We start from the raw sequence: 71,527 nt of genomic DNA, 5'->3' as shown, positions 1-71,527 counted from the left end.
GAGGTAAACAGGTGAAAGCAAGCTTGAAGAGGTGGGTTTTGAGGGCCTGTTTGAAAGATGGTAGGGTGTTAGACTGTCGGATGTGGTTGGGGAGGGCGTTCCAGAGGGTGGGTGCAGCAACTGACAAGGCCCTGTCACCCCAGGTCCGGAGCTTGGTCCTGGTGGTCTTTAGAGGGGTATCGGGTAGGCATCGGGTAGGGGTGTGGCCGGGGAGGAGATTGGAGAGGTAGGGAGGGGCCAGGTTGTTTATGGCTTTGTAGGTGGTGAGTAGTATTTTAAAGTCAATCCTATATTTAACCGGGAGCCAGTGGAGGTTGTGAAGGACAGGGGTATTGTGATCTCGGCGGCGGATGGAGGTGAGCAGGCGGGCAGCGGAGTTCTGGACGTATTGAAGTTTATTAAGGATTTTGTTAGGTGAGCCGTAGAGGATGCTATTGCAGTAATCGAGTCTGGAAGTTATGAGGGCATGGATAAGTGTTTCGGCAGCGGCAAAGGACAGGGAGGGCCGGAGGTGGGCAATGTTCCTGAGGTGGAAGAAGGCAGTTTTTGTGACCTGGTTGACATGAGGTAGGAACGAGGGGATGGGGTCAAGGATGATTCTGAGGTTGCGGACCTGGGTGGAGGGGGTGACAATGGAGCCATCGATGTTGGGTGAGAAGGTCTGGGCGGAGCGGTTGAGGGAGTTTGGGCCACTGATGAGGAGTTCGGATTTATTGCAGTTGAGTTTGAGAAAGTTCCGTTGCATCCATGATTTTATGTCTGCAAGGCAGGTGGTGAGGGTGGAGTGGGTGGTTGAGGTGATGGTCCTGGAGGAGAGGTAAAGTTGAGTGTCATCGGCGTAGCAGTGGAAAAGGAGGCCATGTCGGAGGAGGATCTGTCCAAGAGGAAGGATGTACAGGATGAAGAAGAGGGGACCAAGCACTGAACCCTGGGGGACACGATGGGTGACTGGGGTGGTGGAGGATTTGCAGTTGTTTATGGAGATGTATTGATGTGTGTCAGAGAGATATGAGGTGAGCCAGGAGAGGGCGGTGCCGGTTATGCCGAGGGAGTGTTGAAGGCGTGTGAGGAGGATGGAATGGTTGATGGTATCAAAGGCGGCGCTGAGGTCAAGGAGGATGAGGATGGTGAGGAAGCCAGAGTCAGCAGAGAGAAGTATGTCGTTGGTGATTTTCAGTAGGGCAGTTTCACTGCTGTGTTTGGAGCGGAAGCTGGATTGGAAAGGTTTGTATAGGTTATTGGAGTCGAGGTGGGATTTGAGTTGAGCAGCGACAACTCGCTCAAGGATTTTGGACAAAAAGGGGAGGTTGGAGATGGGCCGGTAGTTGCTGGGGATGTCAAGGTCAAGACCAGGTTTTTTCAGTATGGGGGTGACAGCAGCGAGCTTGGGGGGGGTCAGTGGACAAGTAGGAGTTAATTATATTGGTGATGAGTGGGGAGAGTGAGGGGAGGCAGGCCTTGACTAGAAAGGAGGGGATAGAGTCGAGGGCACAGGTTGAGGACTTCATGCTAGTGACTATGGAGGATAGGTCGGTTTCAGTGATTTCACTGAAGGATGTAAATGAGTGACTTGGAAGTAGTGGGGGGTTGGGTTGAAGGCCAGAGAGGGTGGTGAAGGAGGAGGCGGCCAGCTGGTTGTGTATTGTTTCAATTTTGGTTTGGAAAAATGATAGAAATGAGTTGCATTTGCTGGTGGTGAATGAGTTAGAGATGGTGTCCATGGGTTTGAGGAGTTTGTTGATGGTGGAGAAAAGCGTTTTCGGGTTGTTGCAGCCAGATTGGATGATGGAGGAGTAGTGAGAGGAGTGTGCACTGTTGAGGGCATCTTTATATTGTTGTTGGTGAAGTTTCTAGGCATCCAAGTGGACAGTGAGACCGGTTCTTTTGGCAAGTTGTTCCAGTTGACGGCCCTTGGCTTTGAGACGGTGAAGATGATCGGTGTACCAGGGGGCGGAGTGTGTGAAGGAGATGGATTTTCGGTTTTTATGGGGGCAATTTCATCAAGACAGGAGGAGAGCGCGTCATTGTAGGTATTGACCAGGTCAATGGGGGAGACGTTCGGAGTGAGGGCAGAGTCGGAGATGGTGTCGGCCAGGATGGAGGAGAGAGAGGAGGGGTTGATGGACTTGAGGTTCCGGAATGTTATGGTGCGTTTCTGTTTGACAAGGGGGGTCGGGATGTCTATGTCCAGGGTGATAGCCAGATGGTCGGAGATGGTGAGGTCAGTGCTGGATAGGTTACTGATGGTGATGCCAGAGGTGCAGACAAGGTCCAGTGTGTGTCCTTTCCTGTGGGTGGGGAAATCTACAGTATGTGTTGGGTAATATTGAAATAGTGAAATAGCGTTGTGGTTTTGCAGTCTGTAGAGTCGACATGGATGTTGAAGTCGCCTAGTAGCAGAACAGATGGTGAAATGGCACAGAGCTGAGTTAGAAATTCAGACAAGTCCGAAGGAAACGCACGGTTTGGCTTGGGGGAGCGATAAATGACAGCAGTGACCAGACAGTTTAAAAGTAAGGTGTTCAAATGAGGAGGGGGTGGGAATGGATACTGCAGTAGTTTTGATGGTTTGTCGATGCAGTGTCGCTACTCCGCCACCACGCCCGTGGTTTTTCCATGTAGGTGTATCCAACGGGTGCAGTCTGGTTGAGAGAGAAGTATTCCAAGGGTTTTTGCCAGGTTTCAGTGAGGCAGAGAAAGTCAAGTTTCTTGTCCATAATAAATTCACTGAGGATGAGGCCCTTGTTATTTATGGATCGGGTGTTGAAAAGTGCAAATTTCAGATGTGATTGTTTCTGAGTGGGCTGGTTTGCTTTGACCAATGTTCGTAGGCAGGCGGAGTGCACGTGTTGTTTGTTGTGGTGATGTAGTGGAGCTGCGACAGTGCACCCGCTGGACCACATGGACGGGATAGCATGCTCCGACCCCGAGTAAACAAACTTTTGCTGGGAGCCTCTATGGATATAGCTGGGTCTACGTAACAGCCCAAGGTTTTTGATGGCTGAGATGCATAGAGGTGGAGTGATGTGGTTGTTGAATTTGAAAAGTTGTGAGGTGGAATATTTCAGCATCATGTAAGCCGGGGAGGATGATTAGCACGATGCTAACTGCCTAGCTTCAGGCCAACTGAGAGACGGCGGTCCCAGCCAACAAGGGCTAACCGCACCGGGACAGCTGAGAGGCTGTCCGGGAAAGAAATCTCAGTAGTAGACAGCACTGAGCAGAGACGGAAGGATCCAGAAGTGCCGGTTTGAGGCTGGGGAGCGTGTGCTGAGGAGGGTAGCTAAGGTCCCAGCCATGGTGGGCTAACCGTAGCAGGGACAGCTGAAGAGGCTGCTAGCTGACCAGCTAACTGGAGAGGCAGCGGTCCCAGCCAGCAAGGACTAACCGCACCGGGCAGCCGAGGGCTGTCTGGGATAGAGCTCTCGGTAGCAGTGGTAGCGCTGGGCAGAGATGGGAAGATCCAGTAGTGCAAGCTGTCGAGAGAGTCTCCGACAGCAGCGGCGGCAGCAAAGTGGCAACCAGTGAGACAGAGGTTATGTAGTCCAGAGTCGGGACCCACGGGAGAGTCGAGACGGAGCAATCGGGCTGTGCTCAGATGGGGCGGATGAGGCAGCAGAGTCCAAACACTTTGCCTGGAGCGGGAGCCGGTGTAGCTGCTACATTAGCTGGTACTCCCCGATAAGGAGTTCAAATCCAAGTACATACTGTAGGTGTCAAACAATTTTAGATTCTCCCCTCCTCTCTTCAGAGTAGCACCACACACCTAGCAGTCTGAAGATGTATTGTCATCATTCACAGTAAAATGCTTCCAAATCGCTGACATTTTGGTATTTAAAACAGTTGAAACACACAAGCCCCAGGCTGCAGACTAAGCAGGAGTGCGCACTGCCTATATGGGAACGGATCTCTTGGCATCAGCTCACTTCACCAATGCCAAATATTTACATTTTAGACTGGTATCACTGTGCACCTCTAATTGACAGTATTGATGTTTTTGTTGAGGTAATCTACTTTTGAGTTATCCCACTTTATCAGACCCAGCTAGATAAAGTGGAACAGCATGTTTTAGACAAAATGGTCTTTTAGACTTTTGCAAATTTAGGAAAGAAATCATGGCGAGCAAACAGAAAGGAAAAAATTGCAAGAAATCTATTTGGATGTCACATCTAAAAAACGACTGTGACTGTTGTCAGACGAAATTGTCGCAGAGCGCACTGCATTTTTTTTCCTATTTTTATTAAGGCTTTCCACAATTACATTATAAATAATAATGATTCAATTGCATTAAATTTGCATATTTATACATTCAAATAAATGAAAATAATAGTTTGTGGGCCCATAGAAATATAGTATGCAACTCAAAATTGTCCAATGTGCGGCACTCATACATTATAATTAACAATAACAGAGAAGACTAACAACACATGACTTAGTTTATTTTTAATAAACAAATTTAAAGAAACATGTTTTCACTTTGTCATTGTGGGGTATTGTGTGTAGATTGATGGCAAAAAAAACTACATATAAATCCCTTTGAAATCAAGTGTATAACACAACAAAGTGCAGAATGGTCTGAATACTTTCCAAAGCCACTGTATGTGAATTCATATACAAGAGTTAATACATGTTATTGTGTTAACAATAACAAGGCTAAGGTTAAATATATGTTTTAAAGATGTCAACAAGAGTTTACAGGCTTAGATAGCAAACATTAGCTATTTAGCTTTGCCTTAGCTATAAATCGCTAGATAATCAAACTACAGAAGTTGGGTAATAAGATAATAAGACGAGATAAGATATACTTTATTGTACCCAATGGGGGAAATTTGTCTTGGACTCTGTGTTGCTTTATGCATATCAGTTCTACATACATAATTAAAAACACACACACACACATACAATTTAACATACATATTCCTACCTACCAATACAAAGAATGCAAAGCAACCATTGCACAGCCCCATCGCATCATATTGTGTAACTAATGCACTAAACACATAACCCCTGTAGCCTATTGCTATTATTGCACAGCCTCTTTGGCCACATTTGATGTAATGTTGCACAGCCATTATAGCCTTATACTACTATAAGTATACTACTTATTCAAAAACCTAACTGAGGTAGGTGCAAATGCATTTTTTAAAACAGTTGAGTTTACAGTGAGGGACTCTATAACGTCTGCCAGAGGGCAGGAGCTGGTGGAGAACATGGGAAGGATCAGACACTATTTTCATTGCTTGTCTGATGACAGACTAATAGTCACATACAAAATTCGATAGTTACATACAAAATGTAATACAACTGTCCTAATCATGTCTCCACCATCATACTGTAACATAAATGTTATCTTTGATTCAGTGCTCTCCAACCTGGACAACACTAAATATAGGCCTGTCCACTGTCCACCTGAATTCTCTCTCTCTCTCAGGTGCACAGAGTTACTACTAATGAAGCATAGCGCACTTCCTTAGAGAGCTGTCCGAGGTGCTGAAACATCATTTAGAATTAAACTGCAACATGGGGTGTTGCCAGACATGGCAGAGGTATGTGCTCTACTGAGCATATTTTCTAGTTTAAAATGTCGCAGCCAGACTTTTGACCAACACCAGGAAAAGGGATCACATTACCCCTATTATAGCCTGTTTAAAATTCAGGATTGATTTAAACATTTTATTAATCACTTTATTAATCTTTCCTTTGCTTTCAGTTTGCTTTTGAAAGAAGTTAGCGTTGGGGCACATCTCAGGTCCTCTGGCAGGGCATTCCACTTTCTGGGTGCACGACAACTGAAAGCAGCTCTCCCTGATTTTGAGGTTACCCAGGGAATGGATAAAAGGCCCCTGCCTGATGACCTGAGGGCTTGTTGTGGTTCATAAGTGGCAAGCACGTCTCTGATACAAATTGGTGCAATGCCATTTAGCGCTTTATAAACCTATGATAAAAACATTTGCGGAAAAGCAATCCATATTGTCCTGTACCAGCTGGAAGCTTTACAACAAGAGAAGCAGCGATGGTTGTAAAGAATGAATTAAAATACCCGGCAATCTTCATTTTATTACCATTGTCAATGTTCAGGCCAATGTTACAAGATTTGGTTTTAATTTTGTTTGAACAACCAAGATCTTTTAGGACTTTCCAAAGATTTTTTGTACATTTTCATTCACCGCATCAATATAGAATTGCGACTCTGAATCCTGTATCTAGCATGGTTTCTACACCTTACATATGCCTCACTGCCTGATTTTTTAAAGTTCACCAGATGCCTATCCCTCTGCCTAATCAAATCTAGAATCTCAGTAGTGATCCATTTACCACTCCTGGGTGTTATTCTGACCTCCAGCATCATCATGTTCCAAAACAGCAGACCAATCTATCTCATTTAACTGTTGTAAAAATAACTCCTTTGAGAATTTTCTCATTGATCTAATCCTGACTGAATTTTGCTGTACTGGGTTGACTTTTGATTTGGTTACCTTACGAGTACAAAAGCTAATTTTGTGGTCACTGATCACAATATCTAAAACACCTGACTGACGGAGACGATGTCTGAAACCAATATCAAATCTAAAGCTGACTCACTGTTAGCACACACCCTAGTTGGTTCTGTTATAAGCTGTTGGAGGCCAAATAATCTATTAAAATTGCACAAAGGATCCACCAGGCCATTTTTCTATGAAGATGACTGTACATTTGTATTTAAATTACCAAGAATAATAGATTCAAATTTCATAAAATCTATACATTTGTTGCAAGCCAATTCTAATAGTTCATAAAAATCGCTATGTTTGGGAGGTCTGTAGCAGACACCAACAAGGAGCGGTCGTGTTTTAGGGAGCACAATCTCAACCCAGATAGTTTCCAGTCCTGTTGTATAGATATCAGGACGATGCTTAAACATAACGTCACATCTAATAAACAGACAGACTCCATCCAACTCCATTTCAATTACGATCCGGTCGTAGGATGACGTAACCCGGAAGATCAATCTCACTCTCCAGCACACATTCATCTAGCCAAGTCTCCGACGCAGCTATCACCGCAGCCTTGGAACGAGTTGCAATTTAGTGTATCTTGTCTATTTTGGGGATCAGGCTCCGAGCATTCACGTGAATGAAATTAAGCCCCCTCCCGTGAAAAACAGCAAACTGGTCAGCCACCGGCGTAACAGGTGGCACACTCTCTGCATCCTCGACATGACACTTGTACATGCTGGAATCCAGGCACTCCACGTTGGCCACTGCTTTCAGACTGCATCCGTTGCAAACAACTGGCATATATCCTCCTTCCTTTATCGCCCTGTTGTATGTTGAGACATTGATGTTTACACATTTAATGTGAATAGAAAAGTCAAAATTTGTCGCATGGCAACCGATTTGCTGTTTTTTCTTACGGTCTCTTCGCATGTCGGAAAAAAATGTAATTTTGAGGTCTTTTCTGGGATCTGAGCAGGGGTGAATGTCGCCACAAAAGAGCAAACCTAACCTAAACCTAAAGCTACCCCTAAAATGTGTGTCAGAGATTGTAAGAACTGAAAGTAAAAGCATATTGACGGTTGAATTTTTACCTCAAAGTGCTTTGAAACAAAAGTTGAAAGTTGAAAGCAACAACGACCAAATTCAAATTCAAACCATTACATTCAATTTCAATTTTTGCATACAGTGATTACATTTAAGCATCAAAAAGTCAAATATGTGCAATTCAAATTTAGTTTGTGCTGGCAAACTCCGGGTGTTACGCTCGAAGCAGTGCTTGCACTATAAGGTTCTGTGCACACTATGGCAAGTTTGGTTGCACTCCATTGTCCAGGGTTGATAAAGTTTGGTTGGGTACTGTTCAATTTTATTTGACACTGGATTTGACCAAGGGCCACTGTCAAATTCCAGTGTCACCAGACTCTGAGGAGAAAATGTCATTCTCCACTGCATTCAAACTGATTGACTGGCACCCAATATGTCATCCAGATATTCAACACTGCTGAATATCTGGATGACATCATCTCCAGTGACTGGTAGCAGTATGCGCAGCATCCGCTGTCTGTTCTGGAGTCCCTGAGATTCTGAATCCCAGGACTCATGAATCAACCTGTATATAAAGTCATAAAAGTGATTTTAAACCCATGTCTGGTTAGACTCCAGAGCTAAGTGGCATATCTGAGGTAAGGATATCATATGTGCTATCACACTGTATTACTGCAGTATTTTATTATTGTATTATATGTAGCATTTACACTGTATGTGTATAAAATGTCTGAGCATCGCTTTTTCTAATTCTTTTAAATTGGGTATCAAACCATACAGTGGAAAACTGTTGATCTCTACTACAAAATTCACAAATGATACTTACTATAATTCTCTGTATTGTTAAAAATTGTAACTCCACATCGTTTTAATATTTATTTCATATCTATTCAGCCATTCAAACATTTGATGATCCTATTATAAACTTAAAAAAAAGATATAAATTATTTGTATGCTCAGAGAAGCTAATTAGTTGTTCCCCTTTACTCTCTCACATGAATTAATTATCTGTTGCTGTTGGTCTATTTAAATCTCTCACATTTTCTGTAGCATGTGGATCAGGAAGAAGTGTAATTCAATATTTTCTGGGAAACATTGACGGGGCATTGAGAGAGTCTCATTCTAAAATAAGATACCCATCACTGAAAAAAACGGATGCCTACTTAAGAAAATAATTGCTGGCATAAAGGTAAAGCATATTATGTTGTATTAAAGTTGTGAGTCATCTTAAGTAGGGGTGTGACGATTTGATGATTTAAAGCGACGCATCACACTTAATGTTTAAGATACGGTTACATCGATTGAGACAGCTTGTATCAGACATGTTTTCTCCAAAGCTACCCGCTTCTCTCTCACTCACTCTCTCTCTCTCTGCCTGTCGGTCCTCCTGCGAGTGAAGGCTCACAAATGGGTCAAGCCCCCCCATCCTTTGCAAGGATCGTAGCACAACTAATTTGTACACGGACTATTGAAAACTTAAAGTCCACTACATAGTCTAGGGCCTACATGCAGTAGGTTGGCAGTTATCCTTTTTTTTTTTAATAAAAACATTGTTCACCACTTTATGGGTCACGTGGCCCACAGGGAATTGGACTGCAGACTCTCAATCAGGAGACCCGAGTTTGATTCCCGGCAGAGACGCTTCCACAAAATTCAACGTTGCTGTTACACTATTAGTCTTGTTTTCACATTGTTATTAGCAATTGTCTCATTGCAGAAATTATTTGTTAATAAACAATTGCCTGTTTGACTGATTTTTATGTTTTAATACAAACAAACAGGATTCAAAGTAGGGTGTGAAAACAATCCTTCACTCCCTCATCCGTTACTGGATTGAGAAGATGTACACCTATTAGGATTTCCTCTTGCAACCGGTCACAGTTGCTTATATGTTACACATATCACACCGCATCGTATTGCACAGCATTGTATCATATCGCATTGAGACGGGGCTGAATTGAATTGTATCAATCTGATGGCTGCTTAGAATGTATGTAGGTGCATCGGATCGTGGATCGTGTATCGAGGTGCAAATAGAATCGTGCTCGGATGATGAGACGCACACCCCTAATCTTAAGACCTCTGCGTTCAAAACAATTAGAATCAGCATAAAATCATCTGTGGTTTTGAAATGTTCATGATGAAGTTAAAAAGGTTTCCAAAATGGATAGTTTTGGAATTAAACCCTTCATATGTACAAAGTAGGTTTTAAATTGTAAATTTACCTTTTCTAAGTGTAGTATAATTTGAATGTCTGACATACAGTATTGTGCAACTTTGTTCACATTTCAAGATTATTTTTGGTACAAAATAGATCTCATCTCAAAGCTTAAATTTGGCATGTAGAACTAACCTTAACATAACATGTCAATATATTCATGTCTTTTGTAATCAGGTTACATGCAGCCTCCTCAAGTCGGCCTGATGAATTTTCCATTTGATGGCAATAATGTGTCGATTTCTCTGAGACATCGGGAAACTTCCAGCACAGCTGTGACAAAGAATGTGATTGTTGTGGCTCTAGGCCTCACTATCAGCTACATCAATGGCACCTTGATCCACACCTTCAACAAACACCAGGTCAGACGCCTTTTTTATGTGCAGAAGAAACAGATAAAAATATATAAAGGGAGGATGAAAATGTATAAGCTGGTTTGACTCTCTTTTCCTTTCCTCTCCTCCAGATATTTTATGTGAATCCTCGTTACATCCTGTTCATCCACCTGGTGGTGAACGATCTCATCCAGCTTACTACAACGATCACCCTGTTCATCCTTAGTTACACTTTGTACAAAATTAATGTCTCCCTCTGTTTCCTCCTCATCATGCTTGCTGTCTTCACCACCTTCAACACCCCATTGAATTTAGCTGGCATGGCAGTAGAGTGCTACATCGCTATTTGTTTACCACTCCGCCATGCTGAATTGTGTACAGTCAAGAGAACATACATTCTGATTGGTTTGATCTGGGTCACGAGTGCAGTGTCCATCCTTCCAGATTTGTTCATTATGCTAGCTACAGAATCTCTAGGATTCTTCTATTCCAGAATCTTCTGTGAGAGGGATAACGTATTCAGACACCCCTTAATCATACACAAGAGGGACGTGTCCTACATCATTTTCCTACTTGTTATTTGGCTCACTCTCCTCTACATATACTTCAAGATCCTGTTTGCTGCTAAAGCAGCTGAAGGAGATGCTAAGAAGGCCAGGAATACTATCCTGCTTCATGGCTTTCAGCTACTGTTGTGTATGCTCACCTACATAGCCCCTGTGTTTATAAAAGCTCTTCTGTACTGGTTCCCTAAAAGTTATAAAAACACACTCTTTGTTTGCTATATCATCATCCAGATCCTCCCCAGGTTTCTCAGTCCTATTGTGTATGGGCTGCGAGACCAGACGTTCAGGATGTACTTGAAAAGGTACCTGCTGTGTACAGTGAGCGCACGCACCAATCCACAGATTGCACTAAAAGGGCACACTTGAGACTGTATCTTGTTTGTGACTTTGATGCTGTTGATATGTGTGATTATGTTGCTGTACTAGATAAGGATAAATAAAGTAAGAAACACAAAAAGTGAATAATCCATTGACAGTATTGATGCATTTGTTGAGGTGATCTATCATTGATGTTGATCTATTATTGATATAGTCACAGTTTGATTGTCACAGTGATTTTATAGACGAACAAGAAAAGATGTTCTTCCATATGTCCGTAATGAAATGGACAAGGCTCTCATGTGAGCTGCTCTGGTACTAAAATTTTTATATATACTTTCTTTTATACTTTTTACATGTATGTAGCCTATGTTGGATATTAATTACTGCTTCTATTTTTTGCACATTTGAGCCCACAGCCCATCCTCACCTACTCACCCCGTCTTTCCTTACTTTTCCTCCCTATAGCCTATGCTTAAGCAACCTCATTAAGCAGATCATCTGATTATAAAAAAATATTTTAAATACTAGTCATAGTGATGTAACTGCAGAATATACCAAACACAAAAAAAGGCAGCCAGCCCAGTGGATGTGAGCAGATATTGATCAGTGATGGTGGCAAATCACCTTGCATAAAGGCAGCGACAAACTTGGTCGCTAAAAAAGGTACCACTTCGCCCATCTGGCAGTACTTAGGGTTTCGGCCTAACGAAAGAGGAGAACCAAGAGACACCACTGAAGTGGTATGCAGGATTTCTGGTAAAGTAATCCGCGCAAAAGATGGACAGACGACGAATCTTCACGACCATTTGCGTGTACACCATCCCGTCAATTATGCTAAATTGCCAGTGCCATCACGTGCAACTGGCCCTAGCAAAACAGGTAGCCACCAACCAACCATATCTGGGGCTTTTTCAAAAAGTTTGGTTCCTAGGAGACAACGGGAGAGTAAGAGTTCACACTTTAGGTAAGTTTTAATCCTCAGTTTTGAGATACAAATAAAGACTCACCCCCTGATTTACTAAGGCAGGCGCAAACCAGGTAGATTTAAAAATAAATTGTATGTCTGCGCCTAAATGTCTGCTTTAAATCACGATGTTGTGATGTAGAGGGCTCAGTGGTCGATGGCTGTCGGCCGACAGTCATCGATGGCATCGTCCATCGGACCAACCCTAAAATGAGCAGAGAAAAGCGAGGTGGGAGTGAAGATTTCAAACTTGTGCACACAGTTTAGCAATCCGGGCCCTTAAAGTACCTTTCCTGCAGCACAGAGAGCCATAGATGTCTGTCAAGTTAGTCAATTTGGCGTTCAAAATAAAGGCAAAGAATTGGAAAAAAGTTTTGGAAAAAGGAAAAAATTAAATTTCAGAGTGTACAGAAGAGAAAAAGTAATACCAAATACTCAGTGGTATGAAATTTACGCACCACAAAGTGTCACAAAATATACACAAACCTAAAGACAGGCCTGGAAAGAGGGTAAAAATAAATTAGAAACTTTTTGGGTCACACCGCACACAAAGTTGGAGAATTGCCCAAGAATGAACAGATCAGACTATACAGTATAACATGAAACTGTGTGGGCTAGCTGAAAGCGCATGAATTGTTGCATCGGTAAATACCAAATCTACACACATGATTATCTAATTACATACCTACATGCATACAAACTGACATACAGGCTTATGTAATAATAATAATACATTAGACTTGTATAGCGCTTTTCTAGGTACTCAAAGACGCTTCACATACAGGGTAAAATCATTTAATAGGTACATTTATAATAATAAAAAATAAAAGACAAGAATAAAAGTAGGTAGTTAAAAACTAGAGGAATTATGAGATGGAGGGAAGGGAGAGAGAGGGAAGGAGGTAAACAGGTGAAAGCAAGCTTGAAGAGGTGGGTTTTGAGGGCCTGTTTGAAAGATGGTAGGGTGTTAGACTGTCGGATGTGGTTGGGGAGGGCGTTCCAGAGGGTGGGTGCAGCAACTGACAAGGCCCTGTCACCCCAGGTCCGGAGCTTGGTCCTGGTGGTCTTTAGAGGGGTATCGGGTAGGCATCGGGTAGGGGTGTGGCCGGGGAGGAGATTGGAGAGGTAGGGAGGGGCCAGGTTGTTTATGGCTTTGTAGGTGGTGAGTAGTATTTTAAAGTCAATCCTATATTTAACCGGGAGCCAGTGGAGGTTGTGAAGGACAGGGGTATTGTGATCTCGGCGGCGGATGGAGGTGAGCAGGCGGGCAGCGGAGTTCTGGACGTATTGAAGTTTATTAAGGATTTTGTTAGGTGAGCCGTAGAGGATGCTATTGCAGTAATCGAGTCTGGAAGTTATGAGGGCATGGATAAGTGTTTCGGCAGCAGCAAAGGACAGGGAGGGCCGGAGGTGGGCAATGTTCCTGAGGTGGAAGAAGGCAGTTTTTGTGACCTGGTTGACATGAGGTAGGAACGAGGGGATGGGGTCAAGGATGATTCTGAGGTTGCGGACCTGGGTGGAGGGGGTGACAATGGAGCCATCGATGTTGGGTGAGAAGGTCTGGGCGGAGCGGTTGAGGGAGTTTGGGCCAATGATGAGGAGTTCGGATTTATTGCAGTTGAGTTTGAGAAAGTTCCGTTGCATCCATGATTTTATGTCTGCAAGGCAGGTGGTGAGGGTGGAGTGGGTGGTTGAGGTGATGGTCCTGGAGGAGAGGTAAAGTTGAGTGTCATCGGCGTAGCAGTGGAAAAGGAGGCCATGTCGGAGGAGGATCTGTCCAAGAGGAAGGATGTACAGGATGAAGAAGAGGGGACCAAGCACTGAACCCTGGGGGACACGATGGGTGACTGGGGTGGTGGAGGATTTGCAGTTGTTTATGGAGATGTATTGATGTGTGTCAGAGAGATATGAGGTGAGCCAGGAGAGGGCGGTGCCGGTTATGCCGAGGGAGTGTTGAAGGCGTGTGAGGAGGATGGAATGGTTGATGGTATCAAAGGCGGCGCTGAGGTCAAGGAGGATGAGGATGGTGAGGAAGCCAGAGTCAGCAGAGAGAAGTATGTCGTTGGTGATTTTCAGTAGGGCAGTTTCACTGCTGTGTTTGGAGCGGAAGCTGGATTGGAAAGGTTTGTATAGGTTATTGGAGTCGAGGTGGGATTTGAGTTGAGCAGCGACAACTCGCTCAAGGATTTTGGACAAAAAGGGGAGGTTGGAGATGGGCCGGTAGTTGCTGGGGATGTCAAGGTCAAGACCAGGTTTTTTCAGTATGGGGGTGACAGCAGCGAGCTTGGGGGGGGTCAGTGGACAAGTAGGAGTTAATTATATTGGTGATGAGTGGGGAGAGTGAGGGGAGGCAGGCCTTGACTAGAAAGGAGGGGATAGAGTCGAGGGCACAGGTTGAGGACTTCATGCTAGTGACTATGGAGGATAGGTCGGTTTCAGTGATTTCACTGAAGGATGTAAATGAGTGACTTGGAAGTAGTGGGGGGTTGGGTTGAAGGCCAGAGAGGGTGGTGAAGGAGGAGGCGGCCAGCTGGTTGTGTATTGTTTCAATTTTGGTTTGGAAAAATGATAGAAATGAGTTGCATTTGCTGGTGGTGAATGAGTTAGAGATGGTGTCCATGGGTTTGAGGAGTTTGTTGATGGTGGAGAAAAGCGTTTTCGGGTTGTTGCAGCCAGATTGGATGATGGAGGAGTAGTGAGAGGAGTGTGCACTGTTGAGGGCATCTTTATATTGTTGTTGGTGAAGTTTCTAGGCATCCAAGTGGACAGTGAGACCGGTTCTTTTGGCAAGTTGTTCCAGTTGACGGCCCTTGGCTTTGAGACGGTGAAGATGATCGGTGTACCAGGGGGCGGAGTGTGTGAAGGAGATGGATTTTCGGTTTTTATGGGGGCAATTTCATCAAGACAGGAGGAGAGCGCGTCATTGTAGGTATTGACCAGGTCAATTGGGGAGACGTTCAGGCGCCAGGATGGAGGAGAGAGAGGAGGGGTTGATGGACTTGAGGTTCCGGAATGTTATGGTGCGTTTCTGTTTGACAAGGGGGGTCTGGATGTCTATGTCCAGGGTGATAGCCAGATGGTCGGAGATGGTGAGGTCAGTGCTGGATAGGTTACTGATGGTGATGCCAGAGGTGCAGACAAGGTCCAGTGTGTGTCCTTTCCTGTGGGTGGGGAAATCTACAGTATGTGTTGGGTAATATTGAAATAGTGAAATAGCGTTGTGGTTTTGCAGTCTGTAGAGTCGACATGGATGTTGAAGTCGCCTAGTAGCAGAACAGATGGTGAAATGGCACAGAGCTGAGTTAGAAATTCAGACAAGTCCGAAGGAAACGCACGGTTTGGCTTGGGAGAGTGATAAATGACAGCAGTGACCAGACAGTTTAAAAGTAAGGTGTTCAAATGAGGAGGGGGTGGGAATGGATACTGCAGTAGTTTTGATGGTTTGTCGATGCAGTGTCGCTACTCCGCTACCATGCCCGTGGTTTTTCCATGTAGGTGTATCCAACGGGTGCAGTCTGGTTGAGAGAGAAGTATTCCAAGGGTTTTTGCCAGGTTTCAGTGAGGCAGAGAAAGTCAAGTTTCTAGTCCATAATAAATTCACTGAGGATGAGGCCCTTGTTATTTATGGATCGGGTGTTGAAAAGTGCAAATTTCAGATGTGATTGTTTCTGAGTGGGCTGGTTTGCTTTGACCAATGTTCGTAGGCAGGCGGAGTGCACGTGTTGTTTGTTGTGGTGATGTAGTGGAGCTGCGACAGTGCACCCGCTGGACCACATGGACGGGATAGCATGCTCCGACCCCGAGTAAACAAACTTTTGCTGGGAGCCTCTATGGATATAGCTGGGTCTACGTAACAGCCCAAGGTTTTTGATGGCTGAGATGCATAGAGGTGGAGTGATGTGGTTGTTGAATTTGAAAAGTTGTGAGGTGGAATATTTCAGCATCATGTAAGCCGGGGAGGACGATTAGCACGATGCTAACTGCCTAGCTTCAGGCCAACTGAGAGACGGCGGTCCCAGCCAACAAGGGCTAACCGCACCGGGACAGCTGAGAGGCTGTCCGGGAAAGAAATCTCAGTAGTAGACAGCACTGAGCAGAGACGGAAGGATCCAGAAGTGCCGGTTTGAGGCTGGGGAGCGTGTGCTGAGGAGGGTAGCTAAGGTCCCAGCCATGGTGGGCTAACCGTAGCAGGGACAGCTGAAGAGGCTGCTAGCTGACCAGCTAACTGGAGAGGCAGCGGTCCCAGCCAGCAAGGACTAACCGCACCGGGCAGCCGAGGGCTGTCTGGGATAGAGCTCTCGGTAGCAGTGGTAGCGCTGGGCAGAGATGGGAAGATCCAGTAGTGCAAGCTGTCGAGAGAGTCTCCGACAGCAGCGGCGGCAGCAAAGTGGCAACCAGTGAGACAGAGGTTATGTAGTCCAGAGTCGGGACACACGGGAGAGTCGAGACGGAGCAATCGGGCTGTGCTCAGATGGGGCGGATGAGGCAGCAGAGTCCAAACACTTTGCCTGGAGCGGGAGCCGGTGTAGCTGCTACATTAGCTGGTACTCCCCGATAAGGAGTTCAAATCCAAGTACATACTGTAGGTGTCAAACAATTTTAGATTCTCCCCTCCTCTCTTCAGAGTAGCACCACACACCTAGCAGTCTGAAGATGTATTGTCATCATTCACAGTAAAATGCTTCCAAATCGCTGACATTTTGGTATTTAAAACAGTTGAAACACACAAGCCCCAGGCTGCAGACTAAGCAGGAGTGCGCACTGCCTATATGGGAACGGATCTCTTGGCATCAGCTCACTTCACCAATGCCAAATATTTACATTTTAGACTGGTATCACTGTGCACCTCTAATTGACAGTATTGATGTTTTTGTTGAGGTAATCTACTTTTGAGTTATCCCACTTTATCAGACCCAGCTAGATAAAGTGGAACAGCATGTTTTAGACAAAATGGTCTTTTAGACTTTTGCAAATTTAGGAAAGAAATCATGGCGAGCAAACAGAAAGGAAAAAATTGCAAGAAATCTATTTGGATGTCACATCTAAAAAACGACTGTGACTGCTGTCAGACGAAATTGTCGCAGAGCGCACTGCATTTTTTTTCCTATTTTTATTAAGGCTTTCCACAATTACATTATAAATAATAATGATTCAATTGCATTAAATTTGCATATTTATACATTCAAATAAATGAAAATAATAGTTTGTGGGCCCATAGAAATATAGTATGCAACTCAAAATTGTCCAATGTGCGGCACTCATACATTATAATTAACAATAACAGAGAAGACTAACAACACATGACTTAGTTTATTTTTAATAAACAAATTTAAAGAAACATGTTTTCACTTTGTCATTGTGGGGTATTGTGTGTAGATTGATGGCAAAAAAAACTACATATAAATCCCTTTGAAATCAAGTGTATAACACAACGAAGTGCAGAATGGTCTGAATACTTTCCAAAGCCACTGTATGTGAATTCATATACAAGAGTTAATACATGTTATTGTGTTAACAATAACAAGGCTAAGGTTAAATATATGTTTTAAAGATGTCAACAAGAGTTTACAGGCTTAGATAGCAAACATTAGCTATTTAGCTTTGCCTTAGCTATAAATAGCTAGATAATCAAACGACAGAAGTTGGGCAATAAGATAATAAGACGAGATAAGATATACTTTATTGTACCCAATGGGGGAAATTTGTCTTGGACTCTGTGTTGCTTTATGCATATCAGTTCTACATACATAATTAAAAACACACACACACATACAATTTAACATACATATTCCTACCTACCAATACAAAGAATGCAAAGCAACCATTGCACAGCCCCATCGCATCATATTGTGTAACTAATGCACTAGACACATAACCCCTGTAGCCTATTGCTATTATTGCACAGCCTCTTTGGCCACATTTGATGTAATGTTGCACAGCCATTATAGCCTTATACTACTATAAGTATACTACTTATTCAAAAACCTAACTGAGGTAGGTGCAAATGCATTTTTTAAAACAGTTGAGTTTACAGTGAGGGACTCTATAACCTCTGCCAGAGGGCAGGAGCTGGTGGAGAACATGGGAAGGATCAGACACTATTTTCATTGCTTGTCTGATGACAGACTAACGCCGGGTTCAGACCGCAAGCGTAAGCGCCGCGAAGCGTCAATTCACGCGCGAGCAGGAGCCTGGCTGTTCACACCAGACGCGCATTTCTCCGCGCCGGTCACCAAGCGATTCTGCTCTACAGGAGGAGAAAACCCTGTGGAAACAGGCTGTAGCTGCTGACACTGTGTTCCAACAGCCACCAAAGCTTCATCTGTTCACTGCTGTCCTTGTAGAAACACTGCTGACAGCTCACTGGACTTTTCCACATCAGGGATGAACTTTAGATTTTCCATCTTCTTAATTTCCCCCTTTCTTCACAAACTCCCTCATATCAAAGCTGTCACGTTTATTTGTTTGTTTTCTCAGCAAGAGTCGTGACTTGTGATCAGGCAATAATTAGGAAAGCCTAGGGGACCGAGATATCTCTCGCTCCCCCTCTCTCTATCTCTGTCTCTTTAAATAATGACATATAGGCCTAAATAAATTAAGTAGCCTATAAATAAACAAACTTAAACATGTATCCTTGTTTACTTTTGTGGTAACTCAATAACAGATGCAATTTTCAAAAGACAAGTGATAATTCAAAACCAGATAGATCATCATCCTACAATGTGTTGCATTTAAAACTTGCATCAGTGCAGATTGATTCATCAACAACAACAGTGAAGACCCTGGTTAGTTGATCATTTAATATATTTGTGATTCTGTGGTGATATAATGGAGATATGACCATCTATAGTGTTTTCTATGGCGTTTTCCTGTGAAATGCGCGCCGCGGCTCGCGGAGAAAATAGACCAGACGGCGACACTGGCGCTCCAGATCGCGAGCCGGCCGCGGAGCTCCGCGCCGAGGCGCCGCGCGGCGCGCCCGGTCTGAACGGTCAAATCGGTTAACATGGGCGCCGAAAGGAAACTGGCTCCGCTTCGCGGCGCTTTGCGGCGCTTTGCGGCGCTTCGCGGCGCTTACGCTTGCGGTCTGAACCCGGCGTAATAGTCACATACAAAATTCGATAGTTACATACAAAATGTAATACAACTGTCCTAATCATGTCTCCACCATCATACTGTAACATAAATGTTATCTTTGATTCAGTGCTCTCCAACCTGGACAACACTAAATATAGGCCTGTCCACTGTCCACCTGAATTCTCTCTCTCTCTCAGGTGCACAGAGTTACTACTAATGAAGCATAGCGCACTTCCTTAGAGAGCTGTCCGAGGTGCTGAAACATCATTTAGAATTAAACTGCAACATGGGGTGTTGCCAGACATGGCAGAGGTATGTGCTCTACTGAGCATATTTTCTAGTTTAAAATGTCGCAGCCAGACTTTTGACCAACACCAGGAAAAGGGATCACATTACCCCTATTATAGCCTGTTTAAAATTCAGGATTGATTTAAACATTTTATTAATCACTTTATTAATCTTTCCTTTGCTTTCAGTTTGCTTTTGAAAGAAGTTAGCGTTGGGGCACATCTCAGGTCCTCTGGCAGGGCATTCCACTTTCTGGGTGCACGACAACTGAAAGCAGCTCTCCCTGATTTTGAGGTTACCCAGGGAATGGATAAAAGGCCCCTGCCTGATGACCTGAGGGCTTGTTGTGGTTCATAAGTGGCAAGCACGTCTCTGATACAAATTGGTGCAATGCCATTTAGCGCTTTATAAACCTATGATAAAAACATTTGCGGAAAAGCAATCCATATTGTCCTGTACCAGCTGGAAGCTTTACAACAAGAGAAGCAGCGATGGTTGTAAAGAATGAATTAAAATACCCGGCAATCTTCATTTTATTACCATTGTCAATGTTCAGGCCAATGTTACAAGATTTGGTTTTAATTTTGTTTGAACAACCAAGATCTTTTAGGACTTTCCAAAGATTTTTTGTACATTTTCATTCACCGCATCAATATAGAATTGCGACTCTGAATCCTGTATCTAGCATGGTTTCTACACCTTACATATGCCTCACTGCCTGATTTTTTAAAGTTCACCAGATGCCTATCCCTCTGCCTAATCAAATCTAGAATCTCAGTAGTTATCCATTTACCACTCCTAGGTGTTATTCTGACCTCCAGCATCATCATGTTCCAAAACAGCAGACCAATCTATCTCATTTAACTGTTGTAAAAATAACTCCTTTGAGAATTTTCTCATTGATCTAATCCTGACTGAATTTTGCTGTACTGGGTTGACTTTTGATTTGGTTACCTTATGAGTACAAAAGCTAATTTTGTGGTCACTGATCACAATATCTAAAACACCTGACTGACGGAGACGATGTCTGAAACCAATATCAAATCTAAAGCTGACTCACTGTTAGCACACACCCTAGTTGGTTCTGTTATAAGCTGTTGGAGGCCAAATAATCTATTAAAATTGCACAAAGGATCCACCAGGCCATTTTTCTATGAAGATGACTGTACATTTGTATTTAAATTACCAAGAATAATAGATTCAAATTTCATAAAATCTATACATTTGTTGCAAGCCAATTCTAATAGTTCATAAAAATCGCTATGTTTGGGAGGTCTGTAGCAGACACCAACAAGGAGCGGTCGTGTTTTAGGGAGCACAATCTCAACCCAGATAGTTTCCAGTCCTGTTGTATAGATATCAGGACGATGCTTAAACATAACGTCACATCTAATAAACAGACAGACTCCATCCAACTCCATTTCAATTACGATCCGGTCGTAGGATGACGTAACCCGGAAGATCAATCTCACTCTCCAGCACACATTCATCTAGCCAAGTCTCCGACGCAGCTATCACCGCAGCCTTGGAACGAGTTGCAATTTAGTGTATCTTGTCTATTTTGGGGATCAGGCTCCGAGCATTCACGTGAATGAAATTAAGCCCCCTCCCGTGAAAAACAGCAAACTGGTCAGCCACCGGCGTAACAGGTGGCACACTCTCTGCATCCTCGACATGACACTTGTACATGCTGGAATCCAGGCACTCCACGTTGGCCACTGCTTTCAGACTGCATCCGTTGCAAACAACTGGCATATATCCTCCTTCCTTTATCGCCCTGTTGTATGTTGAGACATTGATGTTTACACATTTAATGTGAATAGAAAAGTCAAAATTTGTCGCATGGCAACCGATTTGCTGTTTTTTCTTACGGTCTCTTCACATGTCGGAAAAAAATGTAATTTTGAGGTGTTTCTGGGATCTGAGCAGGGGTGAATGTCGCCACAAAAGAGCAAACCTAACCTAAACCTAAAGCTACCCCTAAAATGTGTGTCAGAGATTGTAAGAACTGAAAGTAAAAGCATATTGACGGTTGAATTTTTACCTCAAAGTGCTTTGAAACAAAAGTTGAAAGTTGAAAGCAACAACGACCAAATTCAAATTCAAACCATTACATTCAGTTTCAATTTTTGCATACAGTGATTACATTTAAGCATCAAAAAGTCAAATATGTGCACCTCCGGGTGTTACGCTCGAAGCAGTGCTTGCACTATAAGGTTCTGTGCACACTATGGCAAGTTTGGTTGCACTCCATTGTCCAGGGTTGATAAAGTTTGGTTGGGTACTGTTCAATTTTATTTGACACTGGATTTGACCAAGGGCCACTGTCAAGTTCCAGTGTCACCAGACTCTGAGGAGAAAATGTCATTCTCCACTGCATTCAAACTGATTGACTGGCACCCAATATGTCATCCAGATATTCAACACTGCTGAATATCTGGATGACATCATCTCCAGTGACTGGTAGCAGTATGCGCAGCATCCGCTGTCTGTTCTGGAGTCCCTGAGATTCTGAATCCCAGGACTCATGAATCAACCTGTATATAAAGTCATAAAAGTGATTTTAAACCCATGTCTGGTTAGACTCCAGAGCTAAGTGGCATATCTGAGGTAAGGATATCATATGTGCTATCACACTGTATTACTGCAGTATTTTATTATTGTATTATATGTAGCATTTACACTGTATGTGTATAAAATGTCTGAGCATCGCTTTTTCTAATTCTTTTAAATTGGGTATCAAACCATACAGTGGAAAACTGTTGATCTCTACTACAAAATTCACAAATGATACTTACTATAATTCTCTGTATTGTTAAAAATTGTAACTCCACATCGTTTTAATATTTATTTCATATCTATTCAGCCATTCAAACATTTGATGATCCTATTATAAACTTAAAAAAAAGATATAAATTATTTGTATGCTCAGAGAAGCTAATTAGTTGTTCCCCTTTACTCTCTCACATGAATTAATTATCTGTTGCTGTTGGTCTATTTAAATCTCTCACATTTTCTGTAGCATGTGGATCAGGAAGAAGTGTAATTCAATATTTTCTGGGAAACATTGACGGGGCATTGAGAGAGTCTCATTCTAAAATAAGATACCCATCACTGAAAAAAACGGATGCCTACTTAAGAAAATAATTGCTGGCATAAAGGTAAAGCATATTATGTTGTATTAAAGTTGTGAGTCATCTTAAGTAGGGGTGTGACGATTTGATGATTTAAAGCGACGCATCACACTTAATGTTTAAGATACGGTTACATCGATTGAGACAGCTTGTATCAGACATGTTTTCTCCAAAGCTACCCGCTTCTCTCTCACTCACTCTCTCTCTCTCTGCCTGTCGGTCCTCCTGCGAGTGAAGGCTCACAAATGGGTCAAGCCCCCCCATCCTTTGCAAGGATCGTAGCACAACTAATTTGTACACGGACTATTGAAAACTTAAAGTCCACTACATAGTCTAGGGCCTACATGCAGTAGGTTGGCAGTTATCCTTTTTTTTTTTAATAAAAACATTGTTCACCACTTTATGGGTCACGTGGCCCACAGGGAATTGGACTGCAGACTCTCAATCAGGAGACCCGAGTTTGATTCCCGGCAGAGACGCTTCCACAAAATTCAACGTTGCTGTTACACTATTAGTCTTGTTTTCACATTGTTATTAGCAATTGTCTCATTGCAGAAATTATTTGTTAATAAACAATTGCCTGTTTGACTGATTTTTATGTTTTAATACAAACAAACAGGATTCAAAGTAGGGTGTGAAAACAATCCTTCACTCCCTCATCCGTTACTGGATTGAGAAGATGTACACCTATTAGGATTTCCTCTTGCAACCGGTCACAGTTGCTTATATGTTACACATATCACACCGCATCGTATTGCACAGCATTGTATCATATCGCATTGAGACGGGGCTGAATTGAATTGTATCAATCTGATGGCTGCTTAGAATGTATGTAGGTGCATCGGATCGTGGATTGTGTATCGAGGTGCAAATAGAATCGTGCTCGGATGATGAGATGCACACCCCTAATCTTAAGACCTCTGTGTTCAAAACAATTAGAATCAGCATAAAATCATCTGTGGTTTTGAAATGTTCATGATGAAGTTAAAAAGGTTTCCAAAATGGATAGTTTTGGAATTAAACCCTTCGTATGTACAAAGTAGGTTTTAAATTGTAAATTTACCTTTTCTAAGTGTAGTATAATTTGAATGTCTGACATACAGTATTGTGCAACTTTGTTCACATTTCAAGATTATTTTTGGTACAAAATAGATCTCATCTCAAAGTTTAAATTTGGCATGTAGAACTAACCTTAACATAACATGTCAATATATTCATGTCTTTTGTAATCAGGTTACATGCAGCCTCCTCAAGTCGGCCTGATGAATTTTCCATTTGATGGCAATAATGTGTCGATTTCTCTGAGACATCGGGAAACTTCCAGCACAGCTGTGACAAAGAATGTGATTGTTGTGGCTCTAGGCCTCACTATCAGCTACATCAATGGCACCTTGATCCACACCTTCAACAAACACAAGGTCAGACGCCTTTTTTATGTGCAGAAGAAACAGATAAAAATATATAAAGGGAGGATGAAAATGTATAAGCTGGTTTGACTCTCTTTTCCTTTCCTCTCCTCCAGATATTTTATGTGAATCCTCGTTACATCCTGTTCATCCACCTGGTGGTGAACGATCTCATCCAGCTTACTACAACGATCACCCTGTTCATCCTTAGTAACACTTTCTACAAAATTAATGTCTCCCTCTGTTTCCTCCTCATCATGTTTGCGGTCTTCACCACCCTCAACACCCCATTGAATTTAGCTGGCATGGCGGTAGAGTGCTACATCGCTATTTGTTTACCACTCCACCATGCTAAATTGTGTACAGTCAAGAGAACATACATTCTGATTGGTTTGATCTGGGTCACGAGTGCAGTGTCCATCCTTCCAGATTTGTTCATTATGCTAGCTACAGAATCTCTAGGATTCTTCTATTCCAGAATCTTCTGTGGGAGGGATAACATATTCAGACACCCCTTAATCATACACAAGAGGGAAGTGTCCTACATCATTTTCCTACTTGTCATTGGGCTCACTCTCCTCTACATATACTTCAAGATCCTGTTTGCTGCTAAAGCAGCTGAAGGAGATGCTAAGAAGGCCAGGAATACTATCCTGCTTCATGGCTTTCAGCTACTGTTGTGTATGCTCACCTACATAGCCCCTGTGGTAAAAAGAGCTGTGTTGTACTGGTTCCCTAAAAGTTACAAAAACACACTCTTTGGTTGCTATATCATCATCCAGATCCTCCCCAGGTTTCTCAGTCCTATTGTGTACGGGCTGCGAGACCAGACGTTCAGGATGTACTTGAAAAGGTACCTGCTGTGTACAGTGAGCGCACGCACCAATCCACAGATTGCACTGAAAGGGCACACTTGAGACTGTATCTTGTTTGTTTGAGTTTGAGTTTTTATTAGGACCTCTTTTAGCCAATGGCTACTCTTCCAAGAGTCCTGAACATTAAAACATATCAGTAAATCATCATCATTATTACATACACATTTCAATACATATCAATAAGACATCTAAAACATAACAACATTAATACATATCAATACATAACATTAACACATACCAATACACTCAATTTATTGTACACAAATTAGTCCCAATAACCGTCTAAAGAGTCTTAATATGCTTTTTGAAGTCTCTTCTAGGTAAACTTCTGATAGAAGCAGGTAACCTGTTCCATGAAATTATTACTCGATGGGAGAATTTACACTTACCACTTAAACATCTAAAATTTGGAGTGACATAGTCAGATGTCAGTGCAGTTCTAGTATTAATCGAATGTCTTTCCCTCACCAAGTGGAGCCTGGAATTTATTGATTTTGGCCTCTTCTTTGTTTGGATATTGTAAAAAAGATTAAGTGCAGACCTATCAATTATATCCCTAACTGATGACCAGCCGAGGGCATTATGACGCTCAACAACTGGCGTATCATACAAGCATTTAAGTATGATTCTAGCTGCCTTATTTTGTGCTATCTGCAGCCTCTTAATTTCACCCTTTCTAGCACTTCCCCAAACCTCTGCACAGTAAGACATTTGACTCCCTATTAGTGCATGAGCTACTTGTTTTAAAATATTCAGTGGAAGATATTTTGACACTCTACGTAACATACATGCAGTTCTGGTGATTTTCTTGCATAAATAAGAAACATGAGATGTCCAAGACAAACATTCATCCAGATGTATTCCCAGTAGTTTGTTCTCCTTCACCTGTTCTGTCATTACTCCATCTGCACTGATTTGTAAAGAGGATTCAAGTGGCCTATTCCTCCTAGAGCCAACTAGCATCACTTTGGTTTTCCTCATGTTTAGCACCAGTTTGTTCAACCTGACCCACTCTATGAGGCTTTCGAAATCCAGCTTCAATGCTTCCTCTATTTCACTGTTGGTGTTTCCTGTAGCATACACTGTTACGTCATCTGCAAATATGGTAGCTTCAGATTTAGCTAGAACATGAGATATATCATTGATGTATAGTGTGTACAACAAAGGACCCAAACAGCTGCCCTGAGGCACTCCACATTGAAGCAAGAAAGGTGGAGAAAATGCACCATTGGTATAGACGGTCTGTGTTCTCTCAGACAGATAGGATCTCATCCACTTCATGGCTTTCTGATCAAAATTATATTGAAGAAGTTTCATCAATAGTATCTCATGATCTACTAGGTCAAATGCTGCAGTGAAGTCTAAAAATAACACACCAACAGCTTTACTATTATCAATATAATCCAGCCAGTTATCACTCATCTCTATTAGAGCAGTTGCAGTGGAGTGGTCTTTACGATAGGCATGTTGGTTTGGAGAGATAAGGTCGTTCCTTTCCACATAGTCCCATATCTGATTACTCACTATGCTTTCTAAAACTTTACCAAGAGCTGGCAGAACACTGATAGGTTGACTGTTGTCAGTGGTAATTGTTTTTTTGTTGTCTTTGGGTATTGGACACAACTTGGCTTGTTTCCACACCTTTGGAAAATACCCTGATTCTAATGACCAGTTAAACAGGTATGTAAGGGAACACGCAATCTGGGAAGCAGCATATCTGAGCAGGGTATTGTCTATAAAGTCGTAACCTGAAGATTTTCCACTGGGCAGTGACTGAAGGAGTTTGACAACTTCATTAGTTGTCACCAATGTAGGAGTAAATGAACAAGATTTGTCACACAATGTTTTCCTTTATCAATTGTACAGTACTGTGCTCGGATGCTGTATAGTTAACTTTCAACCTTAGATCATTGACTTTGTTTTCAAAAAAACTAGCAAAGTGACTAGAAATTTGTGCTGGTTTTGTCAATATATCCCCATTGATTTCTATATTGGTTGGGAATATTGATGAAGATGTCCCTAGCAGGCCCTTAACAGTGTTCCACGTTGCTTTTGAGTCATATTTACATTTGCTAAAAGCATTTTCATAAAATAATGCCTTTTTCCTACGATTTATATTAAGTGCATGATTGCGCAACTTTCTGTAATTTTGTCTGATTCCTGCTTTGTCTGAGAGGCAATCACTTTAGCTCTGTTTCTTTCACTAAATATCTTCACAAGTTCATCATCTATCCAAGGAGAGGAACGTGCTTTGATTGTTCGCTTCTTCACTGGAGCATGATGGTCCATTACATCAGTTAAAAGTTTTGTGAAGCATTCAGTTGCGTGATCAAGATTGTCCTCTAGATATATTAACTCCCATGGTATGGCAGCCAAATCACTTTCAAATACTTCCTTATTAAAATGTTTGAAGCTCCTTTTTATTGTGACATGTGGTGGTTTTCTAGGGACTTTAGTAGATTTCGTGATTGTTGTTATATTGTGGTCTGACCAGCCAACAGGAAAAGAATTTGCTTTAGAACTCTGTTGTGGTATGTTACAAAAAATCAAATCTATACATGTCTCTACACATTTTCCTCTCCTAGAGGACAATCTTGTTACTCCATCCACCATCTGTGTCATATTACAAGAGATAGCAAACTTTGACAGTTTTGTCTTATTTACATTAGTTTCATCCTTCCAGTTTATATTAAAATCACCAAGTAAAAAAACATCCCTGTTCTCATCCGTTGCTCTGTCGATACTTCCACATAGGTCGGTCAAATAGGCTGCATTGGAACTTGGAGGCCTATAAACACAACCAACTAAAATGGGTGACTGGTGTGGTAGTTGCACCTGCACCCAAATTACTTCCACTTGGTTTACATGTAAATCATCCCAACAGTGGAAGTGAATATGGTTCTGTATATAAAGAGCTACACCCCCCCCATTCCTATTTCTGTCTCTCCTTAGTAAACTGTATCCTTCAATATGTATTTGGCCATTGTTTATGGATACATCCAAGTGAGTTTCTGTGACAGCTAAGATATGGACATTGTTATGGTTCAACAAACTAGACAGTTCATGCACTTTGTTGGGAAGGCTACACACATTGATATGGGCCAAGTGCAGTCCTTTAGTTGGTAACTGAAGGTCAACCAGCATGTTTGTTCTGACAGATGTCTCCTAGAGAAGGCCTCAGGCCTACTATTTAGCTAGGTTTGTCACATTAAAATAACCAGGGAGTGATGCTGGAGTCTCGAAACAGTTGGTTATTGATGTACAGTTTGTCTAATACGAGGGCGACACGTCTGTTTTGACTCCGATGTTCTTTCATAATAGGAGAAAGTTTCTTACGTCTGTCATTGATCTCAGGAGGGAATTGGTCATTCATGCCAAAGGCGGTGTTTCTCAGCTCTCTGCCCCTTCCTTTGACCAGCTCCTTCTGCTGATAGTGTTCAAAACGAGCCACTATTGCCCGTGGTCTGTCACTTGAAGGTTTCCCCATTCCGTGCACACAAGAAAATGTGATGTTTTGAACAGTTTCCATAGGCAGTTTTAGCCGGTTTGACATAAACTCCCGTATGACTGCTTCGCAGTCCGTGCCCTCCTTCTCCGGTATCCCAGTGAAAACCAGGTTGTCTCTCATGGAACGACACTGTACATCAAGAACAGAATCCTTTAACTTTTTATTGTCTATCTCAATCATATCCACTTTGTTTTCCATGAATTCTACTTTACGTTTCAGCTCTATGTTATCCCGGATCAGGTCGTCGATTTGCATTTAACTGAACTCCAAGCTTTCTTTGAGGCTCTTTATCACCTGCATCATCGAGTCTAACATGTCCAGTTTGCCAAGTCTGTTGTTGATAGACTGTAACAAATTAGTGTCAACCTCCATTGTTGCCGGTGCTTCCTCGGATGGAGTTTCCTCTCCATTTTCAACTTCAGAACGTGCTCTTTTACTCGAAGTAGGTACAGCAAAGTCTGTGATCTTCCGTGACTGCATGGTTTGATGATTATATACTTTCACCACGTGGAAGTTGAAATGTAAAGTAGTTTACCTTTTCAGCTTGTTGACTTGATTTTTCGGATTTTGATCCACTCTGCTGGATGTCAAGTTCGAGCGAGCAAATCAGTCTCCAGGGAGTGTGGAGTTTGGGTTGTTGTTGTTGGGTAGCTGGAGCCTGGGCCTGGCCTGGTAGTGCTTGGGCCTGGTCCTGGCCTAGATGGTAGCTGGAGTCTGGTAGTAGCCTGATGGTAGCTAGAGCCGGGTAGTAGCCTGGTGGTAGCTGTAGCCTGGTGGTAGCTGGAGCCTGGGCCTGGGCCTGGGCCTGGCCTAGATGGTAGCTGGAGCCTGGTGGTAGCTGTAGCCTGGTGGTAGCCTGATGGTAGCTGGAGCCTGGTGGTAACCTGGTGGTAGCTGGAGCCTGGTGGTAGCCTGATGGTAGCTGGAGCCTGGGCCCGGCCTGGTGAAGGCTAGCGACTGCTGGAACCTGGTCCCGGCCTGGTTGTAGCTGGGGCTCAAGTTGTCTAATTTCAGCCCAAATTCCACTTTTTCTAGCAAAGGGTGCTTAGTATGGTGTATAAAAACATTTTAAAAACCATTGATAAAACATTGAGTAAAAAAATACAGAGGATTTTTGAGATTATGGAGGGATTTGTTTCCCAGAGTGAAGACTCAATGTCCTCTGCCTGCTCCTGTCGAGAGAGGGAGCACTGGAGACAAAATGGAAAGAGAGAGAGGGAGTTTGTGACTTTGATGCTGTTGATATGTGTGATTATGTTGATGTACTAGATAAGGATAAATAAAGTTATAAAGACAAAAAAAGTGAATAAACCATGACAGTAGGGGTGCACCAATACCACTTTTTCAGACAGAGTAGAAGTACGAGTAATTTATTTTGAGTAGCCTACTCGCCGATTAGGCGTACCAAGTACTTAGGTGTCAAACGATTTTAGATTCTCCCCTCCTCTCTTCAGAGTAGCACCACAAACCTAGCAGTCTGAAAATGTATTGTCATCATTCACGGTAAAATGCTTCCAAATTGCTGACATTTTGGTATTTTAAAACAGTTGAAACACACAATCCCCAGGCTTATCAGAAAAGGTCAGAATAATATATAGTTAAGAATGGCACATGGTATGGCATTTTTCACTATTATTATGACATCAAACATTAATATGGGGGATGATGACAACGACTTATTTTCAGTATATCACGGCAATGACAGCAGTGTCCAGTGGAATCCAATGGTAAACAGGGGCAATTTGCCAGTCTTTGCACTTCAGCTGTAGCAGAGCCGGGTTAGGGGTGGGAGGACGAACAACCCAGGGCAGACTTGGGAACGTGCGAGGAGGTGCAGAAGGCATAGGCTCACAGGCACAAGACTAGCAAGACCAGGGGAAAGCGCAAAGGCAAGGCAAGGCAAGGCAGCTTTATTTGTATAGCACATTTCATACACTGGGGCAATTCAAAGTGCTTTACAGGGTGATAAAATACAGTAAAGGTAAAAAGTGCAAAAATACAGACAAGAGATACAAAAGATAAAAGACTTAAAAAGTAAACTAGTGCAGTTCAAATCAAATGAGATAGAAAGATGAAAGAACACAACAAATACAACAAATACTTCCACTTTTAGATGCACATAGTGAATGAACCTATATGTTTTTCTGTAATTTTCTTTTCCCCTGTCCTTCCTGATTCTACTCTTGATCTGATATTTACGTCAGATCTCACTGCCTAAGGCAGACGAGAATCACAGATTCTCCTCTTGGTCAAAAACCTCACCATCCAGAGATGGATGAGAATCATACAGGGTAAAGCTCTGTCCCCCCCACATATAGTGTTCACTCATGCGCAAGTAAGCATTACCTGGACAAGACGAATGAAAATTCGTACTTGCCCGTGTCAGCTCTGTTGGGATCCTGAACAGAAAGAGTTAAAATTAAGGTTATTTAAAAGCTGAGCTGAAAAGATACGTTTTTAGCCATTACAGGGTAGAGTAGGCAATGTAAAATAAGAAAGTTTTTAGCTTTGACTTAAAAGCGGTCAGAGTCGGGGCCTGTCTAATATCATCTGGGAGGTTATTCCAGGTCTGTGTTGCATGATAACAAAACGCTGCTTCACCGTGTTTTGTTCTAACTCTTGGGACAGCCAGTAGGCCAGCCCCAGATGTCCTAAGGTTCCTAGAAGGTTCATATGGCACAAGCATGTCAGAGATGTATTTGGGCCCAGAGCCACAGAGTGATTTGTAGACAAGCAGCAAGATTTTGAAATCAATTCTCTGAGTGACTGGTAGCCAGTGTAAGGATTTTAGAACTGGTGTAATGTGGTCGTATTTCTTAGTTTTCGTCAGGACCCTGGCAGCGGCGTTCTGAATAAGTTGGAGTTGCCGAAGAGCTTTTTTTGAAAGCCCTGTGAACAGACCATTGCAGTAATCCAATCTACTGGAAATAAAGGCGTGGGTAAGCCTTTCTAGGTCTTGTTTGGACATTAGTCCTCTGACTCTTGCAATATTTTTTAGATGGTAGTAAGCTGACGAAGTTACCGATTTGATGTGGCTATTGAAATTTAAATCTGAGTCCAGGATAACGCCAAGATTTCTGGCTTGACTCTTAGTTATGAGGGACAGAGGGTCAAGGTGAGAGCAGACATTCTGTCTTTCTTTCTGTGCTCCAAAGACAATTATCTCGGTCTTATCTCTGTTTAGTTGGAGAAAATTTTGCTGCATCCAGTCATTGATTTGTTCGACGCAGTGACACAGAGTTTCAACAGGTCCATAGTCACCTGGTGAAAGTGATATGTAGATTTGCGTGTCATCTGCATAATTATGGTAGGCTACTTTATTATTTTGTAGGATTTGGCCTAACGGAAGCATATAGAGATTGAACAGGAGAGGTCCCAAAATGGACCCCTGTGGAACCCCGCAGGTCATGGCCATCTGCTCGGACACACAGTTTCCAATGGAGACAAAGTACTTTCTGTCATGAAGATATGACTTGAACCACTTAAGGACAGTTCCAGAGAGTCCCACCCAGTTTTCTAATCTTTGTAATAGAATTGTATGGTCCACAGTGTCAAAGGCAGCACTAAGATCCAACAGTACTAAAACAGAGACTTTACCGGAGTCATTGTTCAGGCGAATGTCATTTAGTACCTTTATGAGTGCAGTCTCAGTGCTGTGATGGGGCCGAAATCCTGATTGAAAGTTATCGAAGCAATTGTTCAGCATTAAAAAGTTACTAAGTTGTTGGTGAACAACTTTTTCAATAACTTTACCTAAAAACGGTAAGTTTGATATCGGTCGATAGTTATCCAGTACAGTTGCATCAAGACTGCTCTTCTTTAGGAGCGGCTTAATGACTGCAGTTTTCAAAGCCGTTGGAAAAATGCCAGATTGGAGAGAATTGTTAACTACAAATATTAGTTCTTTTGCCAGGCTGCTCAAAACTGTTTTAAGGAAGCTAGTGGGTAAAACATCAAGGCAACAGGTGGATGATTTGAGATTTGACACAGTTTCTTTGAGTGTTTTATCGTCAATGGGATTAAATTGTGTCATACCTACCAAGTTACATCTGGGAGACTGCAGTGATGATGCTTTTTTGTTTGGCATTGAGGAGTTAATTGCATGTCTGATGCCTTGAATCTTGTCATTAAAAAAGGATGCAAACTCGCTACATTTGCTGGTAGAAACTAGTTCTGGGGATATTGGAACTGGAGGGTTAGTTAACCTGTCAACGGTAGCAAATAAGATGCGTGAATTGTTACTGTTCTTGTTGATGATCTCAGCGAAAAATGATTGCCTAGCGCTTTTCAAGTTCAGACTGTAAATATGTAATTTTTCTTTATAGATTTCAAAGTGAATCTGGAGGCTTGATTTACGCCATTTTCGCTCTGCTTTCCGGCACTCCCTTTTCTGTGCCCTTACAGAATGAGTGTTTCTCCATGGTGCCTTTTGCTTATTAGCAATCATTTTAACCTTAGCAGGAGCAATGGCATCAATTACATTTGTAATTTTAGAATTGAAGGTATTCAGTAGATCATCAACATGATTTGAAGCTGGGGCAGTTTCAGATTTGAAGGCTTCCATAAAAAGTGTTGTGGTATTCTCATTAATGTACCTTTTTTTAACAGTTTCAGATCTAATGTTGATTTTTGGTGTAATAGACAGATCAAAGAATACACAGAAATGATCTGATAGAGCAACATCAAGCACAGTGACATTTGAAATGTTAACACCCTTAGTAATAACCAGATCTAGAGTGTGTCCTCTAGTATGGGTCGGCCCTTTCACATGTTGAGACAGATCAAACGTGTCAAGTATGGCTGAAAGTTCTTTGGCATTTTTGTCAATGACATTATCTATGTGTACATTAAAATCACCCGTAATGACTACACAGTCAAATTCAGTGCAGATAATTGAAAGCATCTCAGTAAAATCATCAAGGAAATGTGGGGAGTATTTTGGTGGCCTGTATATAACTAAATATAGAATACATGGAGAGAATTTCATTTCCATTTTAAACGACACATATTCAAAGGATGAGAATTCTCCAAATGATAACTTCTTACAAAGGAACCTATCCCTAAAAAAGGCACAAACACCCCCTCCTTTTTTGTTCTGTCGTGCTTCAAACTCAAATATGAAATTTGGTGGGGTGGATTCAATAAGGATAGCATTCCCATTCTTGGTGTCCAGCCAGATCTCTGTTAAAAACATAAAATCAAGCTTGTAAGAGGTTATAAAATCATTGATTAAAAGTGACTTGTTACACAGGGACCTGATATTAAATAGGGCTAATTTTAGGTTTGTTGGAGCAGGGCCTGAGATACTTGGCTTACAGGGAATGTGAATCAAATTTGTAGGATTGGAAGATTTTACTGTGACCCGCTTATGTAATCTTTGTCTTGACACTGTGGCTATTGTATTTGGGAAGGTTGTTCTCTCCCAGGACCTCAGCTTGCTATCAGATAATTTATGAATAACAGTTCTTGAACAGCAGAGGCCCAGTGTGTCCTAGTTGCTGCCGACACTGATAGCGATGCGCCGGGGGGGCGTTGGTGGGCGGCATATAGGTGATGGCAATACCCGTGACCTGGCCAAGCTGGGGGTGAGTGGGATCATTTTGATCCCAGACTTCACCAAGTCCTCCATCTGGCTTGTGAACCTAAGAGGAGAGACAGGGGAGGGAGTGGATGCTGGAGAGTCAATTTGGCTGAGCTTCAGCGTGGCAGCTTTGACTAACTCCTTGATTGGTGAGTGTGGTGGACGGGGGGAGGGGGGGCGTTGGATCCCTGATTGGGACAGAGACCTCCTCTGAATGCCTTGGGTGATGTGAAGCCGAGGGTCAGGTGAGGGGGGAGAGGTACAGGCTGTCTGCCTGTGTGTGCAGTCCTTGTCCTTCGTGGTTATCTGTGCATTCCTGTTTTGGTGTGGCATCCCAAGAGCATGACGTAGATTGGCGCCGAGTAATCTGGAACCAATGCTGTTCGGATGAATCCCATCAGGCATAAAGCGGTCTTTACAGTTCCAAAAGATATTGAAATTGTCAATAAACTTTATCCCATGGGTGAGGCATGCCGATGTCAGCCATGTATTCAGGGCAAGGAGTCTGCTGAAGGATTCGATTCCTTTCCTCAAGGTTGGAATGGGGCCTGAAATGAATACATGTTGCGATTGACAGTCACTCAGCTTCTCCAGTAGCAGGCAAAAGTCTTTTTTCAGGATCTCAGAGCCAGTTTTCCCTCGCAGAATGTCAAAAGATCCAGTGTGAATAATAATCCTCATGTTACTTGGATGTGTAGAGAGGATGACTGGCAACAGCCCTGTTAGCTCTCTGACAGATGTGTCATCCATAGTTAGATTTTCAGTCTTTGTGCAAATCTTGTGCAAATCTTGTCCCAGGCTCCAGACTGACAGCCGCTCCCGTCTTGTTCTTGACATGACCTGAGTTGTGTTGTGAAAATGTTGGGAAAGAAGAAACTAACTAGACATTCTGTCTTGTTTTCAACCCAATGTGAGTGATAAAACAGTGTGTTCAAGTGAATTCAACTTGTAATCAGACAGACATGTCATTGTCATTTTCATATGATGCATCTGATTGACTGTAACGTTAGCTATATACTGTATGTTGCAGTGGTGTATCATATATTATCTTTGAATTAATCTGAATGAAGTCATTTAAAAAAACAGTCATCAGTCTTGTAACTTCTAAATAAATGCACTACTCTGTTCTAACGGAGCCAAATGGAGGCAGGAGGACAAGTCGCAGAGTCAGCAGAGTTTAGGTGATTGGATGGTGAAGAAAATTTAAAGCTAAAATAATAGTATTCCTGGTTTTGCTAAAGCTATTGTTGATGCCATACAAGTGATGTCCATCTCATAACTAGTTAACCTGACTTGCCATATAGTTTGTTACACAGAACCATCTGGGAAGTCGTCCTTGGAAACTGTTTGGAAAAGGGCAGGCACTTTCAAAAAATACTTGGCAGGTGATTGGATGAACCATCTGTCAATCACTGTCTATCATGGGCTAACTTCAACCAATCAAATCAACGAACCATATAAACAAACTCTTGCCGAAGCCGGTTGGGAGAAGAGCAAAAACATCTTTTCCATCCAGAAAAGCCTTCAGTGCCGTTCTTTGCTCTTCTTTCAATTAAGAAATACTCTCGCTAGCCTACGCTACGCTAGCCTCTTTAGGAGCCGCTATTGTTGTGAACGAACAGTCGCTTCTCGCTGTCGCCACCATCCCTACACCTAAGCCACGCTCCCAGCTGCCCTCATAGGACGCTGATTGGTCCGCACCACTGTGGTTCGGCCACAAACGCATAACTTGAATCCTGGCAAGATGGATTCTCGCGTGATCGTGATCTCGCGAATCCAGCTGCCTTGCAAGGTAAATAACTAGTACCCCTTGTACACAAAAATATAATTCAATTTGTAAGGAAGTCTCAACGTGGTGCATTGATTTAGACCAGTGATAAGGACTACTACTATGTCAGAGTCATGTGGCTATCTGAAATTAATGAACACCCATCTAGCCAATCAGAATCAAGTATTCATCCAGGCCATTGTATAATAAATATTAATGGATGATATTTTGATATTATGATATTTTTTATGATATGTTTTGTTTCCTCTAGCATGAGGAAGTTGAGCCACTTTAGCGAGTTTAGTCTCTGGTGAGAGCTAGGGCTGTCCCGAATACCAGCTTCGGTAGTAATCAACAGCGAATATTCGAAGCTTCGGCCGCGGGGGGGGGTGTTAAGAGTCACGCACCTTCAAACTGCTTGGCTTTCCATACACGGGTAACAGTTCACCCGACAAAGTTCACACAAAAACAGTTCCTCCTCACAAAAACACAGCGCTGAAAACATACTTAACATACATATAACTTCAATTAATAGCCCGAGAGAGAGAGAGAGAGAGAAAGAAAGAGAGAGATGGTCGAGCGAGCTAGAGAGAGAGAGAGATGGTCGAGGGAGCTAGAAAGTGAATGAAGAGAGGGAGCGGTAGTAGCGAGAAAGCCGGTGAATCAGAGAAATAAAACGTTATTTTCTGATTGTTTCACAGCGGTTACGTTCTAAAGCGCAGAGAGAGAGAGGGAGAGCCCCGTATCAAAATACCGGTAGCCTACCTTAGAAAAAAGATTTAAAAAAAAAAGATCAACGGAGAACTGTCTTGCTGCTGCTTCTCCTGAGTTTTGTTCAGCAAATTTGACAACTGACAGCTTGAATTTCAGGTCGTACTTTTTTCTCTGTGCCACCATGGCGATCAGCAAATGTGACTGACATTTGAATGCAAGTAAAAAAAAAATAGAAACTGCTTCGCAGCGTCAATGGCAACCGGCTTACGGATTACATATAAAATTACATTTAAAAAAATGAATATCCGAATCCCAAAATTGAAAACCGAATGCCTACCCAACAAACGGATATCCGAATAGTCGAATATTCGGGTCCAGCCCTAGTGAGAACATAACATGATGCGCAGCGTTAGAGATCGCTTTATATATTAACCTGTTTAGCCCGACGGACCCGGTACCGGGTCCACCCCACCCCCCCAGTTATGAAAAATCGCGAAAGAAGATGGTCTATTAATAGAAGATATGAATGTTATACTGTTTTGAAAACATGGGGTCTTCAGCTTTCAGAATCTGTAAACCAACTGTATGTTGACCAAACTATGTCTTATTACTAAGTATTTTAACAGTTAAGTCTTACAAATATAAACTTCGTAAATATAAGAGCAAGTTGTGATCAAAAGATCGGGGATAATTTTCTCTTCAGTCTACAATAACATGCTTGGTATCGCTGGAAACTAGAAATTCCGAGCTTTCCAATGACAGTGAACGCACCACGAAAATGGAACGACACAGTCCGCCATTTCCGGGGAAAAGTAGCAGTCAAACTTCATATTTTACAGTCATACTGACAAAAATCTATGTTCTTGCCAAAATATTTCACTAAGGCTTATGTTATTTTCGCCAAAAACGGCACATTTTAGTCACACAGGGGGGGATTCCCCAGCCATTTTAGTCCAGCCAGACTGAATCCCTATGGAGGGTGCAGTGGCTCTTCGTCGCCCTCTGGTGGCCGCATCGAAGCACTGACACCAATGAGCCATATACCATTCTCTTTGTCTGGTTCAGACGAAACTGGGGATACCTCACACAGCACTGAGGACCCTTGCATTCTCTATTAATCTGCCGGAATAGCATGGATCTGTTCAGACATATATGAATATTGATTCCTAATCATTGTGTTTATTACTATTTCAATGTTTTTGGGAGATGTATGTTATTTGTAACATGGCTATATGGAAATGAGTAGTGTTTTGAAGTAAAACTCCCAGTAAACAGGCATAATGTAAATTGTAAACTTGACCAAAACCTGGAGACCGCCTGAGTATATTTTTAGGAATTGTACATAAATGTTGTATTTTGGTGTATTTCCATCAAATTTACAGTTACAGTTGTAGTCAAAGACTATGAGAAGACATTCAGTTGCATTATTATCCATGGGATCTTGGTTATAATGGTGATATTGCCTTAAAATTTAGAATTATATACTAGGCGAGGATGAAAATCTTACTTTTTCCTTTATTGCATCTCCATTTACTCTGGAATGGTAACAGATATAGGTTTACTTACACTTAATTAATATTCCTTAGCTTCTTACCTATCAAAGGAGACCAGAAATATGCATATAGGCCTTATGGTTGAGGAGCTATTGCTGATTCATTTGGGGTATATTATTTTAGGCGTTTTTTCCTAGGGATAGGGCTAGGGCTTAACAGGACAACTTCTGATTTTGTGGTGGCCCATGCCAAAATTGTGGCAGTGCACCACAAATAAGTGTATGTATGGGAAACACTGCTACTCTACCTATCACTTGGGCAAGTAACTCATAAGGTAGCTCTCAGTACCTGTCATCAGGATGCTGTTCCCCATTCTAAAAATGAAAATGAATTTGAGAATGAATTTATCAGACAATGTGGCTAGTGGACAATAAGAGGATTGCTGTGGTACCTGAGGCCAAACTGTGCGCTACATAGCTCATGTCACCAAGTATACTGGTGACAATAATAACATGGTTCCTACAACTTGCCTATAATTTAGCTAATACAAAATTAACATGTTTAAGGTAATCCTATGTCAGATAAGTGGCTCCGCCACAATTGGAGAACAGAGGGACCTAACAGACACACATGTGCGCACACTCACACGCACAGACACACACATACATATACACAGATGCACATGTGCACACACACATACAATGCAACCTACCATATATAAAGTCATCTCATTGTCAATGAGATGAGTTTCAATCAATGAGTCATTGATTACAGACTCATATCATGTCAGGTTTCTCTCCAAATCTGAGTACATTTAGTGTAACCTGTGTGTAGTTGTACTCCTTTAGAGACGAATTTAAAAGAAAATACATATAACGAAAATCGGAAATGAAGGAAAAGAGAAAAGGGGTGAAGGAAAAGCATAACCGTCAACTGCCTGCAAATATCACAGTCACTGTGCTATTTTAACTGATGTAAGTATAGCCTATGGGTATTTCTTACTTTATTGATGTGCATTTAAAGCTAAATGAAGGAGAAGATCTTAATGCAACAATTGTTTTTGCAAAAATGAGAGCTGATGTATGTTTTACCCATTCATTGTTCTTTATATTTACAAAACAACTATTGAAAATGTGCAAATCATTTCTAATATTGGTCATAAATGTGACTATAGTACACTGTAGGACAGTAGTGGTCTAGACAAATGATAAATAACTCCAGTGTTTGAAGATTGTTCATGTATTTAAATTTAATTCCCTATCTGCTTATGACTTTTGACAATATGAAGAAAATATTATAAACTTGTTAATATTTATTGATGGTTTTTAAGCTACTTGAAGTGACCACTGATCTATAGATACAAGCATCAACTATGTTTGGGGCTATATAGTCTGAAATTATATTCTAGAGAGATTTAAGTACATTCATTAAAGTCTTGTTACAGCTTTGGAAGACCCTTACACCTGCCACATGAATTTCTCATCTGGAAGCAATGTGACAACATTTGTGACATATCATGATGCTTTCTACACGGCTGTGACCAAGAATGTGATTGTTGTGGCCCTCTTTATCACCATCAACTACTTCAATGGCACCCTGATTCACACCTTCAACAAACATCAGGTGTAAAACTTTTCTCCATCATGTATATTTGTCTACAGAGGAGAGGCACAGAAGGAATGGTGGGGGGAAAGGAATACATGCTATGTTTACATTATGACAAAATCATCTATTTTCTTTTCCTTTCCTCTCCTCCCCTATCTTCCTCTCTGTTTTCCCCTACCAGCTGCTTAATATAAACCTTGACGCAGGCAAAATCATTGATCCTTAATCTCGACTTTGTCTTGTCTACCACCTTCAATGTGTTTTCTGTAACACAGCCCTAAAACTTTTCACTATATTATTCCCATTTATCTTGCCCCATTTTTGAGTATGCCCATCCCCTGAAAATTTGGCCAGGTATCATTTCCCTGACAATAAGAGTAATAATTTCAGTTCACTGTTTAGATCTCATGACCATAAGCTTCACTTTGGCATAAGAGGCAAACCAGTTTCAGATGTTCATTCCTAATGTAAAATTTGTTGTGAATGTAGTGAATCTAATTCTGCTCTATTCCCTACAGATATTCATTGTGAATCCTCGCTATGTCCTTTTCATCCATCTGGTGGTCAACGATATGATCCAGCTGACAGTCTCTGTTACCCTGTTTATCTTCAGCTATGTGTTCTACACAATCAATGTCTCCATCTGTTGCCTCGTACTCCTACCTGCTATGCTCACTACCCAAAATACACCACTGTATTTAGCCAGCATGGCAGCAGAGTGCTACATTGCTATTTGTTTACCACTCCGCCACGCACAGTTATGTACAGTCAAGAGAACATACATTCTGATCGGTTTGATCTGGTTAGTAAGTTTGAGCTTCACCTTACCAGATCTGTTTATACTCCTGGCCACAGAACCTCTAGAATTCTTCTATTCCAGAGTCCTCTGCACCAGAGAGACTCTGTTCCAGAGACCCTATTTCCATGAGAAGACCAATACCTCTAACATAGTGTTGCTAGTTATAGTTTGGCTCACTCTCCTCTACATATACTTAAGGATCCTATTTGCTGCTACAGCAGCAAAAGGAGATGCTAGGAAGGCCAGGAATACTATTCTCATTCATGGCTTTCAGCTACTGTTGTGTATGCTCACCTACATAGCCCCTGTGGTAAAAAGAGCTGTGTTGTACTGGTTCCCTAAAAGTTACAAAAACACACTCTTTGTTTGCTATATCATCATCCAGATCCTCCCCAGGTTTCTCAGTCCTATTGTGTACGGGCTGCGAGACCAGATGTTCAAGAGGTACTTGAAAAGGTACCTGCTGTGTACAGTGAGCACACGCACCAATCCACAGATTGCACTGAAAGGGCACACTTGAGACTGTATCTTGTTTGTGACTTGACAGTGCATTCGATATGTGTGATTATGTTGCCGTACTAGATAAGGATAAATAAAGTTAGAAACACAAAAAGTGAATAATCCATTGACAGTATTGATGCATTTGTTGAGGTGATCAATCATTGATGTTGATCTATTATTGATATAGACACAGTTTAACAATTCAGCCATGGACTCGTTTTAAATGAGCAGAGAAAAGCGAGGTGGGAGTGAAGATTTAACTTAAATTCTTCTGTGGCCAAGGTTTCACTCTCAATTTTGAACATCGTTTGCATAGTTTTACAAATCCTGCTCTCTGTTTTCAAACTTGTGCACACAGTTTAGAAATCCGGGCCCTCAAATTACCTTTCCTGCAGCAAAGAGACCACAGAGAGCCATAGATATATGTCAAGTTAGTCAATTTGGCACTCAAAAAAAAAAGCATAGAATTTGTCACTTTTGGAAAAAAGAAAAAATTAACTTTCAGAGTGTACAGAAGAGAAAGAGTAATACCAAATACTCAGTGGTATGAAATTTACGCACCACAAAGCGTCACAAAATATAAAATGCATAAAATGCATAATATTTAATTTTTAACTAAATTACATCTCTAATCATGAAATGGTAATGACAACTTATGATTGTCACAGAAAAATTGTGTAATTCCTGCATAATAAAATCTTAGCCATTTTCAGATACTGAATTAGGACTAATTACATGATGGTTCAAGAAGCTTCATTTTCAAAAAATGTTCATGGCTCACACCGCACACAAAGTTGGAGAATTGCCCAAGAATGAACAGATCAGACTATACAGTTTCACATGAAACTGTGTGGGCTAGCTGAAAGCACATGAATTGTTGCATCGGTAAATACCAAATCTACACACATGATTATCTAATTACATACCTACATGCATACAAACTGACATACAGGCTTATGTACCTAAAATTGCACACTTACGCACACATATAAAGATATGTAAACATATAAACACCAATGAACTCAAAACACAAATTAACAAGAAAGGAATCATTAAGTGATATTGAAAAAAATGACCCTATTGGAAATTTTGTTAAGAATTACTAGAGACAACATTTTTACTTTTGACCGCTGGTTACACTGCCACCATGGGACTGTCATATTTGTTGAGACATCAATTTGTATTATTAGCAATTCTTCTTCAAAGCTTTAGGTGTGTAGCATATACCATGTCATGGGTAATTGAGTTACAAAGCACTATAACCGATATAAGTGATAAGCTGGGACTGTCATGGGACCGGCTGCCTCAGTTCTTCAATTAAAGCCTTTTGCTTTAGTTATATTCCCTCTCTGTCGGTCATTGCATTTGGGTCCAGCCCCCCACCTCACACGTGACATAAGCGACCTCTACATTGACCAATCACAACCAAATTTCACCAAATTTCAGATCATTTGGCCGACTAGATTCTGAGATATTACGTTTTGGCATTTGTGGTGCCCCCAGTTGGCTGATTTAAAATGGCTTGACTTATATGCTTGTAGTGCACTCTTGTACATATATATCAAATTTCACGTTAAATGATGATTAGAAAAACTACCACAAAGTTATGGCTCATCACACCTGCTAGCAAATTCAACAGTTAACAACAGTCAAACGATAAAAATCAGTTTTGACAGAATATCTCTGGAGACTCTGTATCCATTTTGGTGTCAATAGATGAAAAATTTAAGAAGCCTACTTTAAAAAATGATTATATTTAAAAACTACTATATTGTTTTTCAAAAAATTAAAAATGTCAAAACTCTAATATGGTGGACCTTGTAGAACAACAGAGGCATGAAACTTTGCACACACATCCAGCTGTGGAATTCTGGCCTTCTGAAATTTTTATTTTTGACCGCTGGTTACAGAGTCACCAATCATCACCAGTCATCCAATTTGTATCATTAGCAATTATTGTGCACAGCTTGGCATGACTTATATGCTTATATTACACTCCTGTACATGTGTACCAAGCTCAATGACCAATGAGTTATGACCCATTTTGTTAGGGGCCACAAGTGCATGCAACTTCATTTGTTAAGAACAGCCAAATGATTAAAGATATCAAAAATCTGTTACATCAGTTTTTGTATCTTGGTCTTCTGAAGCTGTGTAACCATACTGGTGTCAACAGGTCAAAAACTAGTGTAGCACCCAATAATGTACAAATTTACTGAAAATGTAATAACGCCTGAAAATGTAATAAAATTTGTACTTATGTGACCGGGCCCAGTAGAAATAGGAAATTGTCCTGTACCACCTATGGCCTAGGACGTACAGACCCAACCAAATACTTGGGCCTTACCACAATGTTAGATTTAAAAGGTTAGAGACAGAGCGGTGTTACACCAAGCATATCCTACGCTCCATGCAGGTACCTAGTGGTAACAATAGGAGGGTTAAACCCTCCGAGGTAATGTATGAACATCATCCCTCCAATATAGAGGATTGACACCTGCATTCTTTTCCCTTAGGATTCCATGTCAGGCTGCTGTTTTGCCTAGTGTTGTTTTGCTTAATGTGACTTTGTCCAGCAACTTATTTGATTGTTTTATTTGAACTGTTTTATCTGAAGAGCACTGGACATTATATGTTTTTATATTGTGTATGAGACCATTCCTGCTTTCGTGCTGGAATTTGATATTGTTGAAGACGTCGTATTGTTAAAAATAAGCTTGTCCATGAACCAACTATTTCATCGTGTACTAGACCTTGCATTTGTATCTTTCTTTCTTTTGAGCAGAGGGACCACGCTGCGGGGAGTAGACTGGGTCCTAATGTGTGTTCACTGCATGCGGTGTGGTAAGCTTTTGGTATGGTGAGCTTTAAAGTTTGCAGTTAACCCTCTTCACCTAGCGTTCATTGGATCTGCTGTATCCTAGTGTGTATTGTGCACGTGGTGTGTCGTTATTGGGGTTGTAGTATCTCCCTGCAGTACGTGCCCTTGTCTCACTCTGCCCCCTAGTGGTGGCTTTTCTAAATTATTGCTCTCTGCTGTTACAACCTGCATCAGGCTAGTCAAATATTTTATCCATATTTATGATTTGTAATAAAGAGATTATTGTCGGACTAACCTGTTCCTTTTAGTTTCTTTGCAGCAGTTTTTCTCTTTTCCTACAGCAAATTAAATAAACATTTTGTGTGTACCGAATGCACGTCTCCCGCTCTGTCTCTAACCTTTCAAATCTAACATTGTGGTAAAGCCCAAGTATTTGGTTGGGTCTGTACGTCCTAGGCCATAGGTGGTACAGGACAATTTCCTATTTCTACTGGGCCCGGTCACACTTAACTTGATTGAAAATGTAATAAAACCCAATAATGTAATAACTTGACCAATAATGTAATAAGATGTCCTGACTGATATTGCAATAACATTTTATGTTTATTTTTATATTTCATGATTGGAAATGTAAACTCTAGGCTTTATGTAGAATTTGAAATTTACAACAGATGGCAAGTGGTACGTTGTTATCAGGCAAAGATGCATTAAACTGAAATCCCTATCAATGGGAAATGAACCCGCCCATACCCATGCTGATTGGTCGTTGTGCAAGGATCGTCCATTAGACCAGAGTGGATCTTAGATTAGACACCATCAGAAGATTTGTAAAGAGTAGAAACTTTTTTACTTTTACTCAATTGTACCCACACGGATTATGATGGGGGGATCCAATCACGGATTTTCTAGTTTTAAAGGCGGGGAGTTTAGGGAACAGTTACCTGGGGTCCCCAGTGCTGCTCAGAAGCTTATCTGACCTGGAATGGTCTCCCAAGGAGGTAGTCCATCACCCACTCAATAAGACCAGGATGTAGTTGCATGTCCCTGAGTTTCTGCCCATGTGCATATGGCTGTATGGTGCTCAAAGTCTGCACTTTAACCCAATAGTCATTCTTTCATTTCAAATCCAATGTACGTATATAACATTCTTAAATTCTTAAAACACAAAATGTAGAACTCTGGACTGAAAATGAACATCATCAGTTTAGAAAAATGACCCACCTGAAAGGTATTACATTATCGCTAAAAATGTTATCAGTCAGGACATTTTATGACATTATTGGTCAAGTTATTACATTATTGGGTTTTATTACATTTTCGATCAAGTTAAGTGAAAATTTTATTACATTTTCAGGCGTTATTACATTTTCAGGAAATTATTACATTATTGGGTGCTACAAGAAGCAAAACACGGTGGAGTTATGCAAGTCCAGTTTTGGTTGGAAAAGCAAATAAATAAATGAATATGTCAACATAATTACTGTTCAAGAAAAAAATATAACATGTAGCTGCTTCACACAAAGTGTAAAAAAAACATACACAGACCTGAAGAAAGGTCTAGATTAGAAAAATATTAGGCTTAATACTGCTAATTTAACATGGTTCCATCTTGGCCAAAATATGTTTTTTTCAATTTACAGATAATGCCCAAAAATTTCCTTGTACATCATTTCATAGCAGCTTCAGAATTAAATGTTGGCAAACAACTCATACAGCTCGAAGCAGATATCCACCCACAACTACACATGAACACACTTCTCTCTCTCTCTCTCTCTCTCTCTCTCACACACACACACACACGCACACGCACACGCACACGCACACACACACACACACACACCACCCTAGACAATTATTAATCCCACTTTTGTATCAACCTACTATATAAAAACGAATCTCAAAGATATCTGACTTATATTATGTCTGGTTGGTTGTCTTATTTAAACGCATTACCTTAGGTAAGTACCTATTGTCTCTGTATTGTTATTACTGCATTTGACTTCATTTGGTATTGATGTAACAAAAAAGAATGGCCTATGTGAAATACATATATACACATTTACTGCAGCTGTGATTTATCATTATTATTATTATTACTATTATTATTATTATTACTACTACTACTACTGTCCGGCATGTATAAGGCATCAGTTTTATGATAGTGGTGTGTTCTTTACTGAAAGGAAAAAATGACATTAATTGCTTCTTGCATAGCTTTTATGAATGGCTCATTCTTTACAGTGAAGTAGCCTAGAAGCCACTGATGTTCTAAACTGAAATAATCTAATAATATTCTAAGTTAAAATAGTGCTTGATTTATCGTTTACAAGTTTTGAATCTTTGGCATACTGTAGAGAGTCATTTCAGTCTTGTTAACTTAATGAAAATGCAAATGATATGTGTGCTCAGAATACTATTTGGATGTTTGGCTAAACAGATTAACAATTTATTCACTGATGAACGCATCACCTACGTATGTTAAAATATCTATACAAATGCATATCTGTTTCTAGAGGATACAGAAATAAGGAAGTAGTAAGTAAGTAAGTAAAATAATAATAGCAACATATTTAAACGTGGTCCTGTATTAGGAACAATGTGTGATCACAGAAATCATATATCATCACAGGATTAATATGCAAGTTAATTTATTGTGGATTGTTTTTTTATTTTTCTTAAATTGAAAGTTAGCATTGAACAGCATACTGATATAAAACAAGTATACAAATCAACATGTTCTTCGTAAATGTTAAACAGTAGTGCAACGGTGTCAATTGGATATATTTGATCTTGTAGTTTTTATCACTATAATGGAAAGCAAAGATCATGCATCTGAGCAAGATAATTTAGTGATATCCTGTGCATCACATAATTAATCACACTGACCAAATAACTATTTCTTGTCAGTCATTTGGAAGTTATGGGGGCAAAATATATCAGATGCAGGGACTTTGGCCTTAGGGTTTGGTAAACTGATGCCCCTGTAACCCACAGATGTCTCTTATGGAACAGGTTTGGACGACGCTGACATCTGACACATGAACCTTTCAAATGTTGGCAGTAATTCCACAACAGTTGTGTATCGGGACACCATAAGCACAGCTATAATCAAGAATGTGATTACTGTGGCTCTCTGCATCTCCATCAACTATGTCAATGGTACCCTGATCCATACATTCAACAAACATCAGGTCTGAAATCTGTCTAGAAATCCTCCCTGATAGATATAGGGAAAGAAGGGATGGAAATGTATGACATATTTTGTGTAACAAACTTCACTTCATCCCCTTAGTAGTAAGCAACATAAAAACAGCAGATTGACCTGTAGATTAAAATCTGTCCAGTCTTTTTTTATATTCCATCTCCTTTCCAAGATCTTTTACAGGGTTCTCATGCTGTTTCAATTTCAAAATGCCATACTTTTCCCATACTGTCATTTCTTGATTTATTTTAAGGTTTTGATCAGTGTTCAATATGATTTATGGGGATAGTAATATTTCCTAGTGCCAATTAGCTACGCCATCGCCCAGTAGTTGGAGATTTTTCTTCCCGACAAATGTCATAATATGTGAAATGACTGGAGGGTCTAAAAAGGCAGAACAATATTTTTCCATACTTTCCCAAATATTATGTGTAAAAAAGTTCTCAATGGAAATTACCTAATTCTTTTTCCAAACATTTCCAGACCTGTGTAGGAACTGCTTTTAAATTGAATCTCTAACTCTATTATAATATTTTTCTATTCAATACTTTTCCATTCTATGCTGTTCTCTTCTACTCTATTCTATTCCTCTCACTTCCCAACCTATCCTGTCCGTCCCTACAGATCTTCAAAATGAAGCCTCGCTACATCTTGTTCATCCATCTGGTGATAAATGATATGATCCTGCTGACCCTGTCTGGCCTAATTCAAGTCCTGAGCTACATCTTGTTCACCATCAATGTCTCTCTCTGTATATTCTTGCTAATGTTGGCTATATTTGCCAATCTAAACACCCCCCTGACACTAGCTGTTATGGCAGTAGAGTGTTACATTGCCATATGCTTCCCTCTCCACCACGCTCAGATCTGGACAGTCCAGAAAACATATGCTGTGATTTGTCTGATATGGGTTCTGAGCGCACTTTCTGTCCTACCAGACCTCTTTGTCACCCTGGTCACAGAACCCCTGGAGTTCTTCCGTTCCAGAGTTTTCTGCCTTAGGGAAGCCATTTTCAGGAACCCCTATCTCACTGAGAAGAGAGATGTCTCCTACATAGTGTGTCTGGTCCTAATTTGGCTCACTCTGTTCTACACTTACTTCAAGATCCTTTTCGCTGCAAAGGCAGCTGCTGCAGACGCTAAGAAAGCCAGGAACACTGTCCTTCTCCATGGCTTTCAGCTGTTGTTGTGTATGCTCACCTACGTGTGCCATCTTGTAATCAAAGGTGTGACGTACTTGTTTCCAACAGGGGTACTGGCCATTCGCTTCACTATCTATATCCTTATTCAGATCCTGCCCCGGCTCATCAGTCCAGTTATTTATGGTCTACGCGACAAAACTTTCTGTAAGTACCTGAAAAGGTATCTGTTCTGTAAAATGTGCATTAAGACGAATCCAAAGACAACTCTGAAGAGGCCTACGTAATGTCCTGTTTTTGAATTTGATGCTCCTGCTATTTTATGCTTGTGTTGTTTCATACTTAGAGATAAAGCTTAAGTAAAAACATTTTACTAGAGGGCCCAAGTCTGAAATCTGCATTTTACATAGACACTATAATAATAATAATAATAATAATAGTGTCTATGCAATTTCTTTTGCTTACAATTAACAAGGTACATCCTGTTTGCTCACTAACTAGTTGAATAGCACCAATAACAATCTAGATGGCCAGGGTGAGGAAGAGCAGGGGCCTCATTTATCATCCGTACGTAAGCAGTTTTGCATTTGCACGTTTCTAAGCATAGAATTTGAATTATCAATATGTATGTGAGAATATGTAAATTTACACCTAGTCCTGACCATGTGTATGCACAAACTCCTGGTGGTAGAAAAATATCATTGTGGGTAAAATAGTTCTACTAGGATGTACAACAAATGAGCAGACATTAGGAAAAACTTGAAATGACAATCCAAAGGAGAAATTTATTAAGCAAGCACATAGCATTAATGCCAGTGCTCTAATAGCTGGAAAAGGACACTAATCCCATTCCTAATAAATATAGCGCGTAAAATACCACTAAATTGTCTGCCATGTGAGTATATTTTATTGAATGATTGCCAATTAAGATACTGTGTGTTAAATACACACAGATGGGCCATTTAGGCTCACAGTGAAATCGTATTCCTATGATGCGGACAATGGGTTTAGTGGGTTTAATGGGTTATCATTTTTGTTTACGTGATTACTGTGCATACTCGTGCTAGCAGTTCTTATGCATACATTTAGAACTTGTTCTACGCATGCTTTGATCAAGCAGCCTACAGGTGAAAAAAACTACAGGTGAATTTTGAAGCCAATATGGAAGAGGCAGCAGCGGCAATTCCTCAAACGTCCGCTAGGGACCGGCCCCAAAAAGACTCCAAACCCGGTCCAACTCCATGCAAGTCAATGGGACCACAACCCAACTTCTGCTGCTCTGGCTCCAAAATATGTCAACATGGCGGCGACTGTAAACACAATCTCCAGCCTTGAAAATGGCTCTTCAGAAACCAATGGGTGACTTCACACTCACTACGTCCATCTTTTTTTTGCAGTCTATGGCTTTGATAAATGAGGCCCCAGGTCTGAAATCTGCTTTTTCTGTTTGTTCTTGTGCAAAAGAAAGGGAGAAATAAAGTGGAAAATTAATGAATACCAAAGGTGATTTCAGACATTTCAAATCTATTCATGCCTTTCTCTCTCTCAAATTCTCCCCTATTCACTCTTCGCTCTACCCAGATAGGTGTGGAATTTGAACCCCGTTTACATGCTCTTGATCTCCTTTGTGTTGACGAACTTAAACAGCTCAAATTCCAACAACTGGCATGTAATATGTGTACTTTAATCTGCTCCTGCAGTCCTTAGACTGCAGTCTGGGACCCTGTTCCCCATTTCAGTACATCAGATAACAATGGATTGTTAGGGCTTGAGAGAATTTGAAGCAAAGGATTGATAATAAATAGTCGGGGGTTAGGGACTATGGATCGGGCTGTGTCTGTCCGTCTATTTGTCGGTCAAATGTGATCCCCCAGGTGGGGATATCTAAGATTGGTCTGATTTTAACAATACTTGGAGAGATGATGCATTTTGGTGCTGTGTTCTGGCATTTAGAAAAGAATTACACTGGCTTAATGGGGACACTAAAATTAAAGATCAACATTTCTATCTTTGTCATAACTGCTACACCACTGGACCTGAATATGATTGGGATATAGCTTGCCCAACATAAAAAGTGTTGGGCAAGCTACTTGCCCAAAACTTGGAAAATGTAGTGAGCTAAGCTACCAGTTACTCTCCATTAAATGAAGCTCCACTACATTGAAGCTATCCCCCAGAGATTCAACCCACAGTAGCAAAAGAATAAAGACCTGATGCGTGTTAACTGTATTCCCCTGCACCAGAGACGTCGTAGGCATCAGCCCAAGGATTGGTCTGTGATGTCACCGTCATACAGAACTGCTTCCGTCGGCTACACATACACAGTTCCTCCATGTATGGCGCTGGCGTCACGTTACAGGGTAGGAATTTCACGGCGGCCACGTTGCCCCTTGCTCTGGCCGTGATGCCCGTATGCCCCTACGGCCACCATGGCTTTTGTACCCTGCTACTGTCAAAATCTTGAGGTTGCTTTACAAGCATCAGTGGTCTCTTAGAACTGCAGCAGTCCTTGTAGCTTGGATTGGCTGCATGCATGCGCGCGCCAGCGTCACATCGCATCAAAGCCACTAGCAGGCTACACTGAATTCATTTCGGAATATCAAAAAAACGGGAGTGCAACTGAGAAGGACTATATGCAGGTAAGCAAGCTAGCTAGTTATTGATAGATAGCTGACTTTAGTGCTTAACTGAATCAAACCTCTGTTTTTAATACCACTTAACGTTAATACTTAATACGTTAGTAGCTTACTTCAATACAGCCACCAGATGGCGATGAAGAGCCAGAGCTCCCACCATAGAGCTCCAGTCTGTCTGGACTGAAATGGCTGGTGAAAATCCCCAGAAGATCGATATGAGTCAGAAACAGTCTCAAACTTACGGTAGAAACGTTAGTAACTAAAATCTACCGTTTTTGGCGAAAATAACATAAGCCTTGGTGAAATATTTTGGCAAGAACATAGATTTTTGTCAGTTTGACTGTAAAATGTGAAGTTTGACAGCTATGTTTCTCCGGAAATGGTGGACGTTGTATCGTTCCAATCGTGGTGCGTTTAGGGTCATTGGAAAGCTCGGAATTTCTAGTTTCCAGCGATACCAAGCAAGCATGTTATTGTAGACTGACGAGAAAATTATCCCAGATCATTTGATCACAACTTGCTCTTATATTTACAAAGTTTATATTTGTAGGACTTTATTGTTAAAATACTTCGTAATAAGACATAGTTTGGACAACATACAATTGGTTTACGGATTCTGAAAGCTGAAGACCCCATGTTTTCAAAACAGTATAACATTCATATCTTCTATTAATAGACCATCTTCCATCGCGATTTTTCGTAACTATGCCACGGGGGTGGACCCGGTACCAGGTCCGTCGGGCTTAACAGGATATTATTTGGAGGCTCCAAATCCTCTTATTTCACTCAATAGCCTTTGTGCCCTGGCATGTGGCCTTTGTGCCCTAAAAAGAATTTGTGACACCGAAGGCCAAATGGCCTTGCCCCTAAAATGACGAAATTTCAAGCCTGGTCACGTACCTATCCTGAGTGGCAGCGTTCTTTCAGAGGAGCACTACAGCGACTGTGGTGTTGGCTTCCGAACAGACCCTGCTACAGCTGCCACAGCACAAACTCATTATGGATGTTCCAACCAGGTGGAACAGTACGTATGAGATGCTGGATCGATATCTCGAGCAACAACAGAGTTACAGCAGCTCTGATGAGCCCAGACATCCCATCAAATGCAAGAGACATAGCCATATTTTCATTCTGATTGAAGATTCCCCTGCAAGTGTTTACATGAACGCTAAATAAGGATTGCATGGTGTGCGCTTACATACTCCACAGTATGTAATCACAATAAAAGTTTCTGATATGCGCAAAATAGCCTATAGAATCTAACATGGACATACATTTTTAAAAGATAGACCTGCGTCGGGCGCTTGGCACCGTTATTGTTTATGTTGTTCTTTCTGATGAAGCAACAGCTTTATCACAACATACGACTCCAAAAGTGTCAGAAACAGACGTTTTGTTTTGCACCCACAATGATTGGGTACACTTGTAATTGTCACCGGCGTATGCCGAAACAGGCCCTGTTAGGCGGAGTCAGCACTTGATTTAAAAACAGGCTATGCTGCCTACGTCAAGGCCAAGCACCCCAGTGTTAATAAAAAGTGCAGCCTATTCCAACAAAAGAAAGTGACTTGAATGAGTGTTTACATAGCAAAATTTTATCCATTGACCGGATTATGAAAGGGTTAGGCTATACCACCCCTCTCAAACGGAATTAAATTTCTTTCAGTTTATTCTGATTAGGCTACTATTCTTCTTCTTCTACCATTGCAAGCAAAACACTGCTAAAAAGATTTGTAGTTTTGTCAAATAAATAATGGCAATGTTATACAATCATTCTTTGTATTCATCTAACTTTTATGACATTGAATCCTGGCCGAATCGAATCATGAACCCCACATCGTGATTCCCCTTTAATTTTCCCGTAACTCCTGAATAAGAAGCTGTGAATCGGAAACTCTTTTGCATTCACTATATGTCAGACTGTGCGATTGGAGATAAGTAAAATCTTCAGTTCAGTTTGAGTTCTTTATTTTAATCCCAAAATTGATTTGCAAGCAGGTATAAAAATTTTTTTTAAAAAGACAAAAAGTAGGCAATGACAAGTAACACACAGATACACAATACAGTAAAAGAATCAAAAACGTTATTATTATTATTATTATTATCATTATTATTATTAATAATAATAATAATAATAATAACAATAAAATTGCCAGTCCACAGTTGTGGTGTGCAATAATAACTTTCCACAGGACTTCTTTCTCGAAATAACTTTAACTGTCTTCTTCAGAACAAGGAGACCACATAATGAATGAAAATAAAATTTCACTTATATTTTTATATTTCACTCTGTTTTAGGATATGCTTTTCAAAATTAATGTGAGAGATTTTGAGAGAGATCTCAGATTGTGAAGACACATATTCATGAGTGCAAGCATACTCACATAGACACACACACACTTAACTGCATTTATCTTAGATCTGAGAACAAAGAATGTGATATATGCAATATAGTTTATTTTTTATTTAACTATTGAAATGGTAATTTTATATAAATAATTGTTTTTAGTTAATTATTTTCCACTTGCAAGAATTGACAGCTTTTCAAGATTTATAGCTCAGATCTCATATTTCCATATTTCTCACGTTTCCTATGGTTTTAAGATGGTTTACACATAAAAAAATATTACAAATCACATCTGATGGCACAGTTATTTTTAGTAAACACACTTTTGGTAAACACATTTAGCAAAACATCAACATAAATACATGAGGGTTTTTAGAGCGCACAAGCTTGCAGTAGAAACCTTTTAAAACAGAGACGTTGTTAAGAGTTGTTATTCAAGAAAAGGTATTTTCACACAGACACACACAAAGCATCCTGTGTTACTGTAAATGCATTCTGGAAATCATTTGTCATAATAGAGTTCATTATCTGTGGTTTTGATGCTGGATATTCTGCCAGAAAATGTCAAGAGAGATAACTTACTTACAATTTCACTTTAGTCCAGTTTATTAATATTGTAAATATTATACTCAGGTCTTTGAAGGCTGCTTTTTCCATTTAATTTTACCTATCATTTTTCATTTTCCGTTCATTTTTCATTTTCTGAATTACACATCTCACTATTTGCAGTGCAAGTACTTAAACAAAATCATATTAAAAGGAATAGTTCACCCAAAAACTCACTCTTCTCCTCAACCACATGTCAGTTGAAACACTGTTTGCATGTCCATATAACACACAGAGAGTTAGCTAGCGCAGCCTGTCAGCCATGTTAGCCTTCTCCAAAACAACTGAGCTGGGAACTGATGTGTTAGATAATGAGTGAATTTTCATTTTGGGGTGAACTTTTTCTTTAGGTAACCTAGATCTCCTACTTCATCACTCACAACCTTCTCTCTTTACCAGGTGAACTGCCCTCTTATCCATTGATACAGACAGCATCTGCGTCCTTGCCTATGTGTAACAAACACTGATGGAAATTAGTATTATGTATATTATATTATATTTCATCTTTATTTTATATATTATATTTAAATTCAGTTTGCATTTGAAGTGGGCTGTGAATGCCATGTTCATGTAATATAAGTCTAATGTATAGTTTTTTTTACGTTTTAAGAAACTAACATTTAATGAACGATAATAAAATCACAATTGATTACATTTTTCACAAGCTTCAGTATGTAATCTACAGATGGAAGAACCAGGTGAAATACTTGTGTTTCTTATTTAACAGGTTTTGAGGACGCTAGCATCAGACACATGAATGATCCACCTGGCAGTAATTTCACAATGGTTGTGTATCACAACACATTCAGCACAGCTGTGGCAAAGAATGTGATTGTTGTGGCTCTTTGTATCTCCATCAACTCCATCAACGGCACCCTGGTCAACACTTTCAAAAAACACCAGGTCTGTCAATTCTGATTGTTCATCTATAAAGGTAAAGGAGGCAGCCAGTGAAATGCAAGAGATTTCTTGAATTATTTACATTATTTGTTACTTTCAGCAACACTGCACTTATGAATCAGATACAAAATTGTAACTAATGTCATTACTAATGACATACTTCTAAGTTGCATATATTTATTATCTGATATGTAAGGCAAGTTTTCATTTGTTTTAACTTTAAATTTCACAATTTCACTTCTTGGATGCTGCCTGCCATCAGTTTTTACTTCCCCCTGACTTTCCTAGTTTATTTGTCTTATTTCTCTATTTAGCATGTAGAACACTCAAATGTAGAAATGGAAAAAAAATGTTTTAATTTGACATACCTCTGCTACCAAAAATATGATTAACATAAATTCTTTGACCTGTCGGCTTGACCAATACATTGGTACTCTAGTTCATTCTGTTCTACTATACTCAGTCCTTAATTTTTTCTGTTCATTCTATGTTTGTTTCTATGGAAAAAATCTTCAGGAATGGAAGAAAAATATTTAGGGGTTCAAAACCTAAATAGAGACTCTGGGCTCTGTTTGTGTGACTCAAGAAAAAAACGTGTACATCCAACAAAAATACCACTTTGCTGGCGCAACTCCTGCCATGTACCATGTGCCATCACATTTTTATGATTCTATTCCGCTCTCTTTCTGTCTTCTATCCTTCCCTCCAGATGTTGAGAGTGAACCCCCGATACATCCTGTTCATCCATCTGGTGATTAACGATATGATCCTGTTGACCTTCTTTTGCCTGCTCCATGTAATCAGCTACATCTTGTATACCATCAGCGTCAGTTTCTGTATCATGTTGCTCCTGTGTGCTGTTTTTGCCACTGTGAATATGCCTATTAACCTAGCTTTAATGGCAATAGAGTGCTATATTGCCATCTGCATCCCGCTCCGACATGCCCAGATCTGTACAGTCAAAAAAACATACATTGTGATTGCTTTCATCTGGATGATAAGTGCGCTTTCTATACTACCAGATGTTTTCGTCCTCCTGGCCACAGAACCCCTGGAGTTCTTCCATTCCAAAGTTTTCCAGAGTCCTCATCTTATCAAGAAGAAAGAGTTTACATACATAGTGTTTCTGGTCCTAGTTTGGCTCACCCTGTTCTACACATACTTCAGGATCCTTTTTGCTGCAAAGGCAGCTGCTGCAGATGCAAAGAAAGCGAAGAACACTGTCCTTCTCCATGGCTTTCAGCTGGTCTTATGTATGCTCACCTATGTGGTCCCTCTGATGATCAAAGGTCTGACACTCTTGTTCCCAGAAGGGTCACTGGTCATTCGCTTCACCCTGTCTGTCTTTATTCAGATCCTGCCGCGGCTTATAAGCCCTATTGTCTATGGCCTACGAGACAACACTTTCAGGAAGTACCTGAAGAAGTATTTCTTCTGTAAAGAGTGCATTCGTTTCCAGCCACAGACTACAGTGAAGCTGCCTTTGTAAAATAATGCTGTGTTTGGGTTTGATGCTTAAAGCTGCAATAAGCGATTTCAGACCCTATAACCAATCCTGAAATTAATCTGTGTTATGTGGAGATTTCCTTGAAATGTAATGATATAAAAAATAGCCACACAAGTGGGCCAGCTGTGTTGCTGTTTTCACCTCTTTTCTAAACCTTTTTGTCAAAACCCAGCCCGACTTGAAGCTCCTCCCGACCCATTCAGTAGCTTTTCATTTTTTTTTTTAAACTAGCTTGTCTCCTCCCATGATGTGTAAAGTGGCGCTCTCCCCCTCCCATTCCTGAAAAAAATTCTCATAATGGCGGAATCGATGAGGCGAGCAAGTAAACTAGTAAACTTGCTACCTATGTCTTCATTTGTCATTGTAGGACATCTAACATTCAGCGGGGGAAAAATCTGGCAAAGTGAGACTGGTAACCGGTGACACTTAGGTACGTTTATCTTAGCTATTAGCCTTTATGCATGTTCCTTCGTGAGATTTGTCCTTTGGAGCCTGTGACAAAGTGGCTATGACCGCTTCATTTGTCACTGTTTCACAGTATTTCTTTATTCATAACTTAAGCCCATCAATACATCTCTACATATCTGTTAATTATATCATGTATGGAGTCGACCGGTAATTTCACGGTGTAATGCAAACGCACATAACTATCCCGGGTCTGTTTGTGTTTAGCGTTATATTTTGTTGAGATTTCCACATTCCATATTTTCAGTTTAACACAATAATCACAGACAAACATTGTTGCCATTTCATTTACCTTTATTGTTGTTTTAGTTACAGGATTTTCAGAATTGTAGTCTATAGTTACCTTTTATTTGTTCACAAACTCTTACCTGCCGCGGGAATCGACTGTTTGGGAGGGGGCCACCCTGCAGTTGCGTGTGTTATGTGGTTGATGACGTCATCGATGATGTCATGGCCTATTCCATGTCGGAGGGGGTTTTTTACTGTGCTAAAGTGTATTGTTGTTTTGCTGTGCGAGATCGCGGCTATTTACTGTATATTGTTGGTGATGCATTCAGGTACAGTCGGAAAATGGAATTCTGTGAAAATTATACTGTGGTTAATAATGTTTAAAAGCTATGCATGTAAAAGCTTGTATTATGTCTCACCCCTGTAGTGAGGTTGGTGAAGGCCAGGGGATGTGTCTTGGGAAATTGATGGCTGTAATTAAACAGTAGTTCTGAGGCAGCTGAAGAAGGAAGGTCAGGCAGTGCAGATGCCAGTGCACGTGCTGTTATTTTGATTTGGTATGAGTTGAGTTATCCTCTGCTCTGTAATCTTCAGTTTTTTTTAAATATTTGTTTTTTTTTGGGTTGCACTGTAAATAAATGTCCACCTGTGGGACCTTCAAATCGCCTTCTCAGTCCGCCTCCTACTTCACTAAAGGCCCTCAGGCTACAGCTATCTCACAGAGCCCCTGTAGTCCAGCAGCTTTGCTGTGATTTATTTATAAATGTGTTGCGGTTTCTGCCACCCTCTAGTGGTCGGAAAATCGCTTAGTGCAGCTTTAAGCTGCCCCTTGACCACTTGAATCGAAGGGGGCTAAATTTCATTCACCTGAACGCAAGGAGCCTGCTGCCCAAAATAGAAGAGATCAAGCAACTGTCGACTAGATTGAAGGCTGCTGTGATTGCGGTGACAGAGACATGGCTCGACAGCTCCATTGAACATGCGGTAATCGAACTTCCCGGCTTCACCAGCTACCGTTGGGGCATCAGAAATGGAGGTGGGGTATGTTTGTTTATTAGGAATGAGCTACCGTTTAACTCACGCCCTGAACTCCAGAGGGAGGCGCTGGAATCTGCGTGGATAGAGCTTCTACTTCCTAAGACTAAACCCATTGTAGTAGGTGTCTGCTACAGACCACCAAAGCAAAGTGACTTTTATGAACTTTTAGAGATGGCTTGTGCTGAGCGTAATGTGTTGATGGAGAGGGAATGCATTATTCTAGGTGATTTTAACACAAATGTATTGTTGCCTCCCAGCAAAAGCTGTCTAGTTAAATAATTCTCAAACTTTTGTAGTGTTTGGGCTAAAACAACTTATATCTGAACCAACCAGAGTAGGTGTAAATAGCCAGTCTATTCTGGACCTGGTACTGGCCACGGACACTGAGAAGATCTGCCAGTCGGGTGTCTTGGACATTGGTCTCAGTGACCATAAAGTGATATTCTGCACCCGCAAGGTTACTAAATCCCAGATTAATCCTGGAAAACACCACTCTGTTCAGTTAAGATGCACTAGACAGTACACTAAAGAGGTTTTTGAGCATAAGCTTGCTGAACAAGATTGGACTGTTGTTTTTGAAAGTAATGATGTTGACAAGGCATGGGATTTGTTCAAAGGAAGGTTTTTAGCTGTGCTGGACGTAGTTGCACCAATGAAAGAGGTCAGAATAAAACAGAGAAGTGCCAAATGGATGACAACAGAGATTTTGGACCTCATTAGACAGAGAGATTGCTTTTTGGTGAAGTTTAAGAATTCTAATCTGCATACTGACTATGATAGATATGTACAGTGCAGAAATCAAGCTAGATATAAAATACACAAAGCCAAATCCCAGTATTACATGGATTCTGTTGCAGAGAATGCGCATCAGCCCAAAAAAGTGTGGAAAGTCCTAGAAGACATGGGCTCCACAGGGAAATGTAACACAAAATCATGTAATATTGGAATAGATATTGACAATACCATGTGTTTTGATAAACAGAAGATTTCTGGACATTTCAATACATTTTTTACAACCATTGCCACTAGTCTGGTTTCTAAACTACCAAATGGCTCTGGGAGATTTGGACTGCCATTTCTGAACACTTTTTACCAAAGTAAAAATGTTATTCCTGACACCTTTGACGTGGGTCCTGTCTCAGTAGAAAAAGTAATGAAAATGCTATCCTCACTATGTACAAACAAAGCAACTGGCCTGGATCTTATTCCAGACAGATTCTTGAGGGATAGCGCCAGTGTCACTTGTGGGGTCATTGCTCATATTCTGAATCTGTCGTTAAAGCAGGGAAAAGTTTCAAGTCAGATGAAAATGGCCAGAGTCCTCCCCCTGTTTAAGAAGAACAGCAGGTCAGACGTAGAAAACTATAGGCCAGTATCGATCCTACCAACCATTTTTTTGTGATCAAATTTTTATTAGCCATTTTGCTTTTTTTTACACACATAAACACAAAACAAAAACACAAAAGCCACATACACCTACATACTCATAAACATACACTCAAGTCCCCACTCCCCCCTCCCCACAGGACCCATCAACCATCATCTCCAAAATCACAACAAAGTCAGCCCACCAAATTCAAATGTTAACAGTCATAGGTCATACCTTGACCCATACAATTTACAAAATGAACATACATCAAATCAACTGTCATGGGACTCAAAATACAACAGTTATAAATTAAATTACACAATATAACATTAGCGCCATGCATACGGGCCACTGACATCTCCATGTTGGCCAAGTCCACTACTGTGGACACCCATTGCTGATATGGCAAGGTGTGTGGGGCCTTCCATCTCTGGGCTAGCATTTGTTTTTGCTGCTGTAAGGCCAACCAAAAACCAACACCGCTGCCTCATGGACAGGTTCAACCCAGTAAAATCATTTAATAACAAAATTACAGGGGAACAAGGAACAGCAACCCCCAACACTACAGACATCCTCCTAGCAACTATTCTCCAAAATAATGAAACAGCTGAGCATTCCCAGACCATATGAATATAGGTACCAGGGGTTCCGAGGGGGCATAATTCACAATTGGGGTTTTGAGATAATTTAATCTGAAATAATTTACGGGGAGTACAGTATAGCCTATGTGCATAGTTGTAATGAAGCATTTGGTGGTTTGGGGTTTCTGGATGACAAAAAAATATTCACCCACACCATATTCCAATTGATCACACTAGATGAAATGGAAAGATCTTGACTCCCAACGGATATTAACTTGCAATGGTTTTTCTGCAGCATTGGTAATAAATGTATATAGACTAGAAACCAAGCCCTTTGTGGCCTTGAATGTGCAAAATTTGTGGATGGGATGGGTCTTTAAATTTTCTCCCCAGGGGACCCTGTACGCTCGTAAAGCACTACGAAGTTGCAAATAAAACAAGACTAGGTCACAACCTAGTATATGGCTGGACCGTGTATGAGTGTGCCACATGCCACGGCCGACCAATGGTGTAACTAACTCCGCTGTAGACTGCTAATACAGAATAATAGTCCATACATCCATACTGATCGTTCCAGCGCGTCCCGTCTCTCTCTCCACCGCTGTCGTCTCCACCGCGCCCACGGCCCACATCGATCCTGCCGATCCAAGCGCCAGGCACTCTGTTACCTGTCGGTGCCGAAAACGCTGTTCGCCGGACACCGGGGGCGCATCGTCGTCGGGACCCCGGCCGAAATCTCGGCTGGATCATCGGGAACAAATCGGTGCCCAGCTAGCGGCACTGGCTGGAACCGTGGCCCCGGGAAACTTCGGGAAGGTCGGCAATAAGCCCTCGGCGTGATGAAACCTCCATGCTTGTTTGTGTGTCTCTCTCCCCCGACAGAACGGAGGATTTCATGTGGACTGAGCTCGCGCATATGCATCGACATAAACCGTGATATGATATAATTGTATAGATTCTACTTTAGCTTCAGCTTACATGCATGATATTGGTCAGCCTGCTTACTGTGTGGGAGAAACGGGCTCCTGATCTCAGCGGAGAAACTAGACGGCGGAGAAAACGAAACTTAAATTTCTGGCTCTGTGACGCTATGATGTGCCACGTGCCACGGCCGACCAATGGTGTAACTTGATCACTCAGTCACTCAGTCACTCAGTCAGTGACAGACATTCGCGTTTGTAGGGCTGGCCCCGCTGTTGCGGTCCAGCCAAAAAGAAAGAAGTGCCAGGTAGGTTGTAGTGAGACTGAAGGTCCTGGAACGCCCAAAGCCTATTATCTGTAGAAATATCAGAGAGGATATTAATCCCTTTATCCCTCCACTGAGTAAAGGAAATCGGGCGCCCACCCAAAAGGAGTGCAAAGTTATTAAATAACGGTAAATGAGGAAATTTCAGGTGTATATTGGCATGTGATTCTACAATTCTCCATGCAGCAATGAGATGAGAGATTATAGGGCCAAATCTAGATCTGCAGGTTTTAAGAGGAATGTTGGAATAAATTATGTCTTGGAGCCTGTAAGGACTTACCAACTCCTCTTCCACTGAACACCAGGCCACCTGGGCATCTGGGTTGAGCCAAGTATGAAGGGCTCGTAGTGTAAAGAACCAAAAATATAATTTAAAATTTGGAATACCTAGGCCGCCAGAGCTTTTCTGTCTCTGTAGACATTTTTATTCATGGACTTTTCCCTTTCCAGACAAATTTTGTGATTGATTTATGTAATTTATCCCAGTAACCAGCAGGGGGTGATATGGGGAGCATAGAACTATAAAAATTAATGCGTGGCAATATATTCATCTTGATAATGGAAACCCGAGCTTGGAAAGAATTTGAAATGGGTGACCAACGCTTCAGATCTGACTCCACCTGCTTAGAAATGGAAACAAAATTGTTTGTGACGGTGGCTTGTAAAGAAGGGTAAATGTATAAGCCCAGGTATTTGAATTTATGGACCACCGGAAAATTTGTAGGTGGTCTCATAGCATTGCTCAAGGGAAGCAAGGCAGATTTAGCCCAATTGATTTTGTATCCAGATATATTGCTAAAATTATCAAAAATAGAAAAGAGGTGTGAAGTTGATTGTAACGCGTCTCCTAGAAAAAGTAATATATCATCTGCATAAAGGGAGATGTAGTGGTCAGTGTTATACACTGTAATTGGAGTGTGAGATGATTGACGCAGTGCCTGGGCCGGGGGTAGAAACTGGAAATTGAGAGGAACATAGATTACCAGTCATCAACATTGCATCACCATTGCAGTAGTTGACACGTGACCTGTAGACAAGATGGCTGCGTAGCACATTGCTCCTGCTCCTTTTCTCCCCCATTTAATATTTAATCTGTCCTTAATCCATAAATCTCAATTTTATAAGTCAAAGAACTCATCAAAGAACCGAAACTAAAACAAACTGAGCTATGACTGAAGGTTTCAGAAAAAAGACAGACACTAAAAAATCAACTAACGAAGACGCCGACAAACAAACCCTAAGCATGATTCAATCAGCCCTGCAGGATCAGCGTGTCTTCATTGAATCTCAGTTTACTAAATTTGAAGGACGCCTGGAAAAAATACAAGATCACACCAAAGATCTAAGGAAACTAAAAGCGGACCGCCTCCAGAGTTGGGAAAACTGAAGTCACCCTCCAACACAGGTCCGAGTAATGGAAGAGGCCTTGGCATTACAAGAGGATCGAAACAGACGAGACAATATTCAAATCATTAACCTTCCAGAATCAACCGAGGGAACCAACGCTGTGTCCTTCATCATCTCTTCATTTCCAAAGTGGTTCCCTACATTGGCTAATGAAAAGATGGAGGTGATGAGAGCTCACAGAATCGGACCTGAACGTAACACCGGTGGACCACGTACTCTCATCGTTAAGATGCTCCATTTTACAGACAGAGATCGTAGTATTCGTATCAGAGTACGCGGATCAGAGGTGTACATCTTCGGGACCCACAAGGAAGCTGAGGACTTTCTCACAGATGAGTAAAAATTTACAACTCTACTTAGTAGCCAAGAGATTTTCTTTGAGACTGAAGACCAAGGACTAGATGGGCCATATCGCCTAATTTAGCTATTAACTAATTATTATTATTTTATTTTGTTGTTGTTTCGCTCTCTCTTCTTTTCCTACTTAGTCCATGCTCCCGGGATAGGTCCTATGAGAGCCCACTAAGCAATTAGGTTGTTAATAAACAGACAGTGTTGTGATTATGTCCAAGACATTTTGGTTTTTGTATCTTAGTTACAACTCTTGGACTGGGAATAATTATGACTGGAGGAAGAGCAGTGGACAATTGCTGAGCCGACTTTCTCAGAGTCAGATGTGCTAATGTTAGGGGTGGGGGGAATTCTACTTTACAGTGGAATGTACAGGGATGCATATGGGATGGTTTATATTTTTTGGGGGGGATTATTTTTGCGACTCATGGCGACCGGGGAGTGAGGGGTAACAGATCTCTTAATTTTCTTTATAAAGGTTTTGATGTGAAAATGCTTTCAATCTTTGCCCAATCTGGACCATGACTACTGCTAGTATAAATATTGCGAGCTGGAACACGAACGGCTTAAATGGGCCTGTGAAACATGCTGCGTTTTCAGACTACCTTTGCAGACATCAGGTGGATGTAGCGTTTATACAAGAATCCCACCTAAGGAATTAGGATGTCCAACGCTTTGCCAATAAGTTCTGTTACACTGCTGCATTGGCTGTTGATTCAAAAACTCATGGTTCTCTTGTCATCCTTAAACAGAATCTATCCCCGGCAGTACTAGGAAACTATGGCAGCACAGATGGGCGCATATCTTATGTTAAAACTATAATTTCTGACGTAAAATTGCTTTTATTTCTATATATGCACCCAATCAATTTGACCCTAACTTTTATAATACTCTCGTTGAGCTACTGTCTAGCATGCAAGAATTTGCAATAATTATTGGTGCGGATATGAACACTACATTGAATCCTATTCTTGACCGTTCCACCCAGCGAGACCAGCATTCTCAGAAACTTGCTACTGATGCTTTCCAAGGTCTCTTATCTGACTTCAGTCTGACAGATCTATATCGCTCTCTGTACTCTACTTCCAGACAATATAGTTTTTATTCTGATTGACATAAAACATACTCCAGAATAGATTATCTATTAGCAACTGTTTCAGCTATATTTCAGGTTCATAAGGTAGACATTCTTTCCAACCCATTATCTGACCATTCTATTGTCATTGCTGAAATAACTCTCATTCACGTTCCTGTTAAAGCCACCAGACGGCGTTTTAACACAACTTTACTCAAAAATAATAGTTTTTGTGATTATTTTAGAACTCAATTTAATATCTTTTTGTCTGAGAATGCTGGCTCTGTTGACAACCCACGCATGTTGTGGTATGCTATCAAGGGGTGTATTCGGAACACATCCATCAGCTTCTCATCTCACCTTAATAAGTCCAGACTGGGCAAAATACATGAATATGAATCTTTATTAAACAATCTGGAACTAGAACAACAAAGTATGGGGTTTTCAAATGATAGGGAGAAGGAAATTATAATTACGAAGTCAAAACTACTTACTCTCTTAAGAGGTAGAACAGAATTTGATATCCATAGAACAAGAAGGAACTATTACTTCAATGCAGCCAGACCTAGTCATCTTTTATCCTTGAAATTGCAGAAATGTTCGAAAATTCTAACATAACAGCCATCAGATCCTCTGTAAAAATTGTTGACTGATCCTATCGAAATAAACTCAGAGTTTAGCACATTTTTTTGTTCCCTATACAACTCAGAAATTTCCTTAGACAAAGAGAAGTGTAAGGACTTCTTGGACAATCTGGCCCTTCCCTACCTCTCCCAGGAGGAATCTGAGGATTTAGGTAGATCTATCACCTTAAATGAGTTACACATTGCCCTCTCAGGGATGAAAAAAGGGAAATCTCCTGGTTGGGACGGGATCCCACCTGAGTTCTACCTTACCTTCTGGAATGAACTGGGACAGTTTTTTTTGGAAATGATAATCTCTTCCGTAGAAAATGGTTCTTTCATTAATGCTGCAGACTCAGCTATAATAGCCGTTATACCGAAACCCAACAAAGACCACACTCTCTGTAGTAATTATAGACCTTTGTCGATCTTGAACTCAGAAAATAAGATTTATGCACGTGGTTTAGCGAAGCGTATGGAATCACACATGACTAAATTAGTCCATTATGATCAGACTGGATTTATTAAAACACGTTTGGCATCAGATAATATGCGTCATCTATTACATGTCATACATGCGGCTACAGACATTGCTTCATCCTGTGCCGTCCTATCTTTAGATGCAGAAAAAGCTTTTGATCGACTAGAGTGGGATTATTTATGGATGGGTTTAGATCGATTTGGACTGGGGGAGGGATTTATTAAAATGACTAAAACATTGTATAATAACCCCTCAGCTGTAATCATTACAGGAAACAATACTTCTTCCAGTTTCCCTATCTCACGCTCTTGCTGCCAAGGCTGTCCTTTAAGTCCGCTTTTATTTGCACTGTCCCTTGAGCCCCTCGCTCAGAAAATTAGACACAGCCCTGCATTGTCCCTATAGCTTTCAACAACACTAGGCATCACATATCCCTATATGCTGATGATATTTTAATATATATAGATAAAGCGCCTACCTGCATTCCTTATATTTTAGAGATTTTTGATTAATTTGGCACCTATTCGGGCTATACAATCAACTGGTCCAAATCTGCTTTATTACCACTAAATTCCCATATGCCTCTTTTTTCTTTACCTGTAAATATACCTACCGCGAAACAATTTAAATATCTGGGGGTAGACATTTTCCCTTCGCTTAACTCGATAATCACAAAGAATTTCTGGGGTATTTTTAATCGCATAGCTGCTGATATGGAAAGATGGAGTAAACTCCCATCTCTTTACAGGCTCATGCCTCTATAGTAAAAATGGACATCCTTCCACGTGTGAACTTTTTTCCCTCTATGTTACCGCTACCACCACCCACCAACTACTGGGAAAAGATTCATTCATTAGTTTCCAAATTCATCTGGGGGGAAGCGCCCTCGAGTTAGACTAACCACATTACAGCGTGATAAATCGTCAGGGGGTCTCGCTGTCCCCAATTTTAAACATTATTTTTGGGTATTTGTATTAAGACCTCTCTCATCCTGGTTCAGTCCCGACGCTGTTGCTTCTTGGAAACCTATAGAGGAAAATTTAGTTCACCCTCATAGATTAACAGATTTAGTTTATTCGGCTTTACCACTTAAACACTCTGAACTTCGCCTTGGTCCTATTATTACCTTCCTTCTGTCAATATGGCGTAAAACGGAAAAAGAATCGAATACAATTCAGAAATGGCACTTAAACAGTCCAATTTTTCATAATTATTCACTCCTCTCAGGAGCTGTCCCATTCTCATTTCCAGTGTGGAGGGATAAAGGTATACATGTTCTAGCAGATATTTATGATAATACTGGTCTCTGTTCTTTTAATGACTTACGTAGTGCTTTCAATCTACCTGAGTCATCATTTTTCCAGTATTTCCAACTACGATCATCAATGAAGGATTATGGGGTTCCATGGAACACGCCACTCACTACACATACCATACACAAAATCCTAAACAAACAAGGTCAGACAAAGGGCCTAGTGTCAGAACTTTACTCTTTACTCACAATAGCTACTCATAGACCTCTGTACATTCAGCAGGTGTGGTCTAGGGATCTGGGGATACCTTTGGATGATAGTAGCTGGGCTAGAATATGGGAATCCATTGTTGTTTCTTCTAAGAACCCAAACCATCAATAAATACGCTTCAATTTCATTCACAGAACTTATCTTACACCCAGAAAACGTTACCTCATGAAACTTATTCATTCCCCAATTTGTGACCTCTGCTCAGACAGTCAGACTGGCTCATTTATGCATATATTTTGGGACTGCAGAGATGTAGCCCTTTTTTGGAGGCAAGTTTCTTTTACCTTATCAAAGATTCTAAGTGTTCACATTCCTTGTCTTCCTATTATCTTGCTTCTTAATGATATGTCAACCTTAGATCTGACTCATTTACAGAGATGCATAACATTAGCTGGACTAACAGCTGCTAAGAAGATGTTAGCTGTCCGTTGGCAGCCACCTCATACTCTTATATATCCACAGTGGATTAATACTTACCTTGATGTGATAAATATGGAGCTTTCTGTAGCCAAAATGCATGGTGCCAGTGGAAAAACCATCTCAGCTTGGACAGAAACCTTAACCACAATTGAAGCATTATATAAGCTCCCTCTGAACGCTCCCATTTGATTTGATTCTAAAATAATATTGGATAACAATTTAATGTATGTGTATGAGTATATATATATATGTATCTGTACTGTATATATTGTATAGATGTGTGTATGTATGTATGGATGCATATATGTATTCTTGCGTCTTGTGTTTTGTTTTGTGTTTTTTCTTTGAGTTGGATTTATTTTATTTTGAAGCTATGGGTAAATATTTCATAATCATTTCCTTTTCCCATTTCCTTTTGAGAATTGAATAATAGAGATCTGTGTTGGGTGTGTGAGTGGGTGGGGGGATTGGTCGCCATGAGGGGGAGGGTAGATGAGGGCGGGTCGGGGGGTTGAGACGTGATGGGTTTGGGGGGGAATGTACACATATTGTGAACATATATGTTTTTGTTTCTAGAATGTTGTGTACTAACTTTTCCTTTAAATTAAAAAACAGTTGATCACAAAAAAAACATTGCAGTAGGGGAGGAGTATAGAGTTTGAATCATACTCATAAAATGACCTCCAAACCCCATGGGTCGCAAGACTGTCCATAGGTAATGCCATTCCAGGCGATCAAAGGCTTTCTCTGCATCTAGGGAGAGCACGGCACATGGGGCTTGGCTAACAGAGGATGCATCAATAATATGTAAGAGTCTGCGAATATTATCTGATGAAAGGCGGGATTTTATAAAACCAGTTTGATCAGGGTGTATGAGCTGATTCATAAAGGGCTCCAGTCGAAGGGCCAGCACTTTCGCGTATAATTTCATCCGCGTTCAGGAGAGAAAGAGGACGGTAATTTGTGCACTGGGTCTTTGCCCTTTTTAAGGAGTAATGTGCTTGTAGCTGTATTAACATCCCTTGAAAAAGAGCCAATATTTATAGCATGTTTGATCATATTCAAAATCAGATGAGAATGTTAATAAGAATTCTGGGGGAATCCCGTCAAAACCTGGTGATTTACCTTTGTTCATGCTCCGCAATGCTGCTTCCAATTCACCTAACGTTATAGGTTTCTCCAGTGACAAAACATCTTTGGGCAATAATTTAGGTAGACGAAGATTATTAAAAAATGAATCAGATTTGGTAGGATCATGTGCAACTTCAGAACAATATACATTTGAATAAAAAGTGCGAAAAGTGGAGTTAATTTGCACAGGATCTGCTACTAATTCTCCTTGTGGTGTTTTAATGGATGAAATATTTGCAAAATTCTCGCTGGCCCGGACACTCAAAGCTAGTGATCAGCTTGGGATCACCTTCAAAGTAATGCTTCTGACGTGTACAATGTATAAGAAACTCTGCACACTGCCTGAGCAAGGAATTCAACTCTTTTCTGATTGTGTTTGTGACGACCCCTAGGGGTCCCTGTTTCTTTTTGGAGTGTTGCAGGTGCTGAATGGAGGGTCGTCAGCTGCATGAGCTACACCTGGGCCCGGTGTGCTCTGCCTTAAATACCTCCCTCATCCTGCAGTCTCTCTCTCTCTCTCTCTGGGGGAGATCCTTTCTCCCAGAGCAGGCATGGCGATGGCATCCAGTTTATTGTTGCGTTCTTTTTCCACATACACTGTCACTCATCCATACATGCTCTACACTACTGATGTACTGACTTCTACACGTTTGACTTGTTTTCTGTAAAATAAATTGGTTTTCTTAGCCACCAGCTCGTGTTGTCTCCCTCCTTTGCCACAGTTTTGAGCCGGGCTGTGACAAATGGGGGCTCGTCCGGTCCTAGTTTGACCCGGTTTAGATTTGTGTAGCGCGGAGACTGTGATTTCATGAATGCGACCGTTGGTCAGTGTAATGGTTTGTAGTGTCGGAATGACGTCAGGAGATCAGTTGTAGCCTAGTAGGCAGTGCGCGTAGTTTTGTGAATGAGTTGTGCAATCTGGTTGTTTGGGAGACATTGACGAGTGTGGTAAGTCAGGTGTTTTGCTGTTTTGGGTTAAGGTAAGCAGTTTACTGAGTGAGAAGTCGCTGTTTTATTCTGAGAGCGTGTGTGTCGCATAGCTGTGTTACGCTGGAGATTTTGTGGCAGAGTTCGGGTGGTCCTGTACACAGGTAGTAAGTTGCTGTTGTTCTGTCCCTGTTTAGGCTTAAGAGCGAATTCCCTTTGGAGTTCGTTGGGGGGTTTTGATAGTGTGGTGACGAAAGTGGTTGGAGCAGTTGTCTCGGGGGCACGTCCGAGGCTGCAGGTGGGGTCGCCGATTTTTGGTTGCTTCACCGGGCCTGCGGGTTACAGTGTGTAAGTACCCGCCACAAGTAGCACCTGAAGACTAGGGGGGAGTTTAGTCAGATTCTGGTTAGGCAGTTAGAGGGACGGGGCTGTGGTGATGTGTTGGCTGTGTTTGGGCTGTTTGAGCTCTGGCTGCTAGAGAGTGAGGTAAGGGAGATTTCATTCTGTTTAATTGCATCAGGTTTGAGTATTCTGGCAGGGAAGGTTAATCCTGTTTTCCTCAGTATGGCCTCTGTTGAGGAATTTTTGAGAGCTCCGTCGGAGGAGTATTTGGAGCGTTGTTCGCGGGAGCAATTAGTAAAAATCGCCGAGCATTTTAAGATGGATGTCGGGGATAAGCGGTTGAAGGGAAACATGAAAGATATTCTAAAAGAGAATCTGTTGGAAGTGGGTGTTCTCCAGTCTAAATTGCATGCTGTTAGTGCTGGAGTGGACACGTTTGGTGCGTGTGCCGCTAGTGAAGCTGAGGTGAGTACTGGGTTAACTTTTGAGCAGTGCAAAGAGTTATTGTTGTTGCAAGTGGAAATGAAAAGACTTGAACTGGAAGAGCGCAGGTTGAGTTTGAGTAATGTTGGTGGCGTGGGGCAGGTCTCTTTTGTTTCTCCTGGGCCCTCACATTCTTTTGATGTTGCCAGTAACCTGCGGTTGGTTCCTCAGTTTTGTGAACGGGACCCGGACACCTTTTTCTCACTTTTTGAGCGAGTAGCCGAGAGTAGAGATTGGTCTGATATTGATTGCACGTTATTGTTACAATGCGTTTTGACAGGTAAGGCGCAGGAAGCGTACCCTGCGCTCATTGTGTCTGAAAGTAAGGTTTATGTGTCTGTCAAGGCTGCAGTGTTAAGGGCTTATGAGTTGGTGCCTGAGGCATATCGCCAGAGGTTTAGGTCTTGGGAGAAGTCTGGTAGGCAGACGCACATGGAGTTTGCCAGGGAATTAATCACTCATTTTAATCGTTGGTGTACTTCACTGGGGGTTCATACTTATGATGCTTTGTGTGATTTGATCGTTCTGGAGCAGTTTAAAAATTCTGTTCCAAGCCACATCGCTACTTACATAAATGAACATAAAGTGAAGACAGCGGCGGAGGCTGCTAAACTGGCAGATGAGTATGTGTTGACACACCGAGGTGACCGTGAGTGCAGGGCTAGGGATGATGGTTGTTACAGGGGGGATGGCAATAATTTTCGCACAGCAGGTAAACGGTGGGAGGAGGGAGCCGGTCCTCGCCGTGGTAAGCCGGAAAGGGCCGCACGGAGTCAGCTGCAGTTTGATCCGAGCAAAGTATGTAACTACTGCAAAGGCAGGGGACATTGGAAAGCTGAATGCCCTGTTAGGTCCAGTGCTAAAAGTGGGTTCGGTAGTGCGCACGTGAAGCCTGTCACGCTAGCTGCTCCTGTCAGGAATGTCGGTCCTGTCAGTTCTCCTTGTGTCATTTCTCCCTGTGAGCAGGTGGAACCGGAAGTGGATTGCAGCCTGGAGCAGTCTGATTTCTCAGCTTTTGTGTCTGACGGCCATGTGTCACTGGTGGGGAGTGATGTCAAGGTTCCGGTAAAAATCAGAACCTGAAGTTGAGCAGAGTAGCACGGAGGAGAGTGGGGCCTTCTCCGTGTCTATTCCTGATTCTCTCTTGTCTGTTTCCCGCAGCGAGCTGGCGGTAGAGCAACGGGCTGATCCTACGCTTAGTGAGCTGTTTGACAGAGTGATCTCAAATGTTGATGGGAAGAGTGCCGCGAAAGGTTATCTGCTTCAAGACGAGTTGCTGGTGAGAAAATGGATGCCGCATGGGGAAAATTTTGTGGGTGACCCTGTTTTTCAGGTTGTTGTCCCATCCAAGTTCCGGGAAGAGGTGCTGAGGTCATCGCATGATCAGTCAGGGTATTTGGGGATCCGTAAGACGTACGAGTATATCCTCAGGTACTTCTTTTGGCCTCGTGTGAAGAGGGACGTGTCTAGTTATATTAAAACATGTCATACATGTCAAATGACAGGAAAACCTAACCAGACCATTAAACCGGCTCCTCTGTCTCCCATTCCAGCAATCGCTCGGCCATTTGAGCATCTTATAATTGACTGTTGGACCTTTGCCGCGTTCAAGGTCAGGAAGTAATTATTTGCTTACAGTAATGTGTCAAAGCAGAAGATACCCGGCTGCATATCCGTTGCGTACCATTACTGCTGAATCTGTGGTCAAAGCACTGACAGTTTATTTCAATCTTTGGTATCCCAAAAGTGATTCAAAGTGATCAGGGCTCCAATTTTTCATCACATCTGTTTGGTCAAGTTTTGAAGCAGCTCCGGGTGAGGCATAATCAGGCGTCCGCGTACCATGCTCAGAGCCAAGGGGCATTGGAAAGGTTTCACCAAACCCTTAAGTCTTTGTTGCGGGGGTATTGCGTTGAGCTAAACCAGGATTGGGAGGAGGGACTTCCGTGGTTGTTGTTAGCTGCCAGAGAGGTTGTGCAGGAAAGCACCGGGTTTAGTCCCAATGAT

At 41.3% G+C, this 71,527-nt stretch overlaps 5 protein-coding genes across 5 annotated transcripts; all 5 read left to right on the top strand.

Moving 5' to 3' along the window:
• Positions 1-9,920: 9,920 nt before the first annotated feature.
• LOC139662252 (odorant receptor 131-2-like) lies at positions 9,921-11,005 on the top strand. The gene is made up of 3 exons (XM_071540893.1): positions 9,921-10,100; positions 10,205-10,448; positions 10,503-11,005. Exons 1-3 carry the CDS (start codon positions 9,921-9,923, stop codon positions 11,003-11,005), a joined length of 927 nt encoding a protein of 308 aa, XP_071396994.1.
• Positions 11,006-18,800: 7,795 nt separating this feature from the next.
• LOC139662251 (odorant receptor 131-2-like) lies at positions 18,801-24,746 on the top strand. The gene is made up of 4 exons (XM_071540892.1): positions 18,801-18,924; positions 23,657-23,841; positions 23,946-24,189; positions 24,244-24,746. Exons 1-4 carry the CDS (start codon positions 18,801-18,803, stop codon positions 24,744-24,746), a joined length of 1,056 nt encoding a protein of 351 aa, XP_071396993.1.
• Positions 24,747-39,238: 14,492 nt separating this feature from the next.
• LOC139662250 (odorant receptor 131-2-like) lies at positions 39,239-40,692 on the top strand. The gene is made up of 3 exons (XM_071540891.1): positions 39,239-39,391; positions 39,892-40,111; positions 40,190-40,692. The coding sequence occupies exons 1-3, from the start codon at positions 39,239-39,241 to the stop codon at positions 40,690-40,692; spliced, it is 876 nt and encodes a 291-aa protein (XP_071396992.1).
• Positions 40,693-46,532: 5,840 nt separating this feature from the next.
• On the top strand, positions 46,533-48,121 carry LOC139662249 (odorant receptor 131-2-like). The gene is made up of 3 exons (XM_071540890.1): positions 46,533-46,685; positions 47,321-47,539; positions 47,618-48,121. Exons 1-3 carry the CDS (start codon positions 46,533-46,535, stop codon positions 48,119-48,121), a joined length of 876 nt encoding a protein of 291 aa, XP_071396991.1.
• Positions 48,122-54,206: 6,085 nt separating this feature from the next.
• Positions 54,207-55,812, top strand: LOC139662248 (odorant receptor 131-2-like). The gene is made up of 3 exons (XM_071540888.1): positions 54,207-54,326; positions 55,033-55,256; positions 55,326-55,812. The coding sequence occupies exons 1-3, from the start codon at positions 54,207-54,209 to the stop codon at positions 55,810-55,812; spliced, it is 831 nt and encodes a 276-aa protein (XP_071396989.1).
• The last annotated feature ends 15,715 nt before the right edge of the window (positions 55,813-71,527 follow it).

This window comes from Centroberyx affinis, unplaced genomic scaffold (genome assembly GCF_046629955.1).
Source record: "Centroberyx affinis isolate AG114_WGS23_722 - 3 ecotype Tasmania unplaced genomic scaffold, CSIRO-AGI_Caff_v1 ptg003742l_1, whole genome shotgun sequence".
NCBI lineage: Eukaryota > Metazoa > Chordata > Actinopteri > Beryciformes > Berycidae > Centroberyx > Centroberyx affinis.
This window is presented reverse-complemented; position numbering and strand designations above follow the sequence as displayed.

Bases quoted from the DNA above. Each gene is read 5' to 3' on its own strand.
- LOC139662252 (XM_071540893.1), top strand. From the start codon at position 9,921: ATGCAGCCTCCTCAAGTCGGCCTGATGAATTTTCCATTTGATGGCAAT. The intron at 10,101-10,204 runs GTCAGACGCCTT...CCTCTCCTCCAG, and splicing joins ACACCTTCAACAAACACCAG to ATATTTTATGTGAATCCTCG. The intron at 10,449-10,502 runs GTACAGTCAAGA...TCACGAGTGCAG, and splicing joins ACTCCGCCATGCTGAATTGT to TGTCCATCCTTCCAGATTTG.
- LOC139662251 (XM_071540892.1), top strand. From the start codon at position 18,801: ATGCGCGCCGCGGCTCGCGGAGAAAATAGACCAGACGGCGACACTGGC. The intron at 18,925-23,656 runs GTTAACATGGGC...TTTTGTAATCAG, and splicing joins CGGTCTGAACGGTCAAATCG to GTTACATGCAGCCTCCTCAA. The intron at 23,842-23,945 runs GTCAGACGCCTT...CCTCTCCTCCAG, and splicing joins ACACCTTCAACAAACACAAG to ATATTTTATGTGAATCCTCG.
- LOC139662250 (XM_071540891.1), top strand. From the start codon at position 39,239: ATGAATTTCTCATCTGGAAGCAATGTGACAACATTTGTGACATATCAT. The intron at 39,392-39,891 runs GTGTAAAACTTT...TATTCCCTACAG, and splicing joins ACACCTTCAACAAACATCAG to ATATTCATTGTGAATCCTCG. The intron at 40,112-40,189 runs TACCACTCCGCC...TAGTAAGTTTGA, and splicing joins GTGCTACATTGCTATTTGTT to GCTTCACCTTACCAGATCTG.
- LOC139662249 (XM_071540890.1), top strand. From the start codon at position 46,533: ATGAACCTTTCAAATGTTGGCAGTAATTCCACAACAGTTGTGTATCGG. The intron at 46,686-47,320 runs GTCTGAAATCTG...CCGTCCCTACAG, and splicing joins ATACATTCAACAAACATCAG to ATCTTCAAAATGAAGCCTCG. The intron at 47,540-47,617 runs TTCCCTCTCCAC...GTTCTGAGCGCA, and splicing joins AGTGTTACATTGCCATATGC to CTTTCTGTCCTACCAGACCT.
- LOC139662248 (XM_071540888.1), top strand. From the start codon at position 54,207: ATGGTTGTGTATCACAACACATTCAGCACAGCTGTGGCAAAGAATGTG. The intron at 54,327-55,032 runs GTCTGTCAATTC...CCTTCCCTCCAG, and splicing joins ACACTTTCAAAAAACACCAG to ATGTTGAGAGTGAACCCCCG. The intron at 55,257-55,325 runs GCTCCGACATGC...CTGGATGATAAG, and splicing joins TATATTGCCATCTGCATCCC to TGCGCTTTCTATACTACCAG.